At 37.1% G+C, this 62,189-nt stretch overlaps 10 protein-coding genes across 11 annotated transcripts; 1 reads left to right on the plus strand and 9 right to left on the minus strand.

Annotated features, from left to right (window-relative positions):
- Positions 1 to 1,470: 1,470 nt before the first annotated feature.
- On the minus strand, positions 1,471 to 6,490 carry LOC116725471 (hydroxysteroid 11-beta-dehydrogenase 1-like protein). Its single transcript, XM_032571544.1, has 6 exons — positions 6,214 to 6,490; positions 4,271 to 4,401; positions 3,815 to 4,018; positions 3,634 to 3,727; positions 2,368 to 2,533; positions 1,471 to 2,291 (listed from the first exon to the last, which is right to left on the minus strand). Exons 1-6 carry the CDS (start codon positions 6,296 to 6,298, stop codon positions 2,108 to 2,110), a joined length of 864 nt encoding a protein of 287 aa, XP_032427435.1. The 5' UTR covers positions 6,299 to 6,490; the 3' UTR covers positions 1,471 to 2,107.
- A 2,725-nt stretch (positions 6,491 to 9,215) lies between these two features.
- LOC116725470 (hydroxysteroid 11-beta-dehydrogenase 1-like protein) lies at positions 9,216 to 13,960 on the minus strand. Its single transcript, XM_032571543.1, has 6 exons — positions 13,792 to 13,960; positions 11,314 to 11,444; positions 10,164 to 10,367; positions 9,942 to 10,035; positions 9,558 to 9,723; positions 9,216 to 9,471 (listed from the first exon to the last, which is right to left on the minus strand). Exons 1-6 carry the CDS (start codon positions 13,874 to 13,876, stop codon positions 9,288 to 9,290), a joined length of 864 nt encoding a protein of 287 aa, XP_032427434.1. The 5' UTR covers positions 13,877 to 13,960; the 3' UTR covers positions 9,216 to 9,287.
- Positions 13,961 to 14,193: 233 nt separating this feature from the next.
- On the plus strand, positions 14,194 to 16,538 carry micos13 (mitochondrial contact site and cristae organizing system subunit 13). Its single transcript, XM_032571546.1, has 4 exons — positions 14,194 to 14,361; positions 14,760 to 14,916; positions 16,059 to 16,116; positions 16,216 to 16,538. The coding sequence occupies exons 1-4, from the start codon at positions 14,333 to 14,335 to the stop codon at positions 16,311 to 16,313; spliced, it is 342 nt and encodes a 113-aa protein (XP_032427437.1). The 5' UTR covers positions 14,194 to 14,332; the 3' UTR covers positions 16,314 to 16,538.
- A 132-nt stretch (positions 16,539 to 16,670) lies between these two features.
- Positions 16,671 to 23,616, minus strand: LOC116725472 (spindlin-1-like). Its single transcript, XM_032571545.1, has 5 exons — positions 23,401 to 23,616; positions 22,800 to 22,841; positions 21,372 to 21,619; positions 20,183 to 20,416; positions 16,671 to 18,410 (listed from the first exon to the last, which is right to left on the minus strand). The coding sequence occupies exons 2-5, from the start codon at positions 22,817 to 22,819 to the stop codon at positions 18,205 to 18,207; spliced, it is 708 nt and encodes a 235-aa protein (XP_032427436.1). The 5' UTR covers positions 22,820 to 22,841; positions 23,401 to 23,616; the 3' UTR covers positions 16,671 to 18,204.
- Positions 23,617 to 25,439: 1,823 nt separating this feature from the next.
- LOC116726453 (mast cell protease 3-like) lies at positions 25,440 to 27,583 on the minus strand. The gene is made up of 5 exons (XM_032573192.1): positions 27,453 to 27,583; positions 27,209 to 27,362; positions 26,220 to 26,349; positions 25,849 to 26,103; positions 25,440 to 25,738 (listed from the first exon to the last, which is right to left on the minus strand). Exons 1-5 carry the CDS (start codon positions 27,493 to 27,495, stop codon positions 25,586 to 25,588), a joined length of 735 nt encoding a protein of 244 aa, XP_032429083.1. The 5' UTR covers positions 27,496 to 27,583; the 3' UTR covers positions 25,440 to 25,585.
- A 3,073-nt stretch (positions 27,584 to 30,656) lies between these two features.
- Positions 30,657 to 31,998, minus strand: LOC116726451 (duodenase-1-like). Its single transcript, XM_032573190.1, has 5 exons — positions 31,887 to 31,998; positions 31,665 to 31,812; positions 31,421 to 31,553; positions 31,019 to 31,279; positions 30,657 to 30,946 (listed from the first exon to the last, which is right to left on the minus strand). The coding sequence occupies exons 1-5, from the start codon at positions 31,942 to 31,944 to the stop codon at positions 30,779 to 30,781; spliced, it is 768 nt and encodes a 255-aa protein (XP_032429081.1). The 5' UTR covers positions 31,945 to 31,998; the 3' UTR covers positions 30,657 to 30,778.
- A 1,088-nt stretch (positions 31,999 to 33,086) lies between these two features.
- Positions 33,087 to 35,870, minus strand: LOC116726452 (duodenase-1-like). The gene is made up of 5 exons (XM_032573191.1): positions 34,931 to 35,870; positions 34,710 to 34,857; positions 34,495 to 34,627; positions 34,100 to 34,360; positions 33,087 to 34,027 (listed from the first exon to the last, which is right to left on the minus strand). Exons 1-5 carry the CDS (start codon positions 34,986 to 34,988, stop codon positions 33,863 to 33,865), a joined length of 765 nt encoding a protein of 254 aa, XP_032429082.1. The 5' UTR covers positions 34,989 to 35,870; the 3' UTR covers positions 33,087 to 33,862.
- A 1,587-nt stretch (positions 35,871 to 37,457) lies between these two features.
- Positions 37,458 to 40,382, minus strand: LOC116726450 (mast cell protease 1A-like). The gene is made up of 5 exons (XM_032573189.1): positions 40,024 to 40,382; positions 39,797 to 39,944; positions 39,566 to 39,698; positions 38,593 to 38,847; positions 37,458 to 37,752 (listed from the first exon to the last, which is right to left on the minus strand). Exons 1-5 carry the CDS (start codon positions 40,079 to 40,081, stop codon positions 37,576 to 37,578), a joined length of 771 nt encoding a protein of 256 aa, XP_032429080.1. The 5' UTR covers positions 40,082 to 40,382; the 3' UTR covers positions 37,458 to 37,575.
- A 1,908-nt stretch (positions 40,383 to 42,290) lies between these two features.
- On the minus strand, positions 42,291 to 47,690 carry LOC116725301 (mast cell protease 8-like). Its single transcript, XM_032571257.1, has 5 exons — positions 43,469 to 47,690; positions 43,238 to 43,385; positions 43,015 to 43,147; positions 42,641 to 42,895; positions 42,291 to 42,564 (listed from the first exon to the last, which is right to left on the minus strand). Exons 1-5 carry the CDS (start codon positions 43,629 to 43,631, stop codon positions 42,400 to 42,402), a joined length of 864 nt encoding a protein of 287 aa, XP_032427148.1. The 5' UTR covers positions 43,632 to 47,690; the 3' UTR covers positions 42,291 to 42,399.
- Positions 47,691 to 50,390: 2,700 nt separating this feature from the next.
- On the minus strand, positions 50,391 to 53,850 carry LOC116725260 (granzyme B(G,H)-like). Of its 2 annotated transcripts, XM_032571195.1 has the most exons (6): positions 53,557 to 53,850; positions 51,518 to 51,606; positions 51,297 to 51,447; positions 51,069 to 51,204; positions 50,716 to 50,982; positions 50,391 to 50,638 (listed from the first exon to the last, which is right to left on the minus strand). In XM_032571195.1, exons 1-6 carry the CDS (start codon positions 53,568 to 53,570, stop codon positions 50,486 to 50,488), a joined length of 810 nt encoding a protein of 269 aa, XP_032427086.1. In that variant the 5' UTR covers positions 53,571 to 53,850; the 3' UTR covers positions 50,391 to 50,485. The 2 variants fall into 2 exon arrangements, with proteins under 2 accessions (XP_032427086.1, XP_032427087.1); XM_032571196.1 differs by having other exon boundaries at positions 51,518 to 53,849.
- Positions 53,851 to 62,189: the final 8,339 nt, after the last annotated feature.

Below are 62,189 nucleotides of genomic sequence, written 5' to 3' on the forward strand. Positions count from 1 at the left end.
AAAATGCAATAGAGGAATAAGGACTATTGTAATTGCATTTAAGTTGGACATTTCAAAATCTTCCGGGGTCTAGATCAGATTATAAAGTGTATCTTGCATATAGGCTCTTTTTTAAAACTCAGTTACAAACTTCAGAAACAGACAATCTGAATGACATCTCAGGTTTTACAGGTACTCTGCCTTCCTCAGCTTTGCTCCTGTCTTTGGGTGTACCGGCTATACTGTACCTGAGGCCAGACCCAAGGGAAAACCTCAATAATGTACTTAATACCCTTACTTAATGCATTAAGAAATGCATTAACGTGTCGCAGGTTGCATATAGTTCCAGTAAGTGTTGGGGGGTGGGAGGAAAACCTATGTATGGAGGAGAAAGAGATGCTCTAGAAGGGTGAGAGGATTTATTGCCTAGCATTAGCAGCTCTAATCTGTTGCAGGTGTTTCTGGCTGTGCTCCCAGGCCAGCCCTGCTTTCCTCTCCAGGAGGCCAGGGCAGTTTGTGCATGTTTAACAATGGATGGAAAGGAGTAAGTAAGGCAGAACTGAAGAAGAACTTTCTGCCTTTCCGTGGTGCCTATAGGAAGGTTTCTATCATTTTAACAATTCTCTTAAGAGTGTCGACATGAGGACAAAGAGGACGTGTGTTTCAATTACTTCCTCCAATCATCATGTCAGTCAGAAGACAACTCACTTCATATTCACGGGTTTCCTCTTCCTCTACAAACTCATCTATATGTGTATGAGGGAAAGCACCTTTTAAGCTGCACTATGTTTTTATAACAAGGACAACTCCATCCTGACAAACAGAAGAAAACAGCTCAAACAGCAGGTCACAGCTTTCAGGGTGCACTACAAAAAGAGTAGACCACCGGGATGGATTGAGCTTCACAGGGAGCCTGTGGTGCCTTTGGGGTTTGGTGAACAAAGGCACAAAGGAACCCAGTGAGAAGGTCCAGCTCTGCGAGGGATCTGCTGCTCCTGGTGCGGCTACCTTTGAGAGAACAAGACTAAAGACTATAGAGAAGAATGGAAATAAAGATGTGATGTGCAGAAAACAGAATCATGAGACTAAAGAAACTTAAAAGTCTAATGACTCAGGTTATAAAAAGAAAAAAATATATAGTGTTCATCAGCTGTTTTAAATAATTCAATTTTAGTTCAGTTGTTTACCTCATTCCCTTGACATGCATGACGATTTTGTAAATGAGCCTGAAATTTAGCTGCTGAGTCGCAACAATGCTCCTTTTACAACTTAGGCACTACTGCCCTCATGTGGACATCCAGAGAACATATGCTACCAGTGACTAAACACATGAAGTAAATTTACTCAAATTTAGTTCTGCCTTGAGACAACATTTTGTGAAATGGTGCCAAATAAATAAGCTGAATTGAATTGAATATGAGGACAACTTAAAAAAAAAAAAAAAGCCTAATTTTTTAATGTACCGTCTTGAATGTAAAACTTCAACATTTATCATTTCAAGGTGAAATTTATTGGGTTCAGAAAATATAAAATAAAAACTTTATCTTAACTAGTGAATGAGTCATAAAGTTACAAAAATGCAGCCAAACGTTAGTCTGTAAAAACATGCTGTTCTGCTATCATTCTGACATGCAAGTACATATTAAAATGGCTTCATGTATTGCAACCAAACCTGATTTCCATTTTATGTTCTTTGTCACCACATATTTTTCCTGTATTAAGCTTCTTGTCATGAACCCATCTTTCTACGTTAGATATAAACTGATCTATAAGGTATTGACTGGCTCCAAACTGGTTGCATGTAACTTTTCTTGTTTTGTTTTGTTTTTGTTACCGAATGTACTTTTCCTATTGTCATAACAAAAAATAAATGAAGAAATGTGTACATCTACAACAAGACTGATATCAAAAACCATATTCACATGTGATTTTAATCTGATAATCAGAAAAAATCAGGATGTGCAATCTTTTCACACAAAGAAGGTGCTATTCCTTAAGAAGTCTAAATCTGAGAAACATTTAAATGCATTTCAGAATCAAATATTTTCAGCTATATTTGATGTGGGCATAAAATCCTGTGCGCATCAAAAACTTACAATAACCCCCCCCCCCCATCTCAACATGTTTCCTATGGATCGTAGTTGAGGGCGTTCTGGATGAGATGGTGTGTTAGAGAGGGATACCAGTCTTTGATGAGATTCATGACATATGTGTACCAGGGATAGTACAGCTCCAACTGCCTTGTTGCTCCTGTTATGATGATATTCAATGCAGCTTCTGATGCAGGGTAGGCTGGTGTCGTGATGATTCCCCTGGAGTGCATAAAAAAGTCCTTAACATTAACTACACCGCAAGATATTGTGCATATTTATTGCATGATTAACAAACCTGACTGCTTTCAAAGCTGTTTCGGTATCAATCAGTCCCAGTGTGATTAGAGAGATCGACACGTTGCTTTTCTTCATGGCAAGTTCATGGGTGAGGGACCCAAAGAACCCATTCAAGGCAGATTTTGTTGCACAGTAAGGGGCCGTGAAGGGATTGCTCAGCTTCCCTACAAACCATAGATAAATATCTGAGTACAGTGCAAGAAAAACAGATCCTACAGTAGAGCTGCACAAGTTTGTTCTGAGCTACTTAAAAACTTACAAGAAACATTTTAGATGTTTTTTTTAAAAAACAACATACAAACTCAGGTTTGTATGTTGTTTGAAAAAAATTCACACTGAGAAATAAGTACTTCAACTCAAAAGTATATAGAATGTATATAGAATATGGTGTTTACCGGTACTTCAATTGGAAAATTAAGATTCTTGTGGCTGATTGATAGTTTTCCAATAAATGCAATATATTATTAAAGGTGACAGTTTTTTTTGTGAAAGAAACTAGAAATGCTGGAATTTTCCACACATGATCTAAATCACTTAAAGCCACTTAAAGAATATAAAAAAAACTTTTGAATCTGTCTTTGGGTGGTAATGACAATTTTTCTTTTGTTGCTAAATGTTCCATTAAACATAACCAAAAAAACAAACAAAAAAACAAAAACAAATACCAATAATCAATGTCCATAAAAAGTCTTCAGACACAGCAACATATTCATGTGTTACCTGGTGGGTTTGTATTTTAACCAAATAAAAAACACCAAAACTTAACTGAGGCCTCAGGAAGTTTACCTGAACATCTATACGCCTTTTTTTGGTTCTATTGAACCTCCATGGTGTTAAGATCCACTCATTTTTACTTGTGATATTTTAAGTTGAAAAAGTGTTGAAGGGTTTTTTTTGTCATAAAATACTTTTTAACCTGTATTACTCATCTGCAACAGAAGGTGAAATTAAATGAATCCTCTTCATGGAATCTCCACCCTCATTTTGTCAGACGTGTTGCGTACTCCTATAACCATGTGGCCTCTGATGGCAGAGGCATGAGCATTTGGTATAGTGTTTTGTGACCAGTTAGTCTTAGAAGATGCTCCGTTTAGGATTACCCAGTACCATCCCACTGTTGGCTACAGGTCAGTAATCAATGGGGTACATCATATTTGTTTTTTCTAAAAAATGTTTTTTCTAAATGTTATACACAACATTTCCCACATTGCCCACCCCTAATACAAGTATACATGTATCTAAATTTGCTGTCTATTAAGCTTACCTGCCATTGATGACACTATAGCCATAGACCCTTTACTTTTCTCCAAAGAAGGCAAGGCTCTCCAGGCCATCTGTATGTAGCTAAAGAAATTGGGCTTCAGAAAACAAAAAGACATAATGAGAAAGATCAGAGGCACCTTCTTCGTTTTAAGCACTGACAGACCATCAAAGTGCTCCATTACCTTCATGAGCCACCTGACGTGATCCACGTCTCCATCCCACATGGCAAAACGAGTCACACCAATGTGGTTGAGAACCAGGTAGTCCAAGCCTCCCAGTTTCTCCAGAGCAAAGTCAACCACTTTGTCAGGGTCAGACTCAGTGGACATGTCCCCAGATATGTAGAGAGCTTTCTGGGCCCCCAGACTCAGACACTTCTCAGTAACCTGTGAGCGAAACAGAATAAATATGAGAAAACATACTGAGACTACCCTGAGCATTAACATGTAGTTTGACTACTGTATGTTGAAACGATCTGATCATTTTCTATGTGAAACTAAAATTGATCATTTAAAAAAAAGTGTTGCATTTACATGTGTGCTTTTTGGAAGCTGTTTTGTTATTACTTGCAAAACAGGCTGAATTACTACACAGTACTGAAGGACAGAGGAAACTGTAATAAAAGAAAAAAAACTGACCTGCTGTAAAACTTTCTCCCTCCTTGCTGTGATGACGATCTGAGCTCCGAAGCGGGCATAATGATACGCCATTTGTTCACCAATGCCTGAACTGGCCCCTGTGACCAACACTCTGGCACCCCTGAGAGATTCTGAAATAAAAACAATCGATTTAAAAAAACAAAAACCTTTATTTGTACTTATGAAAAATAAATGCAAGAAGAAGAACAGCAACAACAAGAAACTATCTGTGTCCACAAATGCACAAGACTCCCATTACATTGCATAAAGTACATCCCACAGAAAATACTTGGTTGCAATTTTTTTTTTACAGTCTCACATCTACAGCGGTTAACCTTGAAGACAATAAAATGTTATCTCAGCAAGCCATTGTATTGCATCTATAATCTCTTCAGAAAGCAGATGACTAGTATTTGCTAGCTCAACTTGCAGTGCAAAAATTCAAAAAGAGGTCACGGAAGGGTCATAATCAGGGTTTTAGAAAATCATTCAGTGTGCCAAAGTTTTAAAATGTTATGATTTAATAACAGCTAAAAATGTCCATCCTTCTATTCATATGCTTTAGAATCTTTTTAAGGAGATGCACCAGAAAGTGGAGCGACTGGAGTTTTCTCCAGCTGTGCACTGCTTGCCAGCTGGCTGAAAGAAGATTTCCACATTTTCCCTCTATTCACAAGAAAGGCAAAACTAGGTGTTTGGAGTACAACGTCCATGAATGATCATGGCTACTAAAGAAGCATCATATATCTTCCTAATAAGGTAACACTATTAAAACTACAGTTACCAGGTTTCAGGCAGCATCTCAGTAGAGATGCTAACTGCAGGGACACCGCTAGCTTACTACGTTAATCATAAAAATGTTAAAACAGAAAGGCCAGCTGGAAAGTATGTTTAGTATGTGCACTCAATATAGGGTTAAGGCTCTTTTTTAAATGAATGACTGCATCAATGCAGCATGGAATGACGCCGCTCAGTCTGTGGCTTCAATAGTAGACTTTAGCTGGTCTGCATAGTATTCAGTGGTGTTTCTCATCTACATCTTGACAATATTCCAAAGGTTATAGTTGGGGTTTAGTTCAGCCTAATTCACGGACCAATCAAGAACAGTGACATCGTGGTCATTGAACCGAGTAAAAGAGATGTTGGCAGCGTGAACATGTGTCAGGTCTTCCTGCTGGAAAAGGTCATTGGCATCTCCATAAAGGTTGTCAGTAAAAAAGGAAGCATGAAGTACTGCAAAGAATGTCCTGCTAGATGGCAGTGCTGACCTTAAACTTCATAAAACAGTGGACCAACACAATAAGAGAATTCCCTAAATATATCTCACAATGAAAACTTTACACAGGACCTCAGTCAACTTGGGTTCTGTGTCTCTAGACTCTTCCTTCAAATTGTGGAACCTCGATTTCCAAATAAAATACATTTATCTGAGATAACTTTGGACTGCTGAACATCAGTTCATTCCTTTATTCCCTTGGCTCAGTCTAAGGATCTCTGATCTCGTCTCTGGTTCAGGAGAGGTCTGACACATGTGCAACAGCAGACGCCTGGACCAGGTCTTAGAGAAACCAACAGGGGCAGCAGCCATGGACTTCAATGGTTTCTGCGCCCCAAAATGTGTCTAGTTTAAATTACGTTTTGTAAGCATAATATTTTATACACGTATAAATAAACTAAATGGTACATTATTATGTTTAATAATTTTAAAAAAGGAAGAAAAAAAAAACAATTTCACTTTTCGAAATAAAAGAAATAAATTCGTTTTTTGAATTCCATTCTGAAACGATAAGTTGCCTGCATGATGCTTACAGTCTGTGTTTATTACCACATTTATCTGACATCTGTCAGTCATGCTCAAACATACATGTGCGCGTGTGTCGCAAGATTGACTCAATCATTAGCAGTTGCATTTATTTAAGCAGTAATACATTTATTTAACTTACCTGGATCAAAACTTGGTCCATTCCACTTGACAGCCAAGTAGCCAACACAAATGCTGGCAATTGCAATCTTTACGAAGGCTCCCATTTTGTTTGTGCAATGTTTTTCTGTGTGTTTCAGCTTTCATGTGAGCTGAAATGTGTGTAATAACGCACTTTCTCGTTTTCCCTGTTTTCCGCACGTTTAGAGGGCGTTGCTCCCAGGTTAATGTTTCATTCGACTAGAACTTGGCCTGCCTTCCGTCTCCTGGTGAAATTCATGCTTTACTGTTGTGAACCATAAAAAAATAGATAATTGTTATTATATTTGGATATATCAAAAAAAATAAATAAATAATTAAAATAACTACTCGTTTTTATATGATCAGCTTCTGGCTTAAAGAAAAAACAAAAGCGTGTCCCTGAAAGATCATTATGTTGCTTTGTTGACTACTGATTGGTTAAAAATGGTGGTCAGATCAGCCATCTTGTGTTAACTGGAAACTGGCCAGACGGAAAAAAAAGACAACGGTGATCTTAAAGTCCTGAATGTGGTTTAATATTTAACAGTTTGTAAAACAATTAAGATTGTTTTTCTGGGTTTTTTTTACTGCTAACACTGAGTCAGATTTTTCTGGGGCTGTTTGTGCACCATAAAAAAAATGCTGCTGTTTTCAATGCATTTTCATTAACATACTTTAGGAGAAAACAAAGAGGCGTAATGCGGGTGGAAAATTATTTATACACAAAGCTGACTTGTGTATGCAGTGAAATAATCTCAATAGCCAACTCATGAAATGTGGAGAAATAATTAGATGCGGCAGAGAAAGATTGGACCAGGACAGTTTCTCATACGTTTTATGTTACAGACTCTCAGTGAACGCACGGGGGTGGAAAAGGCCCGACTAACTGAATGCAAAGTGCGCATGCGTATGAAGTGGCCCGGTAATATCAAGAGACGGATGTATGTCATAAGATTTGACTAGTAAAGCAACGTCGACTCCATTCCAAACTGAATAAATTTATTGGCCCCCACTTGTCGCACAGCCATATGCATCATGATTGTGAAATTATTATATTAATCCTCGAAATATTACACTAACATTGATGATATTTAATAATAAAAAGAAAACATCGTTTGGTTTTCATTTGATATTTATAGCCCAGCAATTTTGAATGTCCAAAGTCCAACCTCCACCTCTCACCTCTAATCTCAGTGGCAAGCAGTGAGGAAATCTCTCAACTTGGGGAAACACCAATAAAGAAATACAATTTTCACCTTCTATTATTGTGCATTTTATTTGTGGCATTGTTTGTTACCTTTATGTTATTTTAGTGAATTTAGAAAAGGAGTGACAATGAATAAACTGTATATAAATGTTTTAGATATGTTTCAGATGAAGAACAACCCTTTCTGTTGTTGTTGTTTTTTTTTTTTTGTTTTTTTTACAAAACTATGGATTGTTTGGATGTTGTAAAAAGGATTCTGAGAAGAAAAACAGTGAGGTTGAAGAAAAGATTAATATTATGTTATTTAATGGAGTAATAAAAACATTCCACAGAAAGCTGAAAGCTAACAGTTCAGTAATTAAAAATTAAACAAACACAGTGCAGTGAATGTGTCTATTAAAGATTTCTAAGATGACATTGGTGCTTGTCACAGGAGAAGACATAGTCCTCTATGTGTAGTCAGTGCTGCATAGAATTAATTAATCTAAAAATAATTTGAAAATAAAACTGAAAATCTACAACAGGCAATAAGATCAGGTTTGAGGGAGATTGTTGTTTATTGTTTTGAACAAAGCAACTGAAAATAGACAAAGGCAGCTAAGGATTTTTTTTTTTTTTTACCTGCAGAGGGCAGACTCATACCCAGAAGTTTCCAAGCTGCCTTTCAGACAATTTGATTTCCATAAATTTTCAAAGAAAAAAAAAATACATAAAATAAGAAGACACAATGAAACCTAATTTATTTTTCTTTAAAGTCCACGCACAGTGATAAGGCCATACAAGGAAATTAAAGAACTCTGTCTTGATAACTAGTAAAAATCAAAAGGGTAATTTTGGAAGCTATATGATTTTAACAGAATATATCAATATCAATTCAAACAGAACAGTCAGGTAGAGAAAGTAACAGATGAGAAATTAATTAAATGATCTAAATGCAAGGCTGCACAGTGGCACAGTTGGTAGCACTGTTGCCTTGAAGCAAGAAGGAGTTTGCATGTTCTCCCTGTGCATGCGTGGGTTCTCTCCGGGTACTCCGGCTTCCTCCCACAGTCCAAAAGCATGACTGTCAGGTTAATTAGTCTCTCTAAATTCTCCCTAGGGGTGAGTGTGTGTGCGCATGGTTGTTTGTCCTGTATGTCTTTGTGTTGCCCTGTGACAGACTGGTGACCTGTCCAGGGTGTATCCTGCCTCTCGCCCGGAACATAGCTGGAGATAGACACCGGCAACCCCCCCAACCCCATTAGGGACAAAGGGTGAACAGAAAATGGATGGATGGATCTAAATGCTTAAAACTGGTGCTTTTGGTAGAAATGAAACATGCAATGAGAGAAATGGTTGGAGATGCCTTTTTTGTTGTAATTACGTTCATCATATATTTACATACTTACGTTTCTACTGCGTTGCATGCAGTGTTGCATGTAGAATTAGAAATTTGTCTTTTTCAGGTTCAAATGTCTTTTTTTCATATTTTTGCTCATTGTGATGTACTGCAGTTTTCTGACTGTATTAAGTCTTGTCTCTGCACTTATGGTTCAGGTTGCTTTTCACCTTATGGATCAATTTATTTTTTTTTCTATACCCATCATCATTTTGGGATCAAATTGAACAACTACACTGAGCAGGTGTAATTTAATACTCTTTGTGTAAAATTTCAAACAAAACCAACATTTTGAGCATGCTTGAGATGTCTGTTTGCAAAAGTGTAATATTTTTTATATGAGCATAAAAACAACACAATGTGCAAACTGAAAGCGAATAAGGGTAGATTTCTGATTAATCCTATAGTATGACCATATGCCGATATTGCAGCACAAAATGAAACACATATATGGGTCCATAACAGCATTAATGCTGCAAACGAACATTGTTCATGGAATGTAGCTATAGGAGTTCTGGATGATGTAGTTTGTTAATGAAGGAGACCAGTCTTTGATTAGAGTTATGACTTGTGTGAACCATGGATAGTAAAGGTCCAGTTGTCTTGTTGCTCCAGCGATGATGATATTTAATGCAGCTTCTGTGGCGGGGTAGGCTGGTACTTTTGTAATGCCCCTAAAACCAGAAAATAACTCATTTGCAACTGATTTTCTTTTTTTCAAAAGCCTTTGTGTATACTGACTTTAGCATATTTGACAAACCTGACTTTGTCCATGGCTGAATCAGTATCAATAAGCCCCAGGGTGCATACTGAGATTGACACATTGCTTTTCTTCATGGCCAGCTCATGATAAAGGGACCCAAAGAATCCACTTAGGGCAAATTTTGTTGAGCTGTATGGTAGTGTGAAGGGGTTCGTCATTTTACCTTCAAACCAAAGACAAATTTCCCAGTAAATTGCAGAGCTTTCTCAAGCACTTGAGTCAAAAAAAATTGCTTATACGTTCAGCTTGAGCTTAAACTAAAATATGAATGTGTAAGCATAAAAATGTGCCTTTTGAGAATTAGTTAATGCTTTTGTAACTGTACATTTATCACTTATGTGTCATAGCTTGATGTAAAGGCAAATATTGAGACAAACGTACCTAAAACTGATGAAACAACCACCAAAGATCCTTTACTTTGCTCAAGAGAGGGCAAAGCTCTCCAGGCCATCTGAATGTAGCTAAAGAAATTGACCTTTAAAACACACACATATATATACACGCCCACACATGCACACACACACACATACACACACATCAAAAGAAACATCAAGGCATTCCCTTGATTTTATGTGCTGAGAAACTGTCAAAATGATCCATTACCTTCATTAACCACCTGGTATGTTCCACATCTCCCTCCCACATGCCAAAGGTAGTCGAGCCAATGTGGTTGAGAACCAGGTAGTCCAAGCCTCCCAGTTTTTCCAGAGCAAAATCGACCACCCTTTCAGGGTCAGACTCATTGGCCATGTCTGCTGCTATGTGCAGGGCTTTCTGAGCCCCCAGACTCAGACACTTCTCAACTACCTGTGAACCGCAAGGAGTAAAGTTTACAAAACAGTTTAGCAGAACTCCTGGTGCAGTTGAGATGACGTTAGGTGTGATTTGGTGCCTTGTGAACAAGCTGAATGATACTAAATGATTGTGATAGGAAGGAATATCGATGACAGGTGAAAAAGTTGATCAGGAGGAAGTAGATCAAACGGGGTAGAGATTAGACCATTTAGGAAGGATTGGTCTAGTTAAAAGTGGTAATAATGAAGCGGAAGCAGAAGAGGAAGATGATGGATGGATGGATGGATGGATGGATGGATGGATGGAACAGGAGATAATAGGAGATGAAAATATGGAGATAAAGAAAATGACGATGAATGATTGGGATTAGAATGATAAGCAAGTAATGCAACAGAAATCCTAAGAAGGCATACGAGATTAAAATGGGAGAAAATGAGGAAGATGATGGAGAATGTGTGGCGATGATGGATGAAAACATTAGGAATAATGATCAGGAAGGAGATGTATTGGGATGCAGATGAGGCGGATGAGGGAGACTAAGTAGAATTAGAAAGAGCGGTAATGAGAGATGAGGAAGGTGTGGAGGAATGATGGAGGGGTATGGAAGAAGGAATAAAAATGAGTGGAAATAAAATAAGCTGAATGAAGATAATTAGGTTGAGAAGTGATGTGAATGAAGGAATAACAATAGCAGTAAAGGAAATAGAATAGAAATGTGATAAGTGATACAGAGTGAAATTGACTAGAATGAGATGAAATAGGAATGATGCAAAAGAAATAAGGTCTAAGCAGTGGGAGAGAAAGACTTGTGCTGAATAAGCAAACCATGCAGGCTTACTTGCTGATTAGATGTGTAGTTTAGATTGTCACCTCAATATCCCAGTCGAGGTTATATAAACCTGTTTTACTCACCTGACAATTAAAAAAGGCAGAATGAAAAGAATTAAGCAAAACTGACCTGCTGTAAAACTTTCTCCCTCCTTGCTGTGATGACAATCTGGGCTCCAAAGCGGGCATAATGATACGCCATTTGTTCACCAATGCCTGTACTGGCCCCGGTGACCAACACCCTGGCACCTTTGAGAGATTCTAAGACAAAGTCCAGACATTCAAAAAAACATACTGAAAAGATGCAAACAGTAAGGCCTCAGTTGTTATTTATTGTGTATAAACGGATATGTCCTAACACAGATTCACACAGGTATTTCACTCTACAACAGGATTTCCCTTTGGAATAATGATTCTTATCTTTTATGGCACTCGCTGTAAAACATAAACCCAATCAAAGTCCCTCACAGAATATTTCACGCAAAATGAAACCAGTCTCGCTCAAAGGACTCAGTGTACAGAAAATGTCCTTCGGACATTTCAGTTGCTTAACGAAATACACAATACACCTAAAGATACCAGCACTGTGCAGTTAAGTCGAGCTAAATCATGTGAATATTTGTGTCAAATTTACTGCACAGTTTGTCCTGGTGGGATGAATGAATGTCTGTATTCTCTCCGTTCTAAAACTGTTTAGTCACTTGAGGAAAGCAGATTATGTGCAGTCATTTGCTCAGTTCACGATTCCGCTCCCAGTTATCCCAAAGCAATCATTAAAACCTCATAATCATTATTTTTACACTGATTATTTTTATTCAGGGCAGAGAAGAAGGCAGTTTTCAGCATCTGATTGTCAAAACAGTTGAATGATTGTGATTCCATAGTTTATATTCAAGTAGTTAAGTGGAACAAATGTTGATATTTGAAAGAGCTACACATTATGTGACTGATGCTTAACATCATACAGAAAGCATCTGACACGACAATAAAAACATTTTATGAATAATATTATTTTTTATATTTACTCTGTTTTTATATGGATGTGTTGAAGTTTATATTTTTAGATCATGAGGCATACGAATAAAATTCTATTGTGAGGAATATAGGACGTTTTTGCCATTCTTCTCTTTATAGAATGGCAACAAGTATACCACGTTAATGCTGGACTATTAGTCACTACTTAGGTAGTCGGTCTGGAGCAGGCCGCTTTATAGACATGCCATGTGTAGGTTGCAAAATAAAGCATTAAAACAGAGTTATTTAATGGGTCAGTGGTGTTGCTTCACTACTTTCTACCCCATGACTGTGTTTTGCGAGCAGAAATATTCACAAACAGCAACTAATTATTTTCTTGTTAGTAAGGGTATTGACCTTACTAGGGGTGTAGCTATTTTTTCAGCAATCTGGTTTGAAGTGTGCAACAATGAGAAATAGCCATAGGTATTTCATTAGCGGACTGCAATAGAATCCATTGATAATATCTTTTTTTTTTTTTTGTTCGCAATTCTGAATGATTGCACAAACCTAGCAATACTACAGTTCTGGTAACTGGATTGTCTTAGTGATATTTAAAGGTTCAGATAGAATGTTTCTGATGTTTTACAACACAAATCTAAAATGTCAGTCTTTGGGGGCAGTGTCCTACAGCTTTTGAATGTGTCACTGGTCTGGTGAACCTGAATCAAAGAAATATAGAATCAGGATAAAGACAAAATTCTTTGATTCAGGTTTAATTAACCAGATGCACGTTTTAGTTACAGAACACCATCCTCCACTGACTGGATATTGAGAAATTGGCTTTACATTAAACATAAGTATTTAACCTAAGAATAAAAAAAAAAATCTGTTTTGTTAGAATATAATTTCTTGCATTACACTGTAGATTTATAAGGGCATATGCTACTTTTGCATGCTCTGAAACCACTTCTTCAGCAGAGACTCTCCTTGGCATGTGGGAGGGAGACGCACCACCACAGCTTTATAAAATATATTTTCAAAAGGGCGCTCCCTCATGTTTGAAAGGAGAGTGAACTGTCCTACTGTTCAGTGGGAACTCAAAACTAATTCGGTCAACAGTTTACAGTAGTTAGACACGCAAAATAAAGTCAGGTCCAATTTACATGAAAACACTTTGAAAGAAGTGTAGCTAAAATATTTGCTGGGGAATTTAAAATAATGAAAATAATAATAATAATTGCACACTATAAAAACTAACGTATATTCAATGTATGAAAAAGGTCTGATTCCAATGAGATTATTTCCATAGAACAACTGTACATAGAAACAACAAGGTAAAGAAAAACTGGGATTCTTTCTAAAAACATAAGTCTTCTGCAGTGTCCAATATTGTCCAGTTTTTATATATTCACTGTAAGGCTTTAGATTATTAAGTGTTAGGTTTTTTTTTATGTACTATGAAGTTGTACTGAGCCATCATCCCACCGTTGCAGGTCAAACACCTATCATCATTGCTGTCATCATCATCATCATCAGTTGTCAACATAATACACCTAATTCCCTGCAGTTAAGTAAACAAACTCGAGCATTAACATTGGCAGCTAAATCTGCATAGAAAAGAAAAGTTTAGATTCATTCTAGCTTTACGTACCTGGATCAAAACTAGGTGCAGTCCATTTCATAGCTAAATATGCAACCAAAATACTCCCAATCAAAATTTTTACGAATGTTGCCATTTAGCCCACTTGGTTTGTAAAAGCTTCAAGCAACTTCTTTTTTAGGGTTTATATAAGTATGGCGAAACTTCACAATACCAGTTAATAGGAGGTGCATGTTACGTAAACCTTTTTTTTTTTTTTTACTACTCAAACACACCCCTCCATATCTGGCTAAAATATTCAAAGCATTTTTAACTAAATTCAAATATATTGTCACAGGAATTGATAACGTTTTGTCTTTGAAAGCGTGATTATTTATTTTTTTTAATTTAAACAAGCCATAATAATATAACATAAAACAGATACACGACGAACGAATCTGCCGCTCTGAAATAACTAGCAACTTTATTGACAAAACAGCGCACACAGTGCAGACAACGCTTGTCCTTCACTGCTCCTGACTGCCGGCCAGTGTTCTTCTAGGATTGTTTTCTGAAAAGCAACACAAAAAGAGAAAACATAACATTCTGGACGATGGCCGCAAGGATCTGGCCTTTAGTAAAGTTGGTATTTTTCTTTCAACTCAAGGTTTTTCATTCAAAGCTTGGTGGTTGACATGCTAAGTACCAGATTAGCCCGTTAGCTCGCTTAAGCTAACAGTAGTAGTGCTAGGAACGCTCTAGTTCTTACGTTACACTATTTAAAATAACTCGGCATTTTACGGTTAAAACAGTTTTACTTGTATATACTGGAACGTTTGATGGAATTCCCAAACTAGACAAAGCTGTTAAATAACTGCTTTGAGTTACTATCATAGAAATAACCTTTATGTTGTGTACTGTAATCAAGGTTATTATGTCGTTTTTTTGTTGTTGTTTCCGTGTGGAATCATTAATTATTACAAGGCTGCATGTTTTTTTTTTTGCTCACAGTATGGCTAACTTCATTCCTTCACTTACAGGCTTGTCTCCAAGGTGACCATTGCAGGAGGAGCAGTATACGTCACCTATGACTCTGGTCTGCTGGGAAGCAGTGAACAGGGGTCAGCGGCCCTGAAGAAGGCCAAAGCAGCTGTGCCACCCGCCTTAGAAGAATGGATGAAGTATTTTGGTCTGGAGGTACGGATGTGTAAATTGCTTATTTGGCCAAATAACCTGGCATTTAGGTATTTGGCATATAGACTGATTTTATGTAGTAGAGACTTTGCAAAGCAAAAGTCTTACAAAGTGAAGGTTTAAAGTCCTCTTTAATTTTAATGGCTTACAGTCATTTTTGCGATAACAGTGACTAAAGTTGTCTCTGGCTGTATGGAGGATTGAGTGACATAGTGCTTACTTTCCACAAGTTATTACTTCTAGCTAAAGAGAGGTCTTATACGCACATGAAGGTAACCCACCTTCTTAATTAAGGTAACTGTTTTGAAATTACACCAAGCGAATTCAAGGTTATTAACATGATCCAATTTGTGTTATGTAATATATTTGTTTCCTATTTTGATTTCGATTCACAGAGAGAAGGAGACCAAAGATATGACGATAGCAGCTGTATTCAAAATCAGTTGGCTATTTTAGGCATTTATGAGAATATTTCTTTCAGCTAAAAACACAAAAAAGGATTCAACTCTATTTTAGTGGCAAAGGATGGCCTTAAGTCATGTAAACATCATTAATTTACAGAAGTAAATGCACTGAAATTATTTCTTTGTTTAAAAGTTACATATTTAGAGAAAGGATGAGAAAATAAACCCCTCTGTAAATTTAATAGCAGTTTAACTAAATATAACATTTGCAAAGATTATCTTGTTGTTTTGCTCTTCATGGAGTATCACAAGGTATTATTGACTAATTCATTGGTCAGGCTATCTGCTCAAGTAGCTAGCCTATAGATGCCATGTTTAAGACTTGTGCCTCAAAGCTTGCTCACGGTACTTTCAACACAGCATTAGTTTGATAACAATGGAGGGTGACACTTCAAGTTTACGTGTCATGAGCTTCCAGACAACTGACTTTGTCTTTTTTGTAAGGACGGGTAAAGTGTTGAGGCTACAAACTGCGCTGAACTGCCTCTGCCCTGCTCTGTTCTCCACATTACAGCCAAAAATCCCTCCTGTCTTGGTACATTTGTGAAAGTCACGCAAATGCATGTTTTTTTTTTGTTTCTTTTCATAATTGGGATAGATTAATAGATATACTTAAAGGCACTGTTAAATTCTGCATGAAATTTATAATCTAACATCCTTAACCTTTTCCTCTGTCCTTAGGCTCAGCTTCCCACCATTCCTAAGATTGAATTCTCCCCGGTTAATTCATGGAACGCTGGTAAGAACTGAACAGAATGTCGGTGATCACGAGTTTGGGCTTCTGAGGGAGCCTGAATTATCAATGTAGTTTGCTTACTTACTTCCCTTCTATTTACAGGAGTGCGGTGGACAATTTCGAGCCTTTCAGAGGCCCCAACAAGAGCATCTGAATATACAAATCAGGGACTGCAGTATGTAAAAGAGCTTGTCAAGTGAACAGAACCACCCTGGGTGACCTCACATTATTGTTTGACTTTTGCACCTGAGAAATGACAGTACTCCAAAAGTTTCACCCCCCTTCCTCCAGACTAGAAGACACAAAAGGAAACTTCTGTGTGAGGAATGTGCTGGATTTAATGTAAATTGGTATTTTGTGGAAGTTGTAAATAAAGCAGGGAAGCAAAGTGTTTTTAAATTAAAAATTTGTTTATGCAAGTTAAATTGTCATCAACGTTAATTGCAAATAATGTATGAAGGAGTGTGTCTGATGTACGTATCCAGCTTCACTATTTGCTGGCAAAAACACCAAATCTAAAACTTTGCAGTAGGCAGCTTATAATAAAACACAAGACGGATGTGCAAAACTTTATTACAACAGAATGATGACAAACTGTCATTTAGATTCCGCCACAAATTCAGAACCAGAGAAAACTTAAAGCAGAGTAATCTATAATTTAATTTTGCACAAAAAACACACTAAAGCACGGCTAACAGTGATGCATAGTGTTACGTTTTGAACTAAATGCAACAACAGAACTGATTCTAGCATACACGGTCACTCCCACCCTTATGTAAATGTTTCAGAAACTCCCAGGCACTATTTGGGGGATGCAACCAAAGTTTTGACCCAAAGGAAAAGTTATCTGAAGGATAAACAGAGCTCAGTTTTGAGAAATTTGGGATGAAACCTCTACTGCAAGCATGTAATTTATGACTACAAGGCATTTTAAAGACCAAAATCAAAGATAGATACTAGTATATTGTTTCTTTTTCTTTGTTGATTACAATTTTAAAAACATTATAGGGGCTTTTACACAAATTTTCCAGCTTAAATACTGTCATCTGAATGTATTGCAGCATATATTTTTTTCTTCTTTCCTTCATGCGTAGTATTTCCTTATAACATTTAGCAGAAAGTATATCGTCTTATATAACGTAACCACATAAACTTTATACAGTAAAGTGCTGCACACAACATCAACACTGAAATCACAACAGCAATGATAAAGCAGGTTAATTTGAATAGCAATCTTACAATGAAGAGCTAAACATTCCAAACTGATCCATAATTTCCCTCAAACTGTTTGTCCTTTAAGTGTAATGAAATAGCATACTTCAATTAGCAGTCCGGAGAAAAGGTAAGTAATATATTGCCAAATTGTGACCAGCGTGAAGGCACTTTATGTATAACTGTGCATTTAAATTGAAATAATACTACTTCAGCATTTCCATTGCAACCATAAAAGTGCAGTAAAAATTAGAATTTAAAGCATATTTTAAAATCTCCATCCAACAAGAACAGCCAGGCTAGACTCACATAATGTAATATGCAGCCGATTAATATAGCACAACTATAAACATTGCAATACTAGATAAGAGTGCAAAGGTGCAAGAAGATATTGGCATTGAGCAATATAGGGGACAGATAAGGGTGACTTTGCAAGGCTGTTTCCCACTGATGTCTACAAGTACAAACGGCAAACTAAAGCTTTGATTTTTAGACACTCTTTGTGTAACAAATTTAAGAACTTCAGAGAAAAGTGCATCTATAAGACATCTTGCTCATCTTTCAAAGTCAGAACCACTTAGTAGACTGATTGATGGCAACAATGTAAATGCAAAATTCCTGCGCAGCCGACGACAGCACAACCTTCTATAACTGTCCATGGATGAAGTTATAGAATAAGACTGTCACCATTTCAAAAAACAAACAAGCATAGCAGTGCTACTTTTCTGCTGTACATAGAAATGAATATTGCACTGGCTTCTTAACGAATAAAGCGATATTATTCCTCAAACCCACCATGAATGGCTTTGAATAATAATTTAACAATGAGCCGAACAAAAGCAGATGGAAAATGGGCAGAGGTGAAAGTGTTCACTATGTCTATGGGGTTTTGACCAGATCATAAACATGAATATGAAAGTCATCATCATATTTGATATAGTACACTGAGGGCTTGGCTGGGACCTGGTAGATGACCAGGCCTGTTCTCTTCACTCCCTTGTCGGTAACATACTCCACTTGTTTCCCCACCAGACTTTCAGTTTCTTCTCCCGGCTTTCTGTCTGCAGGCAACAGGTGCTTGTTTTCTGAAGGAGGAGAGTGAAACATTACAACTTGTGCAGTAAACTTACAGATAAAATCAGCAAACTTTATCTTGAGGATATTGTGACATCTATAGAGAGTTTTTCCACATACTGTCCAAAGGTAGTATTTTGTCATATCGACCAGGTCAGGTCAAAAGGCGTAAGAACATCTCAAACCCAGGCAACTTTTTATAAGTCCCACCTCTGTAAATACCGAGCTTCTAAATACCAACATACTGACAGACATTTTAAATCAGTCCACTGGAATTTGACTTTGTTGGATTTCAGGTTTTTATCCATTTTGACTCAATGTTTGGATGAAGGATTGAGTTTAGTTGCATCCCATTTTTTGTTATAAGTTGTAATTGTCAGAGAAAATGAAAAAGGAAGGTTCGCTGGAGTCTGGATTCCAAGAAAATGGTTTTTCGCCCACCCTTAATATCCAGTTTAGCAGACCAGTGTTTAACACATAGTGATAGTTGTAGGAAAATAACTTTGCTGCACTTTTGATGGTTGTATCTCATTACATATTTCAGAGATAAAAGTTAAGTTAAAAATTATAACCCCATATATAACCATCTGACCAAAGATAATGCATGCTTAGTCTTTCTCCGCGTTATTAGCACACTTCAGTCCGACTCTTCTGCAGACGTAGACTTTTTCTTTGTCTACAACCAGAGTTCTGCTGGTTGTCTTTTTGGTGAATACCACTGGGCACATATCTCACTTTCTTTCCAGCTTCTTTAAAATCGTTCAGTTCACAGAGTTGTGGGGCATTGTGATGTTGGAAAACAAAGAGAAATGTGAGGCAAAAATGGCTAACTTGCAAAACATATCATTTCCAGTTCCAGTAGTTGCACTAGAATTTCCAGTTTTTATAATACTCTGCAGCCCTAATTGCCAATACTGTAGTGCGAGGTTAACATATCCAAAGGGTTATTCTAATTTAGAACTGGAAGATGCTTAACAATCCAAGTACCACATGATTTATGAGTTGTAGCTTACATTAGTTTGATAGCGTTTAGGCAAATAAAATCAATAATTGCTGATTTCACATGTTGGAAGAACTCCAAAGATGCATTAGGTTGGAGGGCATAATATGATGCAGGATATGACGTTTAAACACTGAACAGTACAAAAAGTCCAGGTTTTTGAAACTACATCTAAAATAAATTCTTCCCATCTTTGGACCTACACAGACATATTCCAAGGGAGAAGTGGCATGCGGCTTGAACATGATGCAGAAGCACACACAAACATAACTCACAGAAAATACCCTGGAGGATTTCCTGCTGTACTCAGACATGGTCTCATGCTATCATGTTTTTAATATTTGTATGCCATGTTTGGAAGCAGGATAAGCTCTTTCAGATGTCTGAAGTAAGTGTTGCAAATATTTCTGCTTTCACATGCAGCCTGGTCAGGACATCAAGCATGCAGTAGATGGGTGTAAACAACTTTAGAGCAGTAAAAGGTTAGATCGAAAACAGATCATCTATGCTTTCTGGTGTTCATGTTACATGTTAAGGTACAACTCATTATTAAAGCATACAAACTCAAAATTGCCTGAAATCAACCAGGTACTCCTTAAGTCTGTTTGTTTTCCTTCCTCAAACTGGAAATAAAGGAGACAAATTATTCTGTGTGGACAATAACTGAGACAACCTTCAATATCTGTAACATCTCTTGTTCCCGTTTCTGGAGCCTCGAGGAAAACACTACATAAAACTCTTTCTGAATAAATCAGCTTTTGTTAAAACACAAATTAACAGTACCTGCTTCTGGCAAAATCCTGAGGTCCCCATCTGCGTAGTCATCCCACAGCTGGTACATATAAAGAACTGGGTCCTTTTCATAAGTGATATAATACCAGTTTGTCATGACTGGAGCTCGGGATAGGACCATGCCTCTCCACTCATTCTTCTCTCCATCTTCCTTTTCAAACAAATGCTCCACTGCTTTGCCCACAAGTTCCTCTGCCCCTGCTGGGATCTTTATTTTGTTGTTTACTGCAGAGACACAAGTGGATATGTTGCTCAAAATTAATAAAAATGCCTGAGATTACCTTGTGAATTAGAGGTACATGGACTAAGGCTGGGCGATTAATAGAATTTTTGGTTTTTAAATATTAATTTTATTGAAAATAGGGATTTTTTTTTCCCACCAATGCAATCCTTAGGTTTCCATAGTTTAGTGATGTCAGCATGCCCAGGGCCGCCATCTTGTTTGACAAGTATGTTTTACAGATCCTATTTATCAGGATTCTGTTTATTTTGAATTCACAGGTCAGTTCTACGGTGGTGTATTAGAGCGAGGCTACGATTTTTATTTTATTTTTTTAATTATGAGAATAACGTCAAAGTAACACAAGAATAAAGTGTTAATATAAGCAGAATATAGTCGCAAATTAGGAGAATGTAGCAGTAATTTTATGAGACCTCCTGCACAAAATATAACAAAATGGAACGTTGAGCATCTGGTTAAGTTATACTTATCGGTTCTGTTATCAGTTTTACAGATAAGTAACTTCTTACTCTTTTAACACATCAGCATATCAAAATGTTATCAGTAGCAGGACTTTGAAACAATTGTGCATACGACAGTCTATTTTGAAAAAAGAAGAATATGGACTGAGCTGGTCAGGTCAGATCTTGATTACTCTATTAAAGCTTTATCTCATTAAAACATCTGTTTTCTTGTGATTTTAAAACAATCTTTTGCTAAAATTATCTTTACTCTGCTAATATTATGACTGTTCTCATAATTAAAGAAAAATTCTTGTACCCTGGCCCTAACACTGACTGAAGTAAAAGACACTTTTTGAAAATAGTTTCTATCATTTGAAATTCCTTTTTTTTAGAAAAAACAATTAGATTAAAATCGTAAATTGGTTTTCGAATGAATAGGTTCATCTGAGATATTATTTTTTAAACCATATCGCCCAGCCTTTGCGTAGACACTTACCGATATTCTCTGACAGGACTTGCAGGTTGGAGACTCTCACGTCCTTGAATAGCTCTATGCCGTAGACGCAGTCAAAGCCGTCGTACTTCACCATGAAGAGAGAGGGATTAACGCTGAGTCTGTCCAGCACCGTTCCCTTCCATTTGCTTTGGTTGCCCTTCTCTCGCCAGTTATGCTGAATGCGCAATCCCAGGATGGAGTTGGGGTCCGGCGTCGCTACGTCACTCAGTTCCCCACTGCTCCGCTTTCTGATATCCGACATGAACAGACAGCCTTAGATGTTTTCACACAAAAGTGGGATAATTCTGATCTCCAGCTGATAGACTGGTACATTTTAGTATTACTGCGAGAGAGTGTTGTTCACTTCATGTACTGCATGTAAATACAAGAACATGAGCAAGAGATCACATCTTACATGTGTTACCAATTTTTCCTTTTCTGAGAGCATATTATAAGAAAATGAAGCATTTTGTGCTTAAATAATTTAGCTAATAGGACATCATGATCTCCTTTCACCCGTTTTCAACATTAGAGGTTTATTAATACTCCCCTAAAATGTTTTTCTAATTTGTTATTTTTCTAAGCAAACTAAATTATTTTGACAATATTATAAGCAGTTATTAGTACCCCAGCGTCACATTAAGATTTGAAACGAAAAATATATCAGAATAAGCTTTATTGGCCAGGATTGTGTGCAAAAAAAGGAATTAAGAGCACACATTAGGTATATATATTTATAAACTTATAGCAAATAACAGAACATCACACAATTATTAAAAAAACAACAAACATTCCTATTGCTGCAATCATAATTAAACATACTACTAGAGATTCAATAATCTACTCTATAAGGTCTTTGTACCTTTTATTTGTATGAACATGGGTGGAACTGTTATTTTCCACATCTTGTCCATGTTTTTCACTACTGGAAAACTAAATGATCTTTTTTTCTTTTTTTAAACACTGAGAAAATTCAGGAATAATTATATTTGTGTGTGTGCAGGTGTGTGTGTGTTTGGTGGGTTCTGCGCTGTGTTACGGCTGGTCGAGTCCAACATCTTCTCTGGCATCACATTAAAAGGACATTAAATTGTAGATTCCAGTAAAGTCAAAATGAACAAAAAAAGAACAGATGGCTCTCCAGAATGTGTAACAAAACTTCCCTAGGACCCCTTGGAGATGGAGTAGTGCAAGCGACATTTGTGTTCCTACACTTCATGCTTTCTTTTACACTAGCCACATGGATCCAATCACATTCACATTTGTAGATTAAAGCACAGACTGGTAGGCAACTCGGGAGATTGTGCCTTTCCGCAGTCTCCTTGTGTGAAATTAGGTTTGCTTGATTTAAAAAAAAAAAAAGGTTCCAGACGTTTTGATTGTAATAACAGATCACATCACCTTGTCCAATAGTTCACTTTCACGTACCTGCCCCTTTTCTTGGACATGCCTCTGGAAATTCAAAGGTTACTATTTGAAAGAAAAAGAAGGTACTTTAGTTGTTATGTCACCAGGAAGAACAGACAGTCAGACACAGAAGAGGGAAATTTAAATAATCCTAAAAAAAATAAATAAAAATGGGCTTGACGTGTTGCTCTAAAGACTGACAACTCCATCAACCAATGAGCAGGTATCACTGAGCCACTTCCTGAGAATTTATTCGGGTGACATAGCTATGGAGGTCACGTCTAAAGATGAGTTAGCTCGCACGCCAGTATAACTGGATGACAAGCCTGCGGGTGTAATGTATTTACATGAATATTTCACATACCAACATATCATTGCCACGAGGGAAGTCTGAAAAAATAACATTTAAATACACTTGCATTAGCTCACATTCCTACTGAACTAAACACCGCGCCGTCTGTCTGGTCACTCGTTACCAATGCAGATGTTACTGAAGGTAAGCAGAGGCGTTCAGTCAGCCATATCTATCTGCTTACCGGTCTCACTGACAAGCTAACAAGCGGTAGCAACAAATGGATGTTTATTACGTCCGTATTCTAAGTGTGGAAGACAGCTTAATTACCTTTAAGCAGATTTCATGTCAGTACTGTTCGGTTTGTATGGCGGATAAATGTTGCCACACGCCAACCCGCCCGCGTAAATCTCGCGAAACCTATGGAAAAACTGGAGTTAGCTGTGGCTGGTTGATCGTGGGGGGAGGAGACTCTAGTTCCCAGCAAGCCTTAAGGTTGCCATGACGGCAAGGAAAAACGTAAGCAAATGCGCGGTGAATTGTGGGTATTGATGTTTCTAAATGCCAGCATTTAGAAACGTCAATCTTATCCGGCAGCACAAATGCTGCTGGATAAGTTTCTAGCGTTTTGATTTGTAAATGCAGCAAAGTTTATGTCAAAACTAGAGTCTTTGTAGCTTTTTTTTTTTTCCAAACCGTGACATTACCTAACATTGATAACTTAGCATTCACATTCACATTGTCACACTTATAATTCACATGGTCAATGATAATTTCAAAATATTTTCCGACAGACTTTTTATTCTTTTTCCTTTAATTATTTTTTTTAAGGAAAAATATTTTGTATATTAATAAAAGATGGTTGGGAACAATCAGATATATCGCTTTAGTTCAGGGGTCTCAAACTCGCGGCCCGCGGGCCAACTGAGGCCCTCGGGACGATAGTTTGTGGCCCCCGCCTTAATATGAAAGTTTAATGTTAGTGCGGACCGCGAGTTTGATATAATTGGAACTTTTCAGTGTTGTGTGCGGAGCTGAACGAACTTACCAATCACGGTGGAGTATATTGCTCTCGGGGGCGGGACATCGGCCGGGCCTATTTGCATTTTCTATTTGTCATTATTTGCATGCGGTACATGCGCAATTTCCGCTGCCGCTCCCGCTTCACGTGCTTCAGCATCCAGTCTAGACCCGGAAGTTGCTGATCAGTGTAATGTAATTAAGGTTAGGTGCTGTAACGCATGGGTTGTGTTTAAGGGAGGAGAGGAGGCGGCAGATTCGTCAGGACGGTCAAAAACTCACAACCACACTGGTACTGGGAATTCCACCGTGTTGTCCTTTAATAAACACTCTCTTCACCAACCTTACAAAGCCCGGTTGAACGGCTGCTATATTATCAGACATGAAAATTGAGCAGCGTCCAAACAACCCGTAACATTACTAAAAAGTTAGGGAGCTAACATGTCCGTCTAGCACGTTTCTCCCACGCTCTCTACAGAGAAGCCGTGGCGCATACTTCTGACATCATTAGCAATACTAGAGTATCTTAAAGAGACACTACACAATTACGGCTGTTACAGCGCCTGACTACGGCCAAATATGGTAATAGGCAATCAGAAAGGTTCGGCTGAGGAGACAGTGTGTGTGAATGCGGCCCAGCCTCACCCAGACTCCACCTCCAGCGGCCCCCGGGTAAATTGAGTTTGAGACCCCTGCTTTAGTTGCGTCATGCTAGATTGTATGGAGCGCTAGTGCCAGCAGAGGGCAGCAGAGGTTTGATTAATTATTTTTTGTTTTATCAGTTTGGTTAGAATCGAGGAAACATGGGCACTTCATATCCAGCACGCCTTGCACTACTATACTACATAGGCCCAGTTTCTGATCAAGTAGACCTTTCCTTACTTAATTAGTGTGTATGTTAGCTGTCGTCCGATGTATTTCATCTCTATGGAACCTCTTATTCACTAGACATTTGCATCCAAGACTTGTTCTTTGCATTGAAAGACATTGAGCACATTAATCATCTGTCTGATTTTGATCAATCACCTGCTAGAGCTTCCCATTTACCTTGAGAAAGTGTAATAAATATGTCCTAGTAGTAGCCTGTGCAAGGATCTAAATTTTTTGTGTAATGTAGATCCACCTACATGTACATCTCAATAAATTAGAATATTAATGAAAATCTCATTTTAGTAGCTCATTTCACTAAGTGAAATAATTTTCACTGATTTTTTCCAGCCTTTATTTCTGCCAATTATTTTTGATACAACATGTTTGATATCGAAAAATAAGCTTAATGAAAAGTGTGCTCAATACCTGCTGTTATTTTCAAAAGGGATGGTTGTCCCAAGAAATAAGTCTCATTCAAATTCAAATTGAAAAGTACTTTATTGATCACAATGTTAATTAAAGATTAAAGAGCTTTACAGTAGAAGAAAATTTAGTTTTGAAATACAGAACAATTTGTCCGTTTTGCCTTTGGAAGTAGAAAAAGTACCAAGTAAAGGTATTTTGTCTAATTTTCATTCAACACTTTTTCAATCCACTGCCTGAAAGAGTCAACACGTGTGTAAACATCAGGAGTCCTTATGTTTCCACATCGACGCCCGGAGAAGGAGACAACACCTGCTGAAGCTCCGTCACACACCAATGGGCCTCCTGAATCCCCCTGCAAAATAGCAATTCAAGAAATATTAACAATTACTAGGTTATTTTCAAGTTTGGCCACTGTGATATTTGTTTCTGCTGAACATTACTTTGCATTTTGACCCGCCTTACCGAGCAGAAGCCCTGTCTGTTCCGTGAACCCATGGCACAAACCATCGTTCTTTCTATGGGAACTTCTCCCCATCTTCTCTGACATGTAGTTGGTGACATAATTGTGACATTGACCTCTTGCAGCTTGTTTGCCAACGTTCTGTTGTCCGATATGTCCCCCCAACCTGCTGTGATGCAACGACTTCCTGTTCTGAGGTTACCAGACTTCAGAGAGATCAACTGCACTTCTTTAGTAAGATTTGCCCTACTGCTAAGCTGAGGAATTATGAAAAGAAAACAAACAATAGCAGAGTTAGAGGTTAATGATAATTCAATTATGTGTAGAAAGAGACAAGATGTACAGATTTAGAATGTAATATATTTGACCCAACCTTCAACAGCATGATGTCATTTGTAAGATCAGTGTAGTCTGGATGGGGAAAGGATCTGAGAACACGAAGGCTCTGCTTTGCTGGCTCATTGGCTTTCAGTGTGTCTGCTCCAAGCACAACTGTGAATGGTCTAGAAGTCACAGAATTGCACAAGTTGCATGCATTACAAAAAAAAAAAACATAACTACAATCAAAATATGAAAATGTAGTCTAATTTATTGTCAGTGAGAAGGAAAACTAAGGAGGGGTGCACTGACTGCAGTTTTCTGGCCGATTGCCGATTACTGATCCTTCAATAGCCTGATCTGTCGATTCTGAATTTGATCAATACCAATTTGTTTTGTCTGAAATGTTACTAAATATAGCAAGAAAGTCACTGAGTTGGTAAAAGTGGGGTGACTATTGATAGCTGCAAACATGCAGACATGACCTGGTGGGCCGGTCTGTCAGTCAAACCTTTCTCACGGGAGAACAAAAGTTGACAGTGGTTGATTTGTAGATAAGTTCAAGGAATAAGATCAGCTTCACATGTAAGCATCGGCCGATCACTAATCTCCCTAATTGAAGGAAACTGGCACCGATATATTGGCTGGCCAATAAACCGGCGCACCCCTAAAAACAAGTTTGTTTTTTTTTTCTTAAAAAGTATGTAGTTACTTATGTTCAACTGTGTTTATTTTTATGTGTATATTATGAGGGAAATTTTGATCTTTTTTACGGCCTTTTTTCTGCTTTTATCAAAGGCACAGTTTAAGATCTATCCTTAAATTTATTTTCTGGAGATCTATAGATTTCTTGTAATTTTTAATCTTGCAAAAATGATACAAAGCATAATTTTTGTGCTACACTAAGTTTAAGAAATGGTGAACATTGTTACCTTTCTCTCCAGAATCTTCTTTCTAGGATAAATTCTTGAAAGGTTTCTTGTTTTCTTATTGCCTAAGAATTATTTTGAATTTATTAGATTTGTAGCGGTGAGCAAAACTTACACCATTATGTCACAATGTGCTGCTGTGAGCACAAAATCCTCTCTTATGAGCACTCCGCCGCAGATATGTTGACGTTGGATTTGCAGCGAGACCATGTACGGCCGCGAGTGGGGGACAGCATCTTTGCCACCAACAATCCGAGTGCCTTCAGCTCCTGCAATTAAAAAAATAAACACTACAGTTCTGCATTTTGTACCCTGGTGCTGGTTGCAACTAGCTTTAGCATAAAGGTGTTGTGGCTTACCCCGGAAAGCACAGAGGAGCAGCAGTATGAATCCGAAGGTCATGGTGTCCTGTGAAACCCACACTTTGCTCTCTTAGCTTTATAGCATTTTAAGAATCGGAAGAAAAGAAAACAACTTCCTTATTTGCAGCTTATTTGCCAACAAGCTGGTGATGTTTCTGTTAGGTTGGTGAAATGACAAAAGACACCTTACAAAATATCTGAAGCAAGTTTCAAAACAGGTTTTGAAAACCGAAGTAAGTGATCTGCAGTTCAGAAAAAAATAGAGGTGGGAGAAAATGACTTTTTCTTTGCTAGTGGTTTGTTTTAATCCTAATACTTCATTTTTTTTAAAAAACGCATCCTCTTTAGACAGCTAAACGATTTCCTTTTTTCAGCTTGTTGCATCAAAGTTTGGTTGAAAAAACTGTGAGGAAAGAATGTGGCTTAATGCCACTTCGCTTTTTCATTTAACTTCTCAGCGGCAAAAAATAAATAAATAAAAAAACCTCAACAAAACTGCTTTTACTAATGTAGTCATTTTCACTGCTTATATAAAGAAACTGCACTTACTTTCAGAATGCTTTGCAAAGGAAAAGCCCCTCAACATGAGGAAATTTGAAATTAGCTAGAGTGAAATATAAAAAAAATATCCTTTGCGTTGATTTAAAAAAAAAAAAAACACTTATCAGAGAATAATGGTCTTCTCAGATGGTAAATGAGGTTATTTTTCAACTACTAAAAGCAGGCAAAACCTATATGCCCAAATCCATATTTTAAATGTGTTTAAACAAAACCCCCCCAAAATTCATCACGTGTTTTCCTGAAGCAGGCAGTTACTTTAAGGCTGTCATTTCTCATGAAATCTTTGTAATTGAAAACTAAATAAAAGTGTAAAGTATCCCTAACTCTTAACTACTAAGCTATGATTTCACACTTTAAAAGTGAAATGATGTTTGGCATATTTATGTGAGGCTGAAGAGGTGGATATTATACTAACTCAACTTTTTTTTGAGCTTTTACTACATTACAATGTTATTTCCTCATGAAAAACTTACTCGGATTATTGCTGGGATTCATTTGATTTCCAGTTGACAAATCATTTATCTCCCGTGGCAGCTATTCAGGGATGCCTAAACACTTGCTGATGCAAATCTCCGCCTATTTACCGACATTTTGGAGCTTCAGTCTGCAGTCGAGCTCCATCCTCACAGAGCACCGCTCCACCACTCAGCTCCGCCTGCCCAACGGCAGCAGCTATTAGGGAGCGTAGGCTCTGACTGCGAGTGTGCGTTTGTCATTCGAACTACTTCTCCTACCAAATCTCCTACAAACAGTTGAAATCTTGGACAAGCATTGCTGTGCGACGTGTTGAAAGGAAAGTGTGAGAAAGGAAAGGAGCACTAGATATAGCAATTATGCAAGGTCAAATTTATTTTAAATTATTTTTGATATATACAGCATTCTCATATCAAACAAAGGTAATAGTCACTTGCTTGTGCTATAAGCTAGAAACTACTTAATACCTCCAACCCATTCAAATGCATTTGTAAGATTAAATTAATGGGCAACAAGGTTTAATTCTTGTTGACAAAAACATCACAAAGGATAGAATATTTGTGTTTGACACATTTACGGTACTTAAATTCATATTGATAGCGTATTTTTTCATAAAGAATATGCATCTAGTTGCATCCTTTGATTATATTTTGCTTTATTTCACAGTTCTGCCACCAGCTGACAGAGGCATGGAAATAAGATGAACAACTCCCTGAGTAAGAAGACCTTCTGTAACAAGTTGCTACACACATTTATTTGTTTTCACAATGTTGTTGATCCATTGAAGATATTTGGATATGTCTGTGTAGACATTGGGTACATCTGGGTAGTTGCAGTTGGCACGTTTGTTGAATGACACAACACCAACAGTTACCCTGTTACACACTAGAGGACCACCGGAATCACCCTGTAAAAATATTGTGTGGTCCAACACATGGACACATGTATTGGTTTTAAAAAAGGACTATTTGAAAAAGTCAAATAGTCCTCCCTTAGAGTACTTGACTCTAAGGGAGTCAAGTACTCCCTTAGAGTCACCAACAGGTGGCAGTGTAGAAATGAGGATATATCCTGCCTTCTCTGTCAACTTTTTGCTGGATTTTCCTAGATGGTTAAAATAATTCAAGACGCCATATCTATCCATCCCATGTTTGTATCTTTAATATGCTGAATGGAAATCACAAACACTTATCTGTTCTATTAGGAAACATTGTGGGAAGAACAGCCAGGTGACAAATTTATTTCCTTATTAACCAATAGTTTGGCGATAAAATCAAGTTGAAGTTGTTTTCTGTCTGATTGCTGTTCATATGTCTGCCTGTGTTCTTATTGAACAGAGTATAGAAAAGTGTAAGGATAAAAGAGGGTTACAAAACCATAAGTTAACCTCCTCTTTCAACATAAAGTGTGTTGAGAAAGGTGGTTAACTAGAAAACAACTACTTCCTTCATAAGAGGAGTAAAGACCAGAAATATAAGCTGCATTTCCATCACAAATGTGTGCAAAACATTGCTTATATTACACCAATGTAAAAAAAAAAAAATAAATCCCTCAAATTCCCTCATTTAATAAAAAGGGACTCTTTAGTTTTGGTTCCTATCACATCAAGAGAACTGTAGTGCATCTCTCGCTCTGCACTATGCCTTAAGTCTTTCTGGAATAAAGTTTAAATTCACAATTTTTGAAATTCTTGGACAAAAAAAGTTATTTACAACAAAAAAGTTGTACATACCATTTACACACCAGGTATGTACATATATTTCTGTAATGTGATCAAAAAACTTAAGCGGGATTTAGCTGTACTGGAACATTTAGTCGTAAAGGGGCCTGAGGATATCTATAATTATGAAAGAAGGATCATGGCCGTAGGAAGGAAGTCCTGGACATAAGCATCTGATATAAGTTTCTGTAGAATTGTTGGACTAAACCTTAGAGATGAGAAGCTCTTTCATCTGTGGGAAGCTCAAAGGAGAGGATCTGCAGTTTTGCATCAAAAAGAGTCAGTTTAGGTGGTTTCCTGGGCATCTCAGTTTGGAGTTTCCAGAATGTCCCACTAGGAGGATGTCCCGGGGTAGAACTGACTCCATAGACCATATATACAGTAAATTACTGCCGTTAAATATGTACTTATATGTTTTTGTTGAGAAATAACAAAAGGAATCTCACTTTTAGCATTTGATTGCATTTTGCTTTGCTTTATTTCATAATTCTGTTGAATACCAGAAGTTGACAAAGGCAATGAAATGAGATGAACAACTTTCTGTGCAGGAAGACCTTCTGTAATAAGCTTATGACACACATTTCTTCATTTTCATAATGTTGTTGATCCACTGAAGATATTTGGATGTGTCTGTGTAGACGTTGGGTACATCTGGGTAGTTGCAGATTTTCTGATTGTTGAATGACACAACACCAACAGCTACTCCGTTGCACACCAGTGGACCACCGGAATCACCCTGTAAAAATATTAGTTTTATTTTTATGTTGACCAAAATATTTTAGACGATATGAAGAGCAGTAACACTTACCTGACAAAATCCTTTGTCTGTGTTGTATCCACCAGCACAGATCACATTGGAAGGGAAGTCATCCCCCCATTTCTCCCGACAGAGTTGTGGATTTAAGATTGACACATTCACCACTCTCAGGTCATCCACACCAGCATGGTGGGTCCCAGTTTGACCCCATCCAGCTACAGAGCAGATCTGACCATCTCTAAGGTTTGCATTGGAAGACGTTGGAAGTGGAATTATTTTCACCCTGTTATTTAGCGGAGCTGTCCCGGACAACTGAAGATGTACAAAATGACAAGAAATACTAGCTCACCTTTTTTTTTTTTTAACACTATCTCCATTATATCTATATAATTTATATGAATCAATGTGCACTACATGACACAATGCATGTTATTTGTATTAATATGTACTTACTTTAAGGAGCATGATGTCATCACCAAGTCCAACAGATTTATAAGTTGGATATTTGCATAAGTATTCAATATTCACTGGGCTCACGTTCCTCTTTGATAGCTTGTGGGTTCCCAGAACAACACGCACAGGTTCACTGAAGCATTAAATGTTAAAATTCTTATGGTCATCAGTCACAATTTTTATGGTCATTTTATGACTATTTCAATGCTCATCATTCAGAAACAGACATAGATGAAGAACTTACTCTGTAGCACAGTGTGCAGCAGTGACCACAAAGTCCTGGCTCACTAGAAATCCTCCACACACATGACCATATTTGTTTTGCACTGAGACCATGTACTGCATTGAGTTCTCGGGTGCCTTTTCCCCATGTACGATGTCACTCCCATGGACTACAAACACCAATGTAGGAAAAAAAAATCAGCTTAGAAATATTTTAGTTAGAAAGTAAAAGAAGATTTCTTACCATTTTGCCCAAGAGATGTCACAATGTGGAAAAGCAGTAATGTACCCAGGCCGTGCATGGTGCCAGCTCTTATGGGTTGTGCTTGTGATGCTGAGGTTTTTATAGCATATTGCTGGCTAAAGTCATTATCTAAAATCTAGATCCTTGTCTTTACCACATATGCCAGTAAATAATTGTGAAAAAAATATGTATCTAAAAATTTCCTACTCCTATCTAAACAATCAATAGACCCCCACCCTGAGGTTTCAGATACAAATATGGTACTTTCAGAGTGAGTCTCTATTGGTTGGAAACTTAGATAACTCAGTCTTAATGGCACTTAGTAGCATTTAAAATTACCTTTTAGTTTTACTTCTGTATTAAAAAAAACTTTCAGCTTCTTCATATTTATGATCTCTTTAGTGAAATTTGACACTCCCCCCAGTACATAAGCATCCTCATTCCAAACACGTTCACTTAAATTTTCACTTTATGGTACATGTTCACATTATTTATTGACTGTATCTAAGAATATCAAATGTATTTTGAATTTAATTGAAGATATAATACAATATATAATATACAATGATTTAAATCTTATTTGTAAAGACTAGGTCATCAAATCAGTGTGTCAACTACAGTACATTGCCTGTAGGGATTTTTAATGTCCATCAGGTGTCAGTATTTAGTGACACAGTATCAATACAGTTTTGCTATGGGTTGAAAGGCTTCATGACGCCTCATTTACCCATCACTAGTGGTGAGGCAGATACTTAGGACCCAGGTTGAAATGAAGAAATGAAGATTTTAATAATGAAATCCAGGAATATAAAGTCCAGGCAGTCCAGTAAATCCAGGCAGCACAGAGACAGAGAAGAAGGCTAAGGCTCCTCAACTGGTAGCAACTGGAAAACACGATGGGCAAAACAAACAAGACCACCACGGCTAGACGTAAGACCAGACAGTTTTGACAAGGACCCGACAAAGACACAGAAACGCAGGTGACATTAAATACACAGAGGATAATCAGGGAACGAGACACACCTGGGAACAATCAAGGGGAAGACTCAAGACACAGAAACCTAAAATAAACACACAGAAAAACTCAAATCCTTACAATTGTAGTACTCGAGACCGGTCTTGGTCTCAAGACCATTTTTTGATGGTCTCGGTCTTGTCTCGGTCTCTGCTCTGAGGACTCGGGATTTTATTTCAAGACCAGTCAAGACCGCAACTGTGGAAATATCACTAAACTTACAGTTTATTTGTTAACATGTTTGTTTTCACTGGATGCAAAACGCACTGATTAAAATCCAAGCAATAACGTGACTTACCAATTATGTGTTTCTGTTACTATCCCCACCCCCTTCCCACATTTCACTCGCACTCGGCGCTCCAAGACATGCGCGGTGTTTTTTTTTGTTTGTCTAATCGTCAGTAATATAAATGTGCTGCATAGATAATAAGAAATCCAATGGCAACAGCTAATTCAGCAGCAAATTATACATTTTTGAAATTCTTGAAAAAAAAAGAAGGAAAGCTTTTTATAATATATGAAATTTTGCACACAGTGTAAACACTAGGTAGGTCCATACTTTTCTGCAAAGTGATCAAAATGTTTTAGTGGGGTTCAACAGAGCTGTACATATAGTCCATAGGTATGAGAAAGGAGTCATGACCAAAGGAAGGAGGTCCTGATTATAACCATCTGATTTGAGTTTCCTCTGTAGACTGGTTGGACTAACCCTTAAGAGATGAGGACCTCTTTCATCCGTGGGAAGCTCAAAGTAGAGGACCTGACTATATATGATATGTATATTTCTCTCAATACATATATATATGTAAATATATGTTTCTGTTGATATATAAAAAAGAGTGTGTATCATTTGATTGCATGTGGCTTTATTTAACACATTCGTTGAATGCCAGAAGCTGACAGAGGCATTGAAATAAGATGAAGAACTCCCTGAGTAAGAAGACCTTCTGTAACAAGTTTGCTACACACATTTATTTGTTTTCACAATGTTGTTGATCCATTGAAAATATTTGGATATGTCTGTGTAGACGTTGGGTACATCTGGGTAGTTGCAGTTGGCACGTTTGTTGAATGACACAACACCAACAGCTGCTCTGTTGCACACCAGTGGACCACCGGAATCACCCTGTAAAAGTATTAGTTTTAGTTTTACATTGACCAAAATATTTTAGATTATATGAAGAGCAGTAACACTTACCTGACAAAATCCTTTGTCTGTGTTATATCCGCCAGCACAGATCACATTGGAAGGGAAGTCATCCCCCCATATGTCCCGACAGAGTTGTGGATTTAAGATTGACACATTCACCACTCTCAGGTCATCCACAATAGCATGGTGGGGCCCAGTTTGACCCCATCCAGCTACAGAGCAGATCTGACCATCTCTAAGGTTTGCATTGGAAGACGTTGGAAGTGGAATTATTTTCACCCTGTTATTTAGTGGAAATTTCCTGGACAACTGAAGATGTACAAAATGACAAATACTAACTTAGATCTTTCTAAAACTACCTCCACATTAAATCAATAAAATACACATAAATAGGTGTGCACCAAATGTCACATTGCATGTTGCTTGTATTAATATATACTTACTTTAAGGAGCATGATGTCATCACCAAGTCCAACAGATTTATAAGTTGGGTATTTACAGAAGTATTCAATATTCACTGGGCTCACGTTCCTCTTCGATAGCTTGTGGGTTCCCAGAACAACATGCACAGGTTCACTGAAGCATTAAATGTTGAAATTCTTATGAGGGGACATTTTTATGGTCATCAATAAGAAGCAGACGTAGACGAGGAACTCACTCTTCAGCACAGTGTGCAGCAGTGATCACAATGTCCTGCCTGACTAGAAATCCTCCACACACATGACCCCATTTGTTTTGCACTGAGACCATGTACTGCATTGAGTTGGCTGGGGCTTTTTCTCCATGTATGATGTCACTCCCCTGGACTGAAAATACAGGCAAAGATTAGCAATTGGTTCAGTGAGACAGTTGGAGAAAGACAATCTGATAGTCTCTTACCAGTTTGTCCAAGACATGCTAGAACATTGAAAAACAGAAATGTAGACAAACGGTGCATGATGCCAGCAGATCCAACTTGTGGTTAAAGTATTGCTTATCTGGGCCTTTTATACAGCTGTTTGGTTTACAGGCAGTCATTATCTACAGCAATCTGTTCTTAACACCCACATCCGTCAAAGTAACCTGTTTTCAACCAGTATCATCATTTGTAGCCCTCACCAGTCTGAGTCAAGTTTGACTCAGACTGAATGAGTGTCTTGTGTTCTGTTACATCCATGAGATTATTGTCTTTGCTACTTTGCTTACAACTTTTCTCCCACTTAATTCACAGCTGATTCTTTTGGACTCTGTTAATTTCAAACAGAGCCATTTTCTTCGATCCACACAAATACATTTGTGATTTAGACTATCATCAACCCAAATCATACTTATGTATAATTAGTAAGTAAATCTGTGTCATTTATTTCACCACTAATTAATCAACCTAATTACAAATCTGATGTAACTTTCTTTTTTCTCATGGAAATTGTTTTTATTGATATTCATTCAAAAATCCAATAAACTCATTCTATCTGTCAACCAATTGACTCAAAATAGAAATTATCGTCTGTCAAACTTACACGTCTTTATCTGCGTTTGTTGAATAAAGATATTATGAACCAAACTAACATAAATAGAAGGAGAAACAACAAAGGACAAACTAAATACCTTGACTGATGAATCCAAAGGGTGTAAAATAAAAGGGAAATGTTCATTAATCTTTTTAGCATTATTGATGAAGCCCAAATAGCAATGTATGGTATTTAATCAGAATTTCATGAAATCTTGCATGAAAATATCTCGAGTTCATTATTTTTTAATGTGTCAACAGATTTACTTCCACAAGTGGAACATCATGGCTTTTGCTACTTGGTAAATAAAATAAATAAAACTTAAGGACAACTGACTTAAGAATACAGAGATGAAAAAGAAAGGAGGAAGGAAAGGGAGAATTGTGAGGGAAGGGTTTGAAAGGAAAGGAGTAAGGGAGAGAAATAAGCATAAAGAGAACACAAGTCAACACCTTAAAGTCTGCCTCTAAACCTGCGGAGAAAAAACAAACCAAGGAAACGAGCAACATATACATAATGATAAGAATAATAACATAATTGGAAAGTAGATGGTAATACAAGACATATTTAGTGGCAACTACATCCCAATACAGCCTGATAGTGTATTTGACAAGCAGTTGAATCCGAACACTTGTGTTTTCTTTGCTTTATTAATTTATCTGGTTTAAGATGAAAAGTGGGGTTTAAAGTTATCACTCTTTTACATGTGTTCCCTCCCAGTTGGAAACTAGTAGTGAAACAGAATTTTTTTCATGTCACTTTCATCCATGTGTCAGTTCCAGCCTTTTAGACTTTCAGGACTTTTCTCCCTAACCTGCTGGTCATTTATTTAGAACATTGTAGGCCAAAGGCTAAGAATATTGTAAAATAGTCTTTAAAAGTATCTTCTAAAATCACACCATTGCCAAAAGAGGATATAAAAGGCTTTAAGACCCAAAAAGCTCAGGACAATGCAGGACAAATGGTAAAAGTTCCTGCATTGAAAGAAATTGTGGTAAAACCATGTACAGGATGGCTTAGCAATAATCGTAAAGTACATTTGGAAGCTTGTCCCGCAAATAATCTCCTACCTGACTATCTCTGGCAGTAGAAATTTATTGTAAAAGTACAGTAGAGGAGTAGGATGAACCGTCATAAAAGGACAAACCTCTATCTAGCATCTGCATAATAATGGAATTTATAGAGTGCTGCACTATTGGACAGTGTAGAGGTCCAAAATATTACTCCAAAAAACAGGAAGAAGAGTGGCAAAAGCTGGGTGCTACACTATGCTGTGTTGCCCTCTATACTCTAGCACATACTCTGCAGTGTATGGGAACAGAAGCATACACCTGACACCATTACCTAGAGCAGGTGTGTCCAACTCTAGTCCTCAACAGCCAGTGTTCAACATGTTTTTGATGTGTTCCTGCCACACTACAGCAGATTTAAGTTCTGCAGAACCCTGCTAATGAGCCATTCAATAGATTCATGTGTGCTGCAACAGGAAAGCATCTAAAAATGCAGGATTCCGGTCCATGAAGACTTACTTTGAACACCTCTTACCTGGAGGCTGCATTGGTGTACTTGCAAATCCATACATTAGAGCTGTAATCTGAACACTTCTTGCCAGGATCTTCAATCAAGGCTATATTACACTGGAATCCTCACGACTACGGGATGTAAACTAAAAGGTACTTTTTGTGCCAGAAATTGCAGGTTTCTATTTGAAAAATTATGGACCATTTTCCTCCCTCTTCATAACAGAGGTAACATTGTGGATTTACTGGAGTCAACCTAGTTATAACATGGATTTCAGCAGTATGTGTTGCAGATACCTCCCACCATGACTCAAATCAGTAACAGAAACAGCACACTGTGAAGAAGTGCTGTGAAGAAGTTATTTTGTTTATGGTGTTTGAAATAAAAGAGACAGCTGACGATATTCGAAACATTTTCTTTTATTCAGCTAAAGATCAGAAGCTGACGACATCGACCTAAATAGAAGCCACAACTTCACCCCACACACACTATGAGCTGGAACAATGCTTCATTCTAAAGGTTTGCACAACCACATTTCTTTTCCTTCAACGCACAGTTGAGCCACTGATGATATATAGAAATGTCTGTGTAGATGTTGGGTGCATTTGGGTAGGTGCAGTTGGAATTTCTGTTGAATGACACAATACCAACAGCTTCCCCGTCACACAGCAGAGGGCCACCGGAATCACCCTGTGAAGATGAGGAGTTTTTGTACATTTGTTTAATATCTGTCACTATGGAGGAATTTTTCTGCCATAATACAAGAGCACACATTTTCAGTCTGAAAGCAGGATTTTATGTCTTTTGTTCTCAAGATTTTTAATACTTTGATTACATTTTTATTTTGAATGCAGGACTTCATATCTTTCTTCTCAAAACTTGTAATGATTGCACTCAAAACTTCTCCTCACACTCAGACTTAGTCTCTGCTCAGACTCTGTTTGCTTTTGGAAACGCCTTTTGACACAGTCGCCTGGCAACCTCTCAGCCAATGGAATGAAAGTGTTGTGCTGGGTGCATTTGTTTCCTTGTAGCGGGTTTACCTGTGTGGTTACTATCGATTGTAGCAATCTGCACAGGCGACTGTGCCAAAATGCATTTACAAAAGTGAGTAGAGAGTCTGAGCAGAGACTAAGTCTGAGCGCAAGGAGACGTTTTGAGTACAAGCGTTACAAGTTTTAAGGTGAAAGACATGAAGTTCTGCTTTCAAAATGTATATGTAAGCAAAAGTATTAAAGGTTCTGAGAACAAAAGACATGACATCCTGCGTTCAGACTGAAAATGTGTGCTCTTGTATTATGGCAGAAAAATTCCCCCAAGCGAACAAAAAGTTTTTCAAGAGAAGATTTGCTCTGAGCAGAAAAGTCTGAGCGCGAGGAGAAGTTTTGAGTACAATCATTAAAAGTTTGAGACGATATGAAGTCCTCCTTTCAAACTGAAAATGTGTGCTCTGGGATTGTGGCAGAAAAATTCCTCCATATGTCACCTTATGTTTGGACTATTAATATACAGAAAATACAAAATATGTACCTGACAGAATCCTTTTGTGGTTTCATATCCACCAGCACAGATCACATTGGGTGGAAGAGTATTATCCCATTCCTTCTGACAGACTTGTGAATTTATGATCGACACCTTTGCGACTCTAAGATCATCACTGTACTTGTTGCTTTCTGTTTTACCCCATCCAGCGACCATGCATATCTGATTTTCTTTTAAGATTTTGTCAGACTTTGGAATTGGAATGGTCTTCACTGCGTTGTTCATGGAGACCTTCTCAGAGAGCTGAAAATGCAAAAACAGAAGAAAAAAAAAAGACAAATTTCATGTTTTTTCCTCATTTGTAATTCCATAATGATAAATAGCATGTGCTTGCATAATGCTTAAACTAATCTAGAGTACTCCAAAATTCTCCTCTTAACATTCCTAGCGTCATAATTTTCTTCAAAACACATGTATAGCTGATGAACTGAGACTGAATTTTCACAATTAAAAATTTGCACAACACCTTAATCTTCTACTATACGTTCCTAAGAGCAAAAGTTTAAATGGTGAGTGAATTGTATACATAGTTAAACTTCTCTAAACATTACAATGGCACTCTTCCTCCTGTGTCTTACTCCAGAATATTTACACATGCTAAATATTCATAAGAACATTTAGTATGTCTATAATGTATTAGTTAGGAATATTAAAACTAGTTATAATGGTGTAATTAGATTATTATTTTTTTTGTTTACCATTATTTATAAAGGGGACGTCACTGGAATATTTTGTGTGGGTTGATATAAAAGTCAATATGGGATTTGGGAAATATAATAAAAAATATTAATACTTGTATCAGTACAGCTGCTACTTGCTACTACAACTGCTAGCGATAATAATTATGTTGCTCATTATATTTATGGTGCAGGATAACTGATTTACACTGAATAATAATATGTTTGTACATAGAATTCATACAAAAACTGGTGTTATGAACCTTTCATAAACACATACTTACTTTAAGCAGCATGATGTCATTGCCAAGTCCAACTTCCCGGTAAGTTGGGAATACGCAGCTGTACTGAATATGTATTTTTTTTATGTTTGAACTTTTGATATTCTGATTTCCCACGACAACCAGATTGGGTTTGCTGAAAGTGTTAACAGTAAGTAGGTTACTACATACATTTGCAACAAATAAACTCTACTATTAGTGGGATGCAACAATAGAACAAGGAATCAGACTCACGGAATATTGCAGTGTGCAGCAGTGACCACAAAGTCCTCACTGATCAGAAATCCTCCACATGTATGACGTCCATTGCTTTGCACTGAGACCATGTACGGCATTGAGTTTACAGCAGCCTTATCCCCATTTATGATTTGACTTGCATGAACTAAGGAGGTAGGTAAAGGACAAAACCAGTTCAGAGGCCTGTTTAGTTGTTTATGAACAAAAATATGTGGATTTCTTACCTGTTTGACAGAGAAATGTCAGCACAAGGAGATGCTGGAATTCCTTCAGTCTGAACATGATGCCAGCAAATCAAGCTTGTTCTAGCAGTGCTGTAGTTTGTCAAGCTGACCTTTTTATATCGCAGTTTCTTTTCCTTGCACATGCTATTATCTATGAAAATCTATATTAGCTTCACATCTTACCACATCCCCCTTAGATGCACACTTTAACTTGACAACTAGAATTATCTTTTACAATCTTTGAATACTCAGAAGTCATTATACTACGAACATGTGAAACGTTTCTTACTAGCCATCTCCATATCTTTAAACATCGCTCTGCATGTAATTTCCTCTCCCCTATAGGTTGTACTTTCATTTTTCTTGTTCACATGTTTTTAAATGCCACTAAGTTAAAGTGATGTTATTTGAAAATCTATAGTTTTTCATTGAAATGCAACACAATTTTCACCAGATACAGTTTGTTCAACCAGTTGTACACATTACTGGTAGTGGGCAGTACTATAGCTGCAGTATATTTAGTCACTTACAATAAGTGAGTAACTTTCTGAAAACAATGTACTAACAAAACTAGTTTTACTGTACCAATGTTTTTCCTTCAACTTGAAAATGATTGCTTATGAAGAAAAGTCATTCTTACTCGACTACAATTTCTGGCTACTTCTGGAAATCATAGTCGACTTTTTAAACAAAATTGCAGCAGACAGAAGCATTTATTTATTGTTTTAAAGAGACTTCCGGTCTGTTAATAAGATTCATTGTTTGAATATTTTCTTCTCAGACTATTGTGTCATTTTGAGGTGATGTAGACAGAAAACAGTAAATATTGCCACTGGAACTACTTCGCACTGTTCCAACGTGCATTACCTACTGTAAAAATTTTGGTTTAAAAGATTGTTTTATTTTTTATATATATCTAAAAATAAAACATTTCTTTGTGATGACTTCAGAAAAGGTATCTTGTTTATAAAAATAATTTGACATCTTTCACTGAAAAACATTGTTTTTTTTTTTCTTTCACTCAATGTATCAATATAGTCCAGTTTCCACGTGAACACAAGTTTTAACTCCATATTTGACCTCCTGCTCTGAATAGTCCATCCCTCACACATCCATACAACCTTGCTTTTATCCAGAACTTTATCAAGCTTAAATAAGAAACTGCAGCTACTTGCTGGTTATACACATGCAAAAATATATTGGGAGGTCAAGTCATAATATAATTTAAATTTAGATTCAAAAAGCAATGTGAAATTATTGTTTTCCTGTCACACCTTCCTGTTCTGTTCATCTACCATATCTTATTGTGCTCAGGTTCCTATTCCTGTTCACTCTTACCATCTTACTTTTTAACCTTTTGGAAGATTTTGATTGTATTTTTTGGAGGACAAACGACAAAAAAGATTTGAGGTGCTGTTACTGAGTGATTTATCCTACATCCACCAGCACTGATTGCACTGGGAGAATTATCATAACTACATATTCATCTGTTCAGCACTGGAAGCATGACATGAGAAATGGACATTATGTACAGAAGATTATGTAACTACTCTGTCAACTGCAACAGACAAATTACACTTGTGAAAATATTATATAATTTCGCACTGATCTTGTGTTTTCTATGCCTCTAAATCATTGAAAGGTCAAAGACTGCACAACAGAAATACTTCATTCTTAACCAATAATGGTAATTATTTTAAAGGTCACAAATGTGGTCAAGGGTGGGAAGACCATGTCATGAACTCATGATTCATTACTGATCATAAAACATAACCACATTGCTCATTCTTTCTAAAGCGTAACATCATACATAATGTCCTCTCAGCAGTGCGGTTAATTGTACTTCTCTTACTTACACGGTAAAGTTGTTCTATATGTGCTTTTTGCTTTTTGGTGCAATCTTACATTATGGTGTAAGATAATGTAAATGTAAATATGTTTATTCACTTGTCCCTATATATCTGTGTATTTACAGCTGGTTGACTATGAACTGCACCGTAACGGAGCTGTAGTTTTAAAGTTTAAACAAATATTGTTTTATTTATCAGGCAATTTTAATCATTTAATTTTTCTTGCTGAGGTAAAGTAATTATTCATTGCATCTTGCAATGTCGAAGTGATGATATTCGACATTCGTACATGTCTCTGTTTTATTTGAAAAAATAGATTAAATGTTTTTTGGGGGGTTTTATACCGGAAAAATATTTTGATTTTGTCTGCATTTTTTTTTGCAATCTGACTCACATGGACTTAAAAATATTCAAAAGTCAAATACTAGGACACGAGTTTATTCAACATCTTGAGATTAGAGCAGCACATTTGCAAAACTGCCACAATTTCTGCTTCAATGTACAGCGACAGTGAGGAAAAAAAAAATTATATACATTTCTTTTCATTCACAACTTTGTTGATCCAATGAAGATATTTAGAAATATCCGTGTAGACGTTGGGTATATCCGGGTAGTGACAGTTGAAACCTCTGTTGAATGACACAACACCAACAGCTCTCCCATTGCACACCAGAGGACCACCAGAATCACCCTGCAAAGATGAAGAATTTAACATTTATCACATGATGGCCAGACTATTATTTCTGATCAAAATACAAAAAGCAGACCTGACAAAATCCTTTATTTATACCAAATCCACCAGCACAGATCACATTGTGGGGAAGGTTATTGTCCCACTGCTCTCGGCAGGTTTGTTGGTTTATGATTGACACGTTCACCATTCTCAGTTCATTACTATAATCGCTGTACTCAGTTTTACCCCATCCAGCCACAGAGCATTCTTGATCATCTCTTAAGGTTATTTTAGACAAAGGAAGGGGAATTGTTTTCACATCATTGTTTAGAAGAACTTTCTCAGACAGCTGAAAAGACACAAAAAAGAACATTAAGACTTTTTAACATGCTTTTTTTTTGTAGCAAGTCCAAAGGCAAATGCAGATGCATTTGTGTACAATAAGTGTGCTTCGCTAAGCATACTTACTTGAAGAAGCATGATGTCTTTGCCATGTTGTAGGGTCACATAATCACGGGGTTTGCATGTGGAATTAACTCCCACTTTCTTTATGTTTGAACTCTTGAGGTTGTGGTCTCCCAGAAGAACGTATTTCAGTTCACTGAAATGTTTGCAATTAAAAGTTGATTTTAAAACTAGTTTTAGCAACAGTCAAGCAGAAAATACAAACAGAAGAAGAGAGAAAACTCACTTTCCACCACAGTGTGCTGCAGTGACCACATATTCCTCATTGATCAGAAATCCTCCACATACGTGACCTACATTGGTTTGCACTGAGACCATGTACTGCATCGAGTCATCTTGGACTTTTTCCCCATGTATAATATCATTCCCAAGGACTATAAAAATATTCAAAAGGCAAATATTAGGATGAGGCTTTATTCAACATCTTAAGACTAGATGTCAAACTAAAATCTCTTACCAGTTTGTGCGAGACATGACAGAATGTTGAGCAGCAGGAAATAACCCAGACCCTTCATGATGTCAGCCAATAAAGCCTTAGGTTGTTGGAAGGTGAAGTTGCTGCCTTTATGCAAAAGTTTGTGCCTAATGTTTGCATATCTGAGGCAATCTTTACACCACATCCCCTTTCAGAATACGTTAACAAGTTTGTAACTGTGTAGTACTTCGTGATCTTTGAACTTTTGTCAGTCTGATGTAAATAAGTTAATTGTCTTGAGGATTTGTCACATTTAGTCACATTGATTTGCCTCTTGTCCAGATTTTAATGCTTTGTTCTACTTAGTTTTGATGTTGCTTATTTCAGACTTTTAGATGATTATTTACAAATCCAAAACATTTTTTCCCCACAGACTTTCTCTCTTTACACCCTGTCTGAACTATCTTGACCATCTTTTTTTTCTTCTGCTTTTCCACTATTAAAATGTCAAGAGTGTCCTGATCACGATTTTTTTTTTTTAAATACCAATCCATGTACCGGTAATTGGACAATAGACATCAGCTGATGCTGAGTTACAGTCCAGTAATGCTTTTAAATGAATAAACTCTGAATTCAAAATTTTTATTGCGCTGTGAAAGAATGGCACATTTTATTAGTGTTTTAACTCACCTCTTATTAATGATGATCTTGACATGATGAACATAAGCGGTCTTGATGGCCACGAGAGGTCTTGAATGAAGGCCATCTGCAAGACTTTTGTAATATGTTTTAGTAAATCTCTGCTGTTTTGTTAATTAGAGGCATTTTCACAGCCACTGCTAAAAATTAAAGTTTACCTACACTTTATTTGAGCATTTTTTGTTAACTTAAGCAATTGAAATTCAGGGTGCTAATTGTTAGCTTCTCGGTATTCCAGGTACTGACTTTCATGCCTTCCAGTAGCTAACAAAGCTTAGCTAAAAGCTTTTTTCCTGTTTGATGAGCAATGGTTCAATGCTAGATTTTCTTTATATTTATTTACCCTGTCAAAAAGCATCTTGTAAGTCTTTACATCAGGATCAGTCTGGATAATGCTACAAAAGATGACATCTTAGCGGTGCAGCCACGGCTTGAACACTGTTATCAGTTCATCTTTACCTGCAGACTGCAAAGCAACATCTGACAAGAAGCACCAATTGATTTGTTCAAATATGTTTAGCACAGCTCTCTGATCTTCTGTTGTGATGCATTGACAAAAAGAGCTAAGCAAAGTTAAAAAGGGACAGCTAACAGTATTGCTGTTGATTTGTGACCTGATAAACTCATTATTTATTTGTATGCCATGCTTCCATACATGACATGTACATGTATAAAAGGTTAAACACAACAATTTTTTATGAAGGAGACTGTCAAGATTACATCTACTCTGAATCTACCATTAACAACAAAGACTTTACTTAATATTCAAATTCAGCAAGTGTGTTCAATTCTTATTTCATTTGTAATTCTATTTTTATGCATACCTTAATTTGTGGACTAATTTATTGTGGCTTAGCATTTCAGTCTTCATTTGAGAATATACCCAAAAAACAATACTGTGGACATTATATAGAAACGTATGTGCTTAGATTTTTAATTTCTGCATAGAATTGTTTGGTTGTTACCAACATCTCATGGAAATTTCAGATCCAGCCTGATTAGAAGTATATTTACTGAGAAAAACAAATATGTAATATGTATTTTCCTTGATACAAGAACATCACTGTATGCTCAAACTACATCACCAAATGCATAAACCACATAGACCAAGCTTTCAACATCTTACTTTCAGCAACAAAAAGAAAAAAAGAAAAGAAATATCACTGGTAGAATATTCTGAGGTTTGGTTATATTCTTTCATGAGAAGTTGGATCAAAATCACCCATATGGTAATCTCTTGGTTAACCAAAAGCTCACAACATCTTTCTTTTTTTTTTCAACTGAGTGATATGGGTCTATGCAAATCTAACCACAGTATGTATAGGTGCACCAAAAAATATACCTGTGAGACATGGAATCGTGGAAGTGTAAATGGTTATTTTCCTGTTCACTGAAACCAAAACAACAAGCTTCAAGTTATAAAACTTTTACATTTTCTGTGATGCAACTTGCTTCACATGAGACAGAATGTAATTTTGTTGTTTTTCTTGCTTTTGGAATCCAGATTTCAAGCACCTTCTCAAGACCAACGTGATAATGAAATAAAATTATACCAACTGGAAAAGAACCATTCTTATTAACTATAAATCTAATTTCCCTTGTGTTTTAGTAGAAACCACCAATATGAAACACAGCAGAGCTTTTAAGACATTTGATTTAATCTGTTAAAGGAAAAAAAAAAACAGTTATGCATTATAAAAGATGCATTCATGCTCTGAAGCTTTTAACAGTGCTTTTACTTGAGAATCTTTTTAAAGTAAAATACCTGCCAATACCTGGCATCTGTTTAGATGTTAAGAACATTTGAATAGTCACAGTTTTTTTCCATGTTGCAAGTCACAGCACGGATTTCCACTTTTTTAAAGACCCACCTGAAACAGAAGAAAACAAAGTTCATCAAGTTCAAAACTTTACAAAAGTTGTTACTTTGTGTACAAATTCAGATACGTCTGTAGTTTTAAATAGCTCACAAAACCTGAACAGAAAGACAACTCATCTGACCCCTTGCTAGCTGGAGTCGGCTGCACAAGAAAAACACAACGAGGACTTTAATAAATAAAACAAGCTTACGTTGAGAAGTGTAATGTCATTGACAGATTTGACTGTATTTTGTTGTGCATCATCAAAAGCACTCTAAGGATTGTCAAATTAATGAAGACATTGTCAAATAATTTGAACTATTTATGTACTGTAACTCCATAAAACTCACTGTTTATTACAGTGTGCAGCCATGGCCACACACTGTAATAAATGAGGGCTATTATGTTCTTTCCAGTTACGTAGTGCCATTTTACATCACAATCAAGCAACTATGTAACTTCAGTTGTTATAAAATATTGAATATATCAAACATAACTTAAAAGAAATTGGTGTTCACAATTTAACACCTTGAAATGGCTAATGATCTCAGTCCCTCTGCTGGTGCTGCAAAAAAGGATGTTTTGACTAATAATTACTAGATTTTACAATATCATCGTTCTGTCAGAAAATGACAGAAATGTGAGAAGATGAAGACACATTAAGTCCTGCAGTGTCATCATCGATTTATTACTATACGGATGTATTATCAGCGGGTTGAATAGTTATATAAATTATGAACATGCTTCATTGCAGCCCCTCTCTGTCTGTGCACAGAGACAAGTAACAACAATCACATGAGTAAATGTGGTGTAGAGGAAACGGATGTGGACGGTTTCTGTTGAACGGTGAAAAACACATACAACAGGAAAATTTAACTACTAGTTAAGTTACTTTGCCCCCTTTAACATTGCATGGAATGCTTACTTTCTCTCCAAAACTTCTTGCATAAAAATATAGTCCTTCATGTCCAGCTTTTCTTTTCTTTTTCTTTTTTTTTTGTGGTGATGTTGCATCAAAGCCAAACAAAACCATTGTACTGTATTGCCTTAACTTAGCATTTTTGAAGGAAATTCATCACTTTTAGTGTTATTTGAGTAAAGTTAATGTTAGTGCTGAAACTAAAGCTTTAGCACTAACACTAACAAGCTTTAGCACTAACTAAGCTAAAACTTTAGCACTTGCTAAAGCTTGTTTTATCTTCTATTCGCTATTGGTGTTTCCAATGACATCACAAAACGTACAGATTGGTCATTTGGAAAGAAACGAGCACAACCATGTAGCAATATCTAAGAAAACAAGTATCAAAAATAGTAACTGAGAGAACAATGGGTGGTTTTCAAAGAAAATGTGATGTTTGATCAATGTACATGACCCATAAAAATCCTTACCAAACATTTTCTACACTCAGAACTGCCTTTTGTTCTCAATGAAGCTGACTGAAGCTGTTGAGGAACAAATTGTCAGTGGCCTGCATAATGGAAAACATGGCTTTTACTTTAAGCAAAATAAGAAATCTTTTTTATGGCTGTCTTTTAATTTGAAAATCTGCAACTTGTCATTAAACTACGTCAGAGTAAACATGTATTCAATGCGCCTAAAATGAAAAATTTACTCTTGCTGACTATGTTTTAATTTTTGGCAATTTAACTTTATGAACTAATACAAAATACTAGTTGTGCAAAGAAGGACTCTTCATATAATGATGAACATCACAGCCAACCCTGGAAATCTTTTACATGAGATTGAGCAAAGCGTCTTCAGTCAGAGGCCTACGCTTCACCACTGTTGTACTGACCACTGCATGCAGTAGATTCCTTTCCATAATCATCCCCTAAGTAGAAGAACATCTTGGAAAAGTGCAATGACCTCTACTTTCCCATTAGTATTAATCAATTATTTATGAACCCCATACTTTTTTTATAACCACCAGACTGTCTTCACTTTGATAATTCCTGTTTACTAATGCCAATTGGTAAATGATAAAGTTTTTCATTTATTATCTTTGTCTCTGATTGCCATAGTTGGTCATAGCTCAGAAATGTCATTTTCTCTAAAAACAAAACTAACTTTGTGGCATTTCTGGAGTAGCAGCTTCTGGTTACCGCTCTATTTTTGAAGTTTTTCAGAACAATGAATTGACTGACGTACTATTGCAACACGCTATAGCTGCCACCTAAACTCTGAAATACCATTATGACTCATTCTGTCTTTTCTCTGAAAACAGATAAGTATCTCAGCAATGACCTACTTTTAGGAAACAGACCGAATCTGTTTAAACCCTTTGAACCTCTGGAATAAGACAAATCAAATTATATTTGCATTCACGGGGCTTAGGTAGTGGTAGGATGGTTATGTAATTCCTCCAACATGTAACTGTGTCCTTGTGAAATGAAATCTGAAAAACCAGCAGCATCTTGAAGGGATGGATTTTTTTTTGAAGACAGATTCTGTTTAGTTACTACTACTTGTATTTCTAACATGTTGTTGAAATCTGTCATCTTTCTATGAGGAAAAATGAAGAAATCCTCAATCAACTTGTACTGAAAATCTTCAGATTACAGAGTCCAGTATTGCATTAAACATTTTGAGCCTGTTTAGCCATGTTGAAAAAGACTTCTCTAAGATTTGTTACTGCTTTATAGCCAAGCAGGATTTATGTTATTCTGGTAAAGGGACACTGGCAGAGGCTGCCGTATGTATCAGTCGGCTTGTATCAGTCTGTCTGTATCAGCCTGCTTGTATCAGTCTGTCTGTATCAGCCTGCTTGTATCAGTCTGCTTGTATCAGCCTGCTTGTATCAGTCTGTCTGTATCAGTCTGTCTGCATCAGTCTGTCTGTATCAGCCTGCTTGTATCAGCCTGCTTGTATCAGTCTGTCTGTATCAGTCTGTCTGCATCAGTCTGTCTGTATCAGTCGGCTTGTATCAGTCTGTCTGTATCAGCCTGCTTGTATCAGTCTGTCTGTATCAGTCTGTCTGTATCAGTCTGTCTGTATCAGTCTGTCTGTATCAGTCTGCCTGTATCAGTCTGTCTGTATCAGTCGGCGTGCATCCGTCTTTCTAAAAAGCACAACATTAACTATCTGTAATGACTACAAAAATAGCAGTTGCAAAAGTTTACTCCATCCTTAGCAGACTTAGACTGATCTGGCAGCCTCAATAAGCATAGCTTTATTTCAGTAACACAGACATTTATTTGAGAAAACAACCTTAGGAACACCCCCTTGTGAAAGTGTAGATGAATGACAGCCTCTGATGAAGTTCTATATATCACATTTATTCATGTATTGAGGTTTACTTTCTTAATTTGTTGAAATCCACTCATCAAAGGTGGCACACAGGCTTCAAATATGTGACAGATGGGAACTGAATAACACCTCTCTGTCAAGTTTTGTGTTCTGTAATCAACCTTTAACCTTTTCTGTTTGTGCTTTATCCTTTGTGTGTGTTTTAGCAACTCTAGAACAAGAAAACATGCAAATTTGCGTACAACATCCTTGCAGGAGGACTTAATGTGTTTCTATTGAAATTTTTCATAATAATTTCCTTTTATCCTTATTTTTTTCATTTTTCAAACTTCAACATTTGTTATGTGTGATTGTAGGTGCACATAAAAATAAAAAAATTTAAAAAAATGCTAAATTTGAAGAAGTAAAAGGTTTTCTGACAATCTTATGCAGCTTTCTAGATTCATCTTTGAAACTAGAGAGTTAATTGTATAAGACCAAAGAACAGGCTGAAATCTGCTATTGAGAAAGCAAAACAAGATCTTATGAGTCCAAATTAATATCAGCAAGTTTAGTTATCATTGATGGCCTATAATGTTACAGTGAGCCCCACTGAGACAATGGGCTAAACATTAAAACACATACATTAGTGAATATGCAAATATAGAAAAATCAATCCACCATTTATCCATGGAGAGTCACAGGGAGCTGATGTTCACATTCAACAGTCACAGGGCAAGATCAGGTCAACCCTGTACAAGTCACTAGTCCATACAGGCCAACATAGAGACACACAGAACCTGCAAACTGACCAGGGTTCAAACCCAGGACCTCATTGCTGCAAGGCAGCAGTGCTACCAACTCCACCACTGCAGTCCAATATGAAATGTGCTCTGAAAAACAATTACACCAAACGATAGGCATTTTACCTGTTTTATTTTATTTTTTTTAAGTTAAAACAACAAACTCAAATGTATATATGCTACATGCAATGCTATTATTCATTGGAGTATTTATTGTGGAATGTGCTTTACGCCAGTGATAAGCTATTAGAATATTAGCTTTTAGTCTATTAGCAGTTTACTATTTTTTCAGACAAGTATTTACAAAAGATTTATTCCATTTCCAAGGTCTATATAACATTTTCCATATCTGCTATAGTAGAAATGAAACAACTCCCAAGTTTTAAAACACGTTTTATTGCCTTTCATCTTGCGATGAAAGAGCAAACACAGACAGACACAGAAACAGTACAAGAAATATGATGTGTTCCACTTAGCATTGTTTTTGCTTGCGAATCTTTTTTATCCAGGACACATATTTTGATACATCTGTATAAACATTAGGGATATTTGGGTCACACTCCCTGTTGAAAGACACAATGCCTGCAGCTGTCGCTCCACACACTAGAGGTCCTCCTGAATCACCCTGTGAAGAAAGCAGAGCTTGATAAGTTTTGTCTGTTATGCAACACTTGGCAGAAATACTTTTAGAGACATATGCACCTTGCAGAATCCTGCTTTTGCGTTATGTCCACCTGCACAAATCACATTGTTTGGAAGATTGAGCTTCAAAGATTTCCATTTAGTTTTACATTCCTTCAGATTTGTTAAGGTCACTTCAGCCATTTCCAGCACATTGGAAGCTTTACCACCAGCTCTTGTGTAGCCCCAGCCAACAACGCGACACTTAGCTTTATCTTTCACTTTCATCTCACCCTTCGGTATTTGGATTGGCTGCACTTTGTTGTTGAGTTGCACTTTCTTAGACAGCTATTAGTGAAAGAAAAACATAATGAGAGATTTAAAACTTAAAGGTTTCAGAATACTCACTAAAATTTAAAAGTAAGGGAACTTGCTTTGAGAAGCATAATGTCATTGCCAGATGTAACACTGTTGAAATCTGGGTGCTTGCACCGGGTTACATTATATCTCATTGTGCCATCATCAACTTTCTCGAGGTTGTGAGTTCCAAGTACAACACTTATAGGGTTACTAAATGAAAAAAAAAGAGATTTCGTCTTTATTATTTGAATAAAAGTAGCATTTACAAAATGTCAAAATACCAAAAGTCTTGTAAAACTCACAGTTTATCACAGTGTGCAGCCGTAACCACAAAGTCTTCACTGATGAGAAATCCCCCACACATATGCTGACCCTTGTTGTTCTGAACCGAAGCCACATAAAGCATCAAATGATCAGGTACTTTTTTGCCATTAATAATATCAGTCCCATGAGCTGTAAAAGCAAGAATACAAATAAGCATAGGTTTCTATTTCAACAAAGAACAATATATAGATTTTAATACCTTTTTGTCTGAGGACTGCCAGAACAAGGAAGAGCATTAAGACCCACCATGTCGCCATCATTTTTATCATCATCCTCGTATATTGTTGGCTGAGGATTGAAGTATTCTCTTATATACAGCCTGTGGTTTTTATCGAACATGTCAGTGAAGCCCCCCCTGTCTATGTGCGATCACTGTGCACCCGTGGTCAGTAAACCAATGGGAGCTCATTGGGTTTAAGTTACAGTAAACAGAACGTATGTGGTTCTTGCTGGAAAACTTGAAGCACATATGCTCTGTGCAGTTAAAGGGTGAGCTCAGCTCAGCATAATTTTTAAAAAGTAGATGACAAACTGAAACCACTCTCTGAGGTTTTAGGTCTAAAGGTCTCTCTTCAAACCCTTGCCCTCTGAGTACCTTGACGCAATAGTTTTCACAGTCTCAGGCTACCAGTCTCTGTGAGTAAGAACAGTGGAGCAAATAGCGAATCTACGAAACGCCTCTGTGATTTCATGAAGTTACATTTCACAAAATCCATTACACTATTTCTGTCTTAGCACAAATGGCATTATCAATAAGCCATTTCTTTTTAAATCTCCTATTCACTGAGCCTCCTCAAAGCTGTCATCTGAAGTCTGAAGGACCATTATGACTCATCAAGTCTCTTCTCCGAAACACAGATATGACTCAGTTAGTGATAGACATTTTGAAAAGGTAACTAATCTAATAGGGTCAGTTTAAATCATAGAAACTTCTAAAATTACACGAAACAAACATATGCATGAGAAGCACTTAATGCTCAGCCATAGCGGTGATGTCTGCATGTCAACAGGGTTCATCAGGCCTGGGTGAGAGCAAAGGTGCAGGATTATGTATTGGCACAATGAAGGAATGGTAAAGCCACATTGTGAGATTTTGAACAGGCCTGTCTAAAGACTGGAATTCCTAATTTCTCCCAGCAAAAGTATGTTTAGCAGAAATAGCAGCCTATCAAAAAACCCAAAGGTTTACTCAATTCAAACTTCCACCAAACTGAAAGAGAGCTCTGTCTGGATTGTCAGCAGCACATATCATGAGTAATCAAATCATAAACAGACAATCATCAATACCTCTTTCAGGCATGGATTCAAACAGAAAGCATGGTATTAAGATCTGAATCACTATGGCCTGGGTGAGAGCAAACCTGCTGAGTCATGCAGACAGATGTGCAACAACCTTAGAAGTAGTCATTTTCCAGAGAGGGGTTTATTTCTGATTCGTCTGGGTCATATCAGATGATATTTTTGAAGATTTCTTTAAAGCATTCTAATGAGATCAGTTCTGAAGCAGCACATCACCTTTACAATGAGAATCAAACACAACTCCTGTTAACCTGTAATTTTACATGCAGGATGCATGTAAGCATAGCTTAATACTCTTTACACAAAACCACTTTTTAATGTAGATCAATGCCAACAAGACACGCGTAAATGTCTCACTTACACCAAGGTTTTGCACGTTTAACCTACACTAAATATTACGGAGCGTGCAAAGAATGCTGCTTTTAATAAACATTGGTTTTGTTTCAATTGACACTATTAATTTGCTGGACTTGTTTTTTTTTTTTTTCTTGCTACACCATGTATGCATTTCCTTGCAATGAAAGATTATCTTGTGAGTGTCATCAAATTAAACCACAAAGCTCCGTGTTCTTTGAAACAAATCTACTGACAAAACTCAAAACCACAACCTATAATCTCTGGAACCTCAGTTTCCTGCTTCTCCATGTTCTCACGGTTGTGAAATGAAGTCAGCAGCCTAACTCAGCGTCAGAACCACATCTTTGATGTTTTTCATCTTCAAAAATAAAATACATGCTCCGGTAAAGCTCCATTAAACCACAGCATTTGGTTAGTTGTTGTTTTTAAGATTTCTAATTTCCTCCATAAATGAAAATAATTGTCAGTAAAAAATTATAATCCGCAGAAGCCACCTCAAGCAGAGACAGGTGGGCACTCACGGTTAGAAAAGAGTCCATAGTGTGACGGACTTTGTGTTAATTTTATCAATTGGTATTCTACCTTTGAAGTCTCATGTCTTTTATTTCCCTGGTTTGCTTAGGCAGTCAGTCTTGCTCCATTTGTAGATGGTGTTTACCATTCTTCCTGTTTTGTCTTGTCTCTTACTCTGTTTCATTGTCAGTGAAAATCAGTCTTGTGCTGGGAAATTTTATGTGTCTACTACAGTTTTCTGGTTTCTGACTTCTGCTTAGTCATTCGTCCAATGACTTGCTCCCCTTTCAAATTTCTAGTTTTCTACTCGTCTCCGTTCAGGAAACAACGTTTAAAACGTATTTCAGGTGCGTCTAAGGTGAAAAAGTTACACACAAACATCAAGTCCCACCACATTTATGAAGAAATGAATTACAGAATATTGGGTAAGACTTTATTTGAAGAGGTTTGCATAAGACTGTCGTGACATTGTCATAAACATCTCATAACACCTGTCATGAATTTGAAGGAGTCTCTATGAATGTTTATGACTGTTGTCATGAAGTGTCAATATTTACCAAATAATGCAAAGTTGACACTTTTAATATAACTTTGCATTATTTGGTAAATATTGACACTTTATGACAACGATCATAAACATTCATAAAGACTCCTTCATATTTACGACAGTATCATGTCAGTCTTATGCAGACCCTTTCAAAGAAAGTGTTACTGAATATTGTTGAAAAGTTCATTTTAACCATTTATATAGATTCATAATTACACAGAGATGGATGTTTTCAAGACTGTATTTCTGCTAATTATAATGATTTTCTGCTTACAGCAAATGAAAAACACAACAGGTAAGATTAGTATATTATTTCAGAATAACAAACTATTTTAATTTTATTGTGAGCCTTAAAGTGTGGAATACCTATTAAAAGGTGTTAATTTGAAAAAGTATGCTAATGGTACATAGATTATCTCCAATGACCTCATGTTCATGGATTTTCTTTTTTTTCAGTTCTCAGGCTTCATGAATACATTTTTGCCCACATCGTTAAGTTCTTCAGGTTGTACCTATTCTGGCTCTTGCCTGCAATTGTCATGTTCTGTGTTTTTCTGTGTATTTATTTAGAGTTTTCTGTGTCCCTGAGTCTCCGTGTTGTCCTGTCCTCCCTTTGATTACTCCCAGGTGTTTCTCATTCCCTGATTACCCTCCTGTGTATTTAGTGTCACCTGTGTGTCTGTGTCTTTGTCGGGTCCTCGTCTAATGTGCGCTCAGTCCTTTGTGTTGTCCATTTGTTATACCAGTTGCTACCGACGTTGAGCCCTGGCTTCCGCTCAGTCGTGCTGCCTGTGTTTTTGGACTATTTTGGACTTTATTTATCATTAAAACTGTCATTTCTCACTTTACCTGGGTCTGCTGCGTCTGCCTCACCACCTCAACACCACCGTTTCATGACATCAATTGCATTCATGTCCTCAATTCAGTACAAATAGTAACCATTCATATTTAAAGTTGAGCCTCAAAATTACTCCATGAATATTATTTTACCATACTTTACCATACCAAACTTACAACAGAAAGTTTCTCATAGTGAAGTAAGGGGAAAAGGAAGCGATGTTTTCAAACATTTAGCCTGATCTCCAATGAAATCCCGGGAAGTCAATTGCCTTAATTATTCACCTAAGAAGCAAATAATAGGAGGACCTATAATTGCACATAAATCTACACTTTTCTGGAAGAGTGACATGAAGAAGAACACTTAAACTTTGCCACTAATCATGTAGAAGATGCAACAAACATGCAAACGTGCAAGAAAGTGCTGCAGTCAGAGAAGACCGAAACTGAACTCTCAGGTCTATTTAAAGCTTTATATGTGACTGAACAATGACTCTGCTTATCACCCTGAGTACGCCTTCCCCACTACGAAATTTAGTGGTGACATTGTTGCCTTTTTGAACAGAAGCTGTTCAGAGTTTATGAGAAGAAGGTAAGTTAGAATAAAACCCCAGATTGGGACAGTTCACCCTCTACTTGGATGATGATAAACCTTCAGCCAGAGCTACAGTCGAATTATTTAAGTCAAAGCATATTAAAGTCTTAGAAGGCTTACAATAAAAAATTGCGACAGCTGTATGCTCAACAGGTTTTGCGTTCTTCAATGTCCTCAATTACTTCTGTTTTGGTAAGATGTCACAACATCCATCTAAGAACAATATTAAGAAATTACGTTAAGCAAATGGGGAAGTAAAAAGGAGCAAACAATTTATTGGAAACTGTTACTGGGTTTATTTGTTATATTCTATGTGGTGGTATGTCAAAAAAAATTATATCCACAAACCTGTATGTATTTTCCAAGTACATAGAATTAGCGATGCATGGCATACATGCAGAGTTATGCACAGCATTAACATTTCCTTTGAAGTTTTATGGTTTTAATCCAAAGTCCTACAAGTAAATAAAATGTATTTAAAACCACTTGACTGTTCAGTCAGATCAGTACATTCAGTACCTGATCAGTAAGAAGCTGGAAGTGGAGATATTGGTAAGATATTGTTTATCTTTGAATAGAAGCAAAATGTGCGGTTGAGATTATTTATCGCTTTGCACAACATTTCTTCATTTTGTGGGTTTCATATTCATCTACACTTCCCCCTCTTCCTGTGTTGCAGTTCTGGTGCACACTCTTGTTCACCAGTTGTTGTTTTTTTTTTGTTTGTGTTTTTCATGTTTTAGCCTTTGGACACATTTGTTTTAAAACATTTGAAGTAGCAAAAGTAAATAGCAATCCACATTTGCCATATGGTTTTGTGAAAACCATACCACATTAAAACAATAGCATGTAGCTTTTATATATAAAAAAAACAGTTTTATTACATACTTGTTAAAACTGTTGCTATGTCGTGACAGTATAATATGAGACTGATAGTCGGAGAAAAAAATCAAGCTCCTTCCTGCACTACTTTAGCAAATACAAATTGCAGAAAAGCATCACTAGCATTCTGCTCAACGGACTAATGGGAGAGAAACAACTTACCATTACAGAAAAACTGCTTATCTGCTGTCATTGGTGGGCATCCTACATAGCCTGAGCATTCATGACAGGCTCTGTTGGGGAGAGCATGTATACACAAGCATGATTGACAACATACTAAAATCTTCCACCTGGTTGTTTCTGATCGAGCTGTGTATATTCACAGTTAGCACTGGGCGAACTGGGAGAAGGCAGAGGAGTTTTTTCACAGAGTATCTGTCTTATGTTAAAGTTCCAGCTTTTAACAAATATGTTATATATTTTTTAAATAAAAGTTATAAAAGTTACATACTACACAGCCTGGCATTGCCTGTCAGAATTATAAGATTAAAGTCAGAACTGTTTTATTTATTTTTCCAGTGGCCCTAATCCTCTTCCGTATCTCTGAAATACTAGTTCTCATTCCTCTTTTTTTATACGTTTTTCTTTCTTTTTTTTTTTTTTTTAGAAAACCCCCCCAAACTTTCACTTTTTGACCATTGGGGGGAGCCATTTGTCCGTCAGAGAAAAATCTCAACCCCAGCTGGTAAACAAGATCTCTGTATCTAAACTGCTTCATTTTAGATAATAATCTTTTTGAAAAATAACTCGAGTAACATCTTATAAACTATTAATTGCTTATTAATAAATTTATTGCATAACTTACAGCATGCAGTCTGCCTCAAGTTTCATGATTCTATGTTGACCTGTTTGAGCATGCAGTCAGTGAGTGATAAGCAGGTGAACCGGAAGATGGGAGTGGAAGATTTCAGGAAATCAAAACACCTGTAAGCTAAATATGTATCTTGTATGTATATTGCTTTGTATATTGTAATAAGTAATACAATTTCTTATGTCATTTTAAAATTGTTTCAGTGGCAATTACAAGAAGTGTTTTGATTATTATTGAAGTAAGCAAGAAAGCAATGGTCATTTCAAGTTGAGACATTGGTACAATTATTGGTTTGATATTTTACTATTATTTCCAAACTGCAACTCTGTTTTCTGTTTATATCTTGAATAACTACCACAGGGAAAATAATGTATTTATCCATATTTTTTCTTAAGTAGAGCGTCCAATGAAGCTTGGCGATCTCAGTATGCTATGCTTTGCATTCAGTTCTCTAATGTGAGTTTGGAAGATCTTTACCTCCCTCAAGGTACTTGGTGGTAAGATAAACTTGGGGTCAGCTTCCAGCTTTTGAACCATGCAAAGTGTTGTGGAAAAGGAACACAGTAGTAAAAATGTCAAAACATTTTTCCTAAACAACAAAAATATATTGCAAAAACTTTTGTGCATTTTCTTGTAGACTCATCTTGACTCATAAAGTTAATCACACATCTGCCCTACTTGCAATTCATGTTATTGTTGTTTTTGCCTTTCCTATTTTCAAGAGAGAAAATGGACTGAATTTAATGACAACAGAGTCAGTCATATTAATACATGTGCACACATTCATACACTGAAATGGAAATAAGTAGCTGAGTTTGTGTTAAGTGCCTTGCCCAAGAACACATCAACAAGGGAGAACAGGAAGTTATAGGTAACTAAGTAAAGATTTTCTGTATATTCAAATATTCTTTGAAAATAAAATATAAATGAAACAATTTTTCTGTTACATTTATTCTAATGAAATGTAATACCTCAGTTGCTGGCATCTGATTTTTGAAAAGATTTCTTACCACTTATTAGGTGTACTCAAATTAAGGTTGGATGTTTAGAAAACTGTTATGATAACATATGCTGCTGTAATAGACAACACATATGTACAAGGTGTGCCAGTGGCGTAAGTCTGGACTTCCCTTGCACACTCATTTAGAAGCAGAGGTCTTTAAGTTTAGGTTCCTCAGTCGACAACCTGATGACAGAACAGGACGTTTGCTTATTGTCTGATTTTAATCCAATAAAAACCTTCACACCTGGTCTGTTTCAACCCCAACCACAACATAATGGTCAGAACTCGACACTGTGCAGAAATGTCAAAGTGGACCATCCACCTGTTGATCTTTGAAGTGAAAACAAATATCACCGTGCTCGCAGTGACAAAACGCAGAGTTGGTCTGGTTTCACCGGCATAAAGAATTATTCACATAAAGCGGGGCTTAAGAGAGCAGGGCGGACAGGCTTTGGCACAGCTCTGGCTTTGTGCGATGCCGCTCTGCCTTTGGTCTTTTCCAGTTACTAATGGCCAAAGACAACTTCGCAATGATGACTGGGAAGGTGGCCAACACCAGGCTGACCTGCCTCAGCTGACCAAACAACATACATGGAGTCCACTTGTGTTACTCCCATTCATTTTTTTTATTGGCTAATCATCTTTCTGTCAATAAAAAAAAGCTCAACCTGAAATATAAAAATGGTTACAATTCCCTAAATCAGGTGAGTTGACACCTGATGTTTACGTGAACTTGTTCAAAAAGGCATGACATTTTTGACTCGCTGTCTGACTTTAAATCAGAATAAACCTTTACTGTTTAAGTCAGTTAGAATTATTGCTACTTGTTGAGAGAGATCATTTTTAAAAAAATTTTTCAGGTTCAGAGGGTTTTGCATATCCTGTCAAAAAGCATCTCACAACAGTCATTTTGACCCATTCCTTCTAACAGTTGTGGTACAACTGTGTCAGGTTCATAAGTCGGTCACACTAGCTTATCGATCAGGGCTTTGTGATGGCTACGCCAAAATATTGATTTTGCTGCCATCGGGCCAGTGTAATTAATTTGGAGTTATGCATAACAATGATGAAACATGACTGGTCTATGTAAAAATCTGGTTTCAAGTGCATTTTAATGTTTTATGTTTGTTTCAGAGGGATATAGAATTGGTTTCTATATTTCTACCTTTTTAAAAGTCTAACAAGACAAACGTATCAAGCTTGTTCTCAGCAAGAAAGCACATATTCCTAGTTAAATTCTCTAATGTATCCTTCTTTACGTCCAACTTTCCTCTTCACAAAATCATCTCTCCACTAATCCCTCCACCTCAGTCCCCCAGCATCTGGCACGGCGGCAAGCATCCAGAGAATTTGCGACGTGGGGTTTGACTAGTCGGCACCACACATACCTGCGGCATGGTGTGGCAGGGATTAGGGGGAAACGTGGTGCAGGTGCCACTCAGCAGCCCCATTTAAACTTCACTAAGTGGCCTCAGACATGAACACTAATCCACTCAGTGATGAGATGCCCTGAGGCTGCTGCAGAAACTGGTAGCTCTGCTACATACTGCCAGCACTATGCTTGGACAGTCTCACAGCTTCGGTGCAAAAAATAATAATAATATCAAACTCCGGAGGGAACGTTTGTTTTCATAAAATTGTATTTCCTTTGCCTGTGCTTCATGTGTGATGAATCAATTTGTTCATGTTTTCCCTCGCTTTTATGAAATATTTTCTCTAGGGAGTCGGGACAGGAAAGTCTGTTTTGATTCTCACTGTGTGAATGTGGAGAGATGCACAAAGACATGAATGGAAGAACTATGTCTATTCTGCTGGAAGACATTGTCTTTTAAGTTATTTATTGGGATCTTGAAGTAACTCCTTTAAAATAAAAACTTGAACCAGAACTATGCAAAAGAAATCATACACCTTGATTTTTTTTCACATTTTGTCATGCTGCAAAGTGTGATTCACCCTAAAACTGGTTGATTTGTGTCTGAGGCCGAGAGCAGTAGTGAAGAAGTTCTGATTGTGTACATGTGACAAAAACATCCTGTATTTTCAATATATCTGAACTATGGCAGTTCGGCCGAAGAGTTTTCTTTCAAAGAGAATTTAATAAACTTTATGGAAGAATGAGTATGATGAAACCAAACAGGAACTTCTGAACCATTACTCCAAATGGTATGTTTAGAGTAAAAACATCTCATGTAAAGGTGGTGGCTGCATTATGCTCAGGAGTGTCTTTTTGTTAGATGAAACTGGAGTCTTTGTCAAGCTAGATGAGATTATGAATGGATCCAAAATCCAACATTTTCTAACCCTTACTTGAAAGCATTTTGCCAAAAAAAAGCTATGTACAGCTTTGATAGAAAGAAAACACTGTATTGTTAATGTGACCTGGTTGAGGTAAGGAGGACAGTGTTCCCTTTATTCTTATATTTTGTGCTTCTTTGCTTTTGGTTTTTTTTGTGTTTGTACTTTTTTTAAAAAACTGTTTTAAAGTAAAACACAGCATTACAAACAGCTCTATCAGTTCTCTACTAATGTTTAGTTCAGCCTTGCCACTAACTCGTCTCCAAAAAGATACATCATTTCACATGATGAAGAACTGATATTTTTACCTGAACTTGATCAAAGTGTAACTTAATAACCATACATGCACACATACTCAAAAACTCACATCCCCACTCATCCTTGGCGCACCCTTCAGCCCATCTATTCAGCATTATAGCTCGGGCTGTTTTTGTAACAAAACAAGCTCTAATCCTAAATTCAGGGAGCCATGAATGTGCCTCAACAAATGGCAGACAAATGAGAAGGATTAGCAAGGGCCTGTGAAAGAGTGAAAGGTTTGCCATTGATCTACGGTGGTCCCGTTCTCTTTCAGGGCCACTCGGTTTGAAAACCCCACTGAGTAAGAGCATACAGGGCCACTCCAGAGCCCCCTAGGCCACCGAGATACACACAACAGCCACAATTAGTCTCAGGAGCTGTAATAGCAATTCAATAAGCGCTTTAAAATTGTGCCTTAGTCTGTCAGACACCACCACCCCCCTCAACACAACCCCTCCCATCTCCTCCATTTTCATCTACATACATAAGATTGGTATTATGAGTGGTGAGGGGCTCTCTCTTTTTTTTTTTTCTTTCCCACCCACCACAGTTCTTTTCAGCCGCTGTGAGAGAAAAATGACCACACAGGGTTTCAAAGGTTTCACAGGCTGCGGTTTGTTGTCGCTGAAGCAGCATGACTTGTGCCCCTGTAGATTTTGGCGGAGGCCTTCAAAATGGGTTTCTATTATTACTTTCTTCTGTCACTCAGCCGCAAAACGAAGGTTAAAGCATTCAGAGTATCCTTTTCTATAAAGGGTGCTTTAGGTGATTTGTATAGAATTACTCATGTGGAGTTTTGATGAAAACGTCGAAGCAGATTTAGGTTTTCTTAAAGATTGGGAACCTTCTGCTGTGTATGTATGTGCAGACGTATGAAGCCAGTCTTGCAGCTTGCCAGGTGCCGTCTTTCAAAGCTTTAGCCCAATCTGCGCATGAATCACCTCAGATCTGATGTAATGTTGTGTAAACACCTGTGACATGAACGTGACAGAGAAAAGGTGCATCAGCCTCAGCGCCCTGTTTTTGGGGCATTCCTTTTTTATTCAGCACAGTGTTTAGGGTTTCTCCTTATGCCCCCAGATCAAAGACCAAAGCCTTTGATGAGGACTTCCAAAGAATCTCTGCCAAAGAGCATAACACTGACAGGACAGTGGTAGAGCGATGATAATCACAGCTCCCATTTGCTATGCCCGTAGTTGGCATCAAAAGTCAGTTGCATTCTCAGGACAAAAAGAGAGAGGGGAAGTTTGTGAATGGCTTAAAAGGGAGAGAGAGAGCAGGGCAAAAAGAATGAGGACAATGGCAAAGAGGAGAATCGGTTCAAAGTACAAGCAGAAAATGAGATTACGTTGCACAATGCAGGGTTTAGTTTGTACCTGCGACGCCTCGTTATACGTTTCTCTCCAGAGGTGTAGAGATAGACTTTGTTTTC

The sequence above is a fragment of the Xiphophorus hellerii genome, chromosome 9 (assembly GCF_003331165.1).
Source record: "Xiphophorus hellerii strain 12219 chromosome 9, Xiphophorus_hellerii-4.1, whole genome shotgun sequence".
Classification (NCBI taxonomy): Eukaryota; Metazoa; Chordata; class Actinopteri; order Cyprinodontiformes; family Poeciliidae; genus Xiphophorus; species Xiphophorus hellerii.

What these genes read in the sequence shown, in the direction of transcription:
- LOC116725471 (XM_032571544.1), bottom strand. Translation starts at nt 6,298, where the DNA reads ATGGGAGCCTTCGTAAAGATTGCAATTGCCAGCATTTGTGTTGGCTAC. An exon ending in TGGACCAAGTTTTGATCCAG is followed by an intron (nt 4,402 to 6,213) that starts GTAAGTTAAATA and finishes TTTTTATTTCAG; the next exon opens with AATCTCTCAGGGGTGCCAGA. An exon ending in ACGTCAGGTGGCTCATGAAG is followed by an intron (nt 3,728 to 3,814) that starts GTAATGGAGCAC and finishes TGTTTTCTGAAG; the next exon opens with CCCAATTTCTTTAGCTACAT.
- LOC116725470 (XM_032571543.1), bottom strand. Translation starts at nt 13,876, where the DNA reads ATGGCAACATTCGTAAAAATTTTGATTGGGAGTATTTTGGTTGCATAT. An exon ending in ATACCAGGTGGTTAATGAAG is followed by an intron (nt 10,036 to 10,163) that starts GTAATGGATCAT and finishes TGTGTTTTAAAG; the next exon opens with GTCAATTTCTTTAGCTACAT. An exon ending in TCAGCCATGGACAAAGTCAG is followed by an intron (nt 9,472 to 9,557) that starts GTTTGTCAAATA and finishes TTCTGGTTTTAG; the next exon opens with GGGCATTACAAAAGTACCAG.
- micos13 (XM_032571546.1), top strand. Translation starts at nt 14,333, where the DNA reads ATGGCCGCAAGGATCTGGCCTTTAGTAAA. An exon ending in TGAAGTATTTTGGTCTGGAG is followed by an intron (nt 14,917 to 16,058) that starts GTACGGATGTGT and finishes CTCTGTCCTTAG; the next exon opens with GCTCAGCTTCCCACCATTCC. An exon ending in GGTTAATTCATGGAACGCTG is followed by an intron (nt 16,117 to 16,215) that starts GTAAGAACTGAA and finishes TTCTATTTACAG; the next exon opens with GAGTGCGGTGGACAATTTCG.
- LOC116725472 (XM_032571545.1), bottom strand. Translation starts at nt 22,819, where the DNA reads ATGTCCAAGAAAAGGGGCAG. An exon ending in ATGTCCAAGAAAAGGGGCAG is followed by an intron (nt 21,620 to 22,799) that starts GTACGTGAAAGT and finishes GTCGGATATCAG; the next exon opens with AAAGCGGAGCAGTGGGGAAC. An exon ending in CAGGATTTTGCCAGAAGCAG is followed by an intron (nt 18,411 to 20,182) that starts GTACTGTTAATT and finishes CTCCTCCTTCAG; the next exon opens with AAAACAAGCACCTGTTGCCT.
- LOC116726453 (XM_032573192.1), bottom strand. Translation starts at nt 27,495, where the DNA reads ATGACCTTCGGATTCATACTGCTGCTCCTCTGTGCTTTCCGGG. An exon ending in GCTCCTCTGTGCTTTCCGGG is followed by an intron (nt 27,363 to 27,452) that starts GTAAGCCACAAC and finishes TTTTAATTGCAG; the next exon opens with GAGCTGAAGGCACTCGGATT. An exon ending in ACAGACAGGGCTTCTGCTCG is followed by an intron (nt 25,739 to 25,848) that starts GTAAGGCGGGTC and finishes GCTATTTTGCAG; the next exon opens with GGGGATTCAGGAGGCCCATT.
- LOC116726451 (XM_032573190.1), bottom strand. Translation starts at nt 31,944, where the DNA reads ATGCACGGCCTGGGTACATTACTGCTTTTCCACATTGTGACATCTCTT. An exon ending in GCTGCACACTGTGCTACAGA is followed by an intron (nt 31,554 to 31,664) that starts GTAAGTTCTTCA and finishes TTAATGCTTCAG; the next exon opens with TGAACCTGTGCGTGTTGTTC. An exon ending in ATGACATCATGCTCCTTAAA is followed by an intron (nt 31,280 to 31,420) that starts GTAAGTACATAT and finishes GTACATCTTCAG; the next exon opens with TTGTCCGGGACAGCTCCGCT.
- LOC116726452 (XM_032573191.1), bottom strand. Translation starts at nt 34,988, where the DNA reads ATGCACCGTTTGTCTACATTTCTGTTTTTCAATGTTCTAGCATGTCTT. An exon ending in AGCATGTCTTGGACAAACTG is followed by an intron (nt 34,858 to 34,930) that starts GTAAGAGACTAT and finishes CTGTATTTTCAG; the next exon opens with TCCAGGGGAGTGACATCATA. An exon ending in ATGACATCATGCTCCTTAAA is followed by an intron (nt 34,361 to 34,494) that starts GTAAGTATATAT and finishes GTACATCTTCAG; the next exon opens with TTGTCCAGGAAATTTCCACT.
- LOC116726450 (XM_032573189.1), bottom strand. Translation starts at nt 40,081, where the DNA reads ATGTTCAGACTGAAGGAATTCCAGCATCTCCTTGTGCTGACATTTCTC. An exon ending in GACATTTCTCTGTCAAACAG is followed by an intron (nt 39,945 to 40,023) that starts GTAAGAAATCCA and finishes CTACCTCCTTAG; the next exon opens with TTCATGCAAGTCAAATCATA. An exon ending in ATGACATCATGCTGCTTAAA is followed by an intron (nt 38,848 to 39,565) that starts GTAAGTATGTGT and finishes TTGCATTTTCAG; the next exon opens with CTCTCTGAGAAGGTCTCCAT.
- LOC116725301 (XM_032571257.1), bottom strand. Translation starts at nt 43,631, where the DNA reads ATGTGGTGTAAAGATTGCCTCAGATATGCAAACATTAGGCACAAACTT. An exon ending in GCAGCACACTGTGGTGGAAA is followed by an intron (nt 43,148 to 43,237) that starts GTGAGTTTTCTC and finishes CAAACATTTCAG; the next exon opens with TGAACTGAAATACGTTCTTC. An exon ending in AAGACATCATGCTTCTTCAA is followed by an intron (nt 42,896 to 43,014) that starts GTAAGTATGCTT and finishes GTGTCTTTTCAG; the next exon opens with CTGTCTGAGAAAGTTCTTCT.
- LOC116725260 (XM_032571195.1), bottom strand. An exon ending in GGCAGTCCTCAGACAAAAAG is followed by an intron (nt 51,448 to 51,517) that starts GTATTAAAATCT and finishes TTGCTTTTACAG; the next exon opens with CTCATGGGACTGATATTATT. An exon ending in ATGACATTATGCTTCTCAAA is followed by an intron (nt 50,983 to 51,068) that starts GCAAGTTCCCTT and finishes TTTCACTAATAG; the next exon opens with CTGTCTAAGAAAGTGCAACT.